General features: G+C 62.5%; 1 protein-coding gene and 1 long non-coding RNA gene across 3 annotated transcripts; both read left to right on the top strand.

The window, feature by feature from the left end:
• The first annotated feature begins 1,221 nt into the window (after nucleotides 1-1,221).
• Nucleotides 1,222-6,996, top strand: LOC142359844 (uncharacterized). Of its 2 annotated transcripts, XR_012762658.1 has the most exons (4): nucleotides 1,222-1,613; nucleotides 3,459-3,568; nucleotides 6,127-6,236; nucleotides 6,907-6,996. It is a non-coding gene; the product is annotated as an uncharacterized LOC142359844 (long non-coding RNA). The 2 variants fall into 2 exon arrangements; XR_012762657.1 differs by lacking the exon at nucleotides 1,222-1,613 and having other exon boundaries at nucleotides 3,156-3,568.
• Nucleotides 6,997-27,281: 20,285 nt separating this feature from the next.
• On the top strand, nucleotides 27,282-46,022 carry LOC142359843 (uncharacterized). Its single transcript, XM_075412233.1, has 8 exons — nucleotides 27,282-27,404; nucleotides 28,186-28,295; nucleotides 36,230-36,339; nucleotides 37,011-37,201; nucleotides 39,812-39,921; nucleotides 42,532-42,641; nucleotides 45,154-45,263; nucleotides 45,935-46,022. The coding sequence occupies exons 1-7, from the start codon at nucleotides 27,328-27,330 to the stop codon at nucleotides 45,253-45,255; spliced, it is 810 nt and encodes a 269-aa protein (XP_075268348.1). The 5' UTR covers nucleotides 27,282-27,327; the 3' UTR covers nucleotides 45,256-45,263; nucleotides 45,935-46,022.
• Nucleotides 46,023-51,336: the final 5,314 nt, after the last annotated feature.

The raw sequence follows: 51,336 nt of genomic DNA, 5'->3' as shown, positions 1-51,336 counted from the left end.
TGTGCATCCTGGGCCCTCCCCGGCTCCCTCTCTTTCCCCCACTGCTACGATTATTTTTTTTTTCTGCTCTTGTGTACCTTCTTTCTCCATCTGTCTCTGACTTGTCCCCATCTTTTAGGTCCTCCCTCTTTCTGCCCTGCAGCCCGTGGCATTTTTTTCCTTCTTCCCCTCTTTCTGTTCAGCTCCCGGTTACTAGTTTTGCTTTCCTCCTACTCTGTAGCCTGTCAGTACTTTTGCTGTCTTTGGTGCTCTCTATCTGGCTCCTCGTCCCTTGATTCGAGGCCTTCCTTCTCGGCTCCGTAGCACGTCACAGATCTACTGCTTTCTCCATGTCTATTCTATTCTATTTCCTCATCTCTCTTTGTCCAGGTCCCTGCCGCTATTCTTTTTTCCTCTGTCATGCTGCAGGGTTTTTTTTTGCATCTCCTTCCTGCTCCCCGTTCTTCACTTTCGGTCTGTGTCCTGCTCCCTCTTCTTCTTTCTGCTGCCGCTCTTGCTCTCTTGCTGCTGCTTCTTTCTCCGTCTCTGTGGGACTGCCTGTCCCCGTCCTTCTCTCGCCGTCCCTTTCCCTGCTTGGTGCTTTCTCGTTCCACCGCCGCTGTCCAGCCACCTGTCACTTTTCTCCTCTCTTGTAGTGGCCTGCACCCTGCTCCTCATTTTTGGCAGCCTCTGCCGAGCAGCGCGTCGCTCCGGGAGGCGACGGACGGACTGTTCGCCGCTGGATCAACGGGCGCAGCTGCGGGAAGGAGTGCCGAGGTGTCGGAGGGGCAGAGGGAGCGTCGGGGGCCCCGAGCCCCGGAGCAGAGCGGCTCCCGGGACTGGCTGGGTGCGTGACTGAGTAAAGACCTGCGGTCCCTTTTGCCCTGGCGGCTGCGTTTGTGCTTGGTTTGCACGGGACGAGGGGCTGCGCCAGAGGCCAGGGGAGGAGGGGACGGGCTGTGGGGCTGGGGCGACGGCCCCCTGTTCCTGCCGGGGTCCAGCCGTGGGCCGGGGCCGGGGGAGCCCCAGGTGCGGGCAGCGGGGCTGATGGCGACGGCCGCTCCCTGTGCCGGTGGAGGGCCCGGTGCTGCCGTGGCGCGGGTGGCCGTGGAGGGGCCGGTACGATCGCTGCTGCCACCCGGTGAGCAAAGTTCGGTACTGCGGCTCGGGCGGCGCCAATGCCCGGTGGCGCCGTGTCCAAGGGCTCGCTGCTGCCACCCGGTGAGCAAAGTTCGGTACTGCGGCTCGGGCGGCGCCAATGCGCGGTGGCGCCGTGTCCAAGAGCTCGCTGCTGCCACCCGGTGAGCAAAGTTCGGTACTGCGGCTCGAGTGGCGCAGGTGCTTTGCGCGCTGGGAGGAGCCGTGCCCTGTGTGTCCGGCGCTGCAATAAGGAACGCCTGCCTGCTTGCTGAAGTGCCCAAAGGGCTTCAGAGAGTCTTTGTGTTTGCCCAATGACGGCATGGTGGGCTCCAGCCGTGGGCCGGGGCCGGAAGAGCCCCAGGTGCGGGCAGCGGGGCTGATGGCGACGGCCCCTCCCTGTGCCGGTAGAGGGCCCGGTGCTGCCGTGCCGGGCCCGATGCGAGCCGAAGGAGGAGCGGAGCCATAGCCGGGTTGCGGCTGCAGCGAGGGAGAAGGTGAGCGCGGGGTATGGGGGGGGGGTTGGATGGAGCGGCGGGTCCCGGGAAAAGCCCCCGGGAGGGCGGGGTCCGTGTCGGGGGCAAGGAGCGATGGGGGTGCGGCGCCGTGTCGGAGCCGCGAGTCGGGGTCTGCTCGGAGCCGGAGCCGGCGCTGGGCGCCGCCCCCGCCCCCGCAGGCGCCGCCCCCCGCCCCCGCGGGCGCCGCCCCCGCCCCCGCTGGGCGCCGCCCCCGCCCCCCCCTGGCGCCGCCCCCGCCCCCGCTGGCGCCGCCCCCGCCGGCGCCGCCCCCGCCCCCCCCTGGCACCGCCGCCCCCGCCCCCCCGCAGGCGCCGCCCCCGCCCCCGCAGGCGCCGCCCGCCGCCCCCGCCCCCGCAGGCGCCGCCCCCGCCCCCGCAGGCGCCGCCCCCGCCCCCGCAGCGCGCCGCCCGCGCCCCCGCTGGCGCCGCCCCCGCCCCCGCTGGCGCCGCCCCCGCCCCCCGCTGGCGCCGCCGCCCCCCGCTGGCGCCGGCACCGCCCCCGCTGGCGCCGGCACCGCCCCCGCTGGCGGCACCGCCCCCCGCTGGCGCCGGCTCCGCCCCCGCTGGCGCCGGCTCCGCCCCCGCTGGCGCCGCCCCCGCCCCCGCTGGCGCCGCGCCCCCGCCCCCGCTGGCGCCGCCCCCGCCCCCCGCTGGCGCCGCCCCCCGCCCCCGCAGGCGCCCGCCCCCGCCCTCGCTGGCGCCGCCCCCGCCCTCGCTGGCGCCGCCCGCCCCCGCCCTCGCTGGCGCCGCCCCCCGGCCCCGCTGGCGCCGCCCCCGGCCCCGCTGGCGCCGCCCTTGGCCCCGCTGGCGCCGCCGCCCCGCTGGCGCCGCCCCGCGGCCCCGCTGGCGCCGCCCTCGCCCCCCGCCGCCCCCCTGGCCGCAAACGCGGGTACTGCAGCCGCGGCGTTCGGCTCAGAGTGTGGGCCCCTCCGGCGCGGCCGTCGCGCGCGTGGCGCATGCGCGGTGCGGCGGAGCAGCATGGCGGCGGCCTGGTGTCCGGTGCCGCGGGGCGGCGGGGGAGCAGAGAGGCCCAGCGGTGAGGCGCGGGCTCCCCTCTGGCGGGTGCCGGGGGTGCGTGGTGGCTGCTCGAGGTTGGTGGGACGGGAAGCTTGGAGCCGGCCGCTGCGGCAGGCTGCAGGAGGCGAGCCGGGTGCGGGCAGCCCCGGGGCCAGAGGCGGGAGGTGACGGAAGGGAATGGGAGAAGGAGGCGGGCACCCCCCCCCCCCCCCCCAAGTCGGCAGTGCTCCCCCGGCCCCGCTCGCCCCGCGCAGCCCGCCCCCAGCTGCAGCACGTCCCCTGAAGCCTGTGTCCCGGAGCGCCCGGCCTCCCCCAAGGCCCCGTGGTGCGGGCTGCCTCGGCCTCCCTGAACGCGGGTCGCCGCTGCTTGTTTATGTGTGGCAGGGGCTGCGCTGAGTTCGCGTTTGTCCGTTCGTGCCCTGGGGATGCCGTTGGCTGCGCCCGCTCCGGGCTTGTGTGGGCTGCGTGTGCCCGGGCCTCGCTGTGCTGGCGGCGTCGGGGGCGAAAAGGGAGAGGCGGAGCGCTGAGTGGCTGCGGACAGGAGGTGGCGCGGCTGAAGCTGGAGAGTCCCGAGAAGGCTGAAGAAGAAGAAGAAATGGAAGGCCACCTGGCTGGCAGCTGCCTGGCGCTGCGGGTGAGGAAGGCTCCGTCTTGGTAGCCCGCAGCAGGCCAGGCCGCCAGCGTGCCCCGCAGGGTCTGTATGTGTCACCAGCAGCAGCATGGTCCGGTTGTGGAGCGCGCGAGCGCGGCTGCGTGCGTAGGGATCCTTGTCTCGTAAGAGCTGCGAGACATGGACGTTTTCTCTTAGGTGGGGGACAGCCAAGCGACCGGAGTTACGGAAGAGGAATGGAGGAGAGCAGGAGAGAGAAGCATCTGAAGCGGCAGAGTCTCCCGGGAGCGCGGAGAGCGAGAGCCGCGGTGAGTGGCGGGCCCTCGGGGCCCTGTCGCCCCTCTTCTGCGTCCCGGGCCCTCGCCTGGATCCTTCTCTCTCCCACGCTGCTGTGATTTTTTTTTTTTTTTTTTTTCTTTTTCCTTTTGTTTTCCTTTCCCTGTACCTCCCGTCTTCTGTCTGTGTTTGTGTTCTGCTCCCTCTCCCTCTTTTTCTCCCTTCAGAATTTCTCTAGCCGGCTCCCTGTCTCTCTTTCTCTGTCCTGCTGGCTGTCCGGTCGTTTCTTGCTGTACCTCCCTGTCCAGCCGGCTCTCTTTTTGCTCTCCCTTTTTGCCTTTCTCTCCTTCTCTGTCCTGCTTCGTGGCCCTTTCTTCTCTTTCTCTCCCTCTCTGTTCTCTAGCCCCTTGCTGGTTTGTTTTGGGGTTTCCCTGCACACACGCCCCCCGCCCCCTTTCTTGGTCTCTTTGTCTAGATCTGACCCTTTCTTTGTTTCTCGGTCCCTTTTTTCCTGTTCACTGTCCTTTTTCTCTCTCTGTCTGTGTCCCCTGCGCTCCGTTGCCATCTTTATCTCTCCTTTCTTCTTCATCTCCTCCCCCTGCCCCCGTCTCTCTCTCCCTCTTTCGCGCTCACCGGCCCTACATTTTCGTGCTCCGTCTCTGCAAGGCTCCTCGTCCCTGTATTTCTTGATTTCTCTACCTCTCTGGCGTTTCCTTTCGACCCTTCTTTCTCTCTGAGCTCCTCGGTCTTCTCCCTTGTCTTATTTTCCTCTTCCTAGTGCTCTGCCCTGCTCCCCATCGCTTATTTTCTCTCTCCGTTTCTCTGCCCTGCTCCCCGTCCCTGTCTGTCTTTCTCCGTCCCCCTCTGCTGCTCCACAGCAGAGTTTTTCCTTTCTCCGGCTCTCTGACCCGCTCCCCGCCCACCCAGGTTGACCGTCCCAGGTTTTGTTCTGCGTCTCCATCCTGCCGCTGTCCTCATCTATCCTTTTGTGCCCTTCTCTTTCTGTCTCTTTTCGTGTGTCCCCGCTGCTTTTTTTCCCATCTCTGTCCAGCTCCCTGTCCCTTTCCTTTTTCCTCTTGCTGTCCTTTTGCCCTGCTTCCTCTTGCTGTTTTTTCTGCCTTTCTCTCTCTGCGCCATTCCCTCTCCCATCCTTTCTTTCTCGATCCCCCTGTGCAGCTCGCTGTCCCTTGTTTCCTTTCTCTCTTCCTCGGTATTTTTTTTCTTTCTCCATACCTCTCTCCCGCTGCCCGTCACGGTGGCATTTCTCCCCCCAACGCTGTCCTGCTCTGTCCCTTTTCTCTCTCTCTGTCGTTTTGTCCTGCTCCCTGTGTTTGTTTTTTAATTCCTCCCTCAGGGTCCCTCAGCCCGGTGCTGTTTTTTTCCCTTCTCCGCCTCTGTCTCCTGCTGCCCAGCTGAGGCTTTTCCCCCTCCGTCTCTGTCCTGCTCCCCCGTCTCTTACTTGTGCCTGTCTTTCACTTTGTCCTGCCTCCTTGTCCCCTTTTTCTCTCTCAGTATCACCTTGTCCCGCTCCCTGTCCCTGTCTTTCTCTGACAATGTGTCCCGCTCCTTGTCCTTCTCTTTCCCTTTGCTGTTATTCCCCGTCCTTGTTCTGGCCTTTCTTCCTTCTCTTTCTGTCCTGCTGCCCCAGTGCCTCTTTTTCCACCGCTGTCCTGCTCCCTGGCCCTTGTTTCCTCTCGCCGTCCCTCTGTCCTGCTTCCTGTCCCCAGTTTTTCTGTCTCTCTTTCTCGATCCTGCTGCCTGTCCGGTCGTTTCTTGCTGTACCTGCCTGTGCAGCCGGCTCTCCCTTTTTGCCTTTCTCTCCTTCTCTTCCTGCTTCCCAGCCCGTTCTTGTCTTCCTCTCTGTCTGTCCTCTATACCCTTGCTGGTTTGTGTTGGGGTTCCAACCCTGACCACCCACCCCCTTCTTCGTCTGACCCTTTCTTTGTTTCTTAGTACGTTTCTTCCTGTTGCCTGTCCTTTTTCTCTCTCTGTCAGTGTGTCCTGCACTGCGTGGGACGGTGGTGGGAGGCTGAAAAAGGGTGGGAAGCTGGGGGGGCGGAGTGGAGGCTGGAAAGAGGTAGGAGGTTGCAGAGGGGTGGGAAGCTGAATTAAGTAGAGGCCAGCAAAAAGGGAGTTAGGAGGCTATCGAGGGGTGGGAGGCGGGGGGGGGGGGGGGGGCGAGGAGGGGGGAGTAGAGGCCAGGAAAAAAAAGGAGGCCGGAAAGGGGTGGGAGGCTGCAGAGGGGTGGGAGGCCGGGGGCGAGAGTAGAGGCCAGAAAAAAAGGGAGGCCGGAAAGGGGTGGGAGGCTGCAGAGGGGTGGGAGGCTGGGGGCGAGAGTAGAGGCCAGAAAAAAAAGGAGGCCGGGGGGTGCGAGTAGAGGCCAGAAAGGCCCTTTTTTGTGGCTTCTTCCCTGTCTTTATCTCTCTTTCCTGCCTTGTTTACTCCTCTGATTCAAGTTCTCTCTCGATCCGTGTGTTCTGCTTTCCACTCATCATATTCTCTCTTTTTCTCTGTCCTGTTCCTGAGGCTTCTTGTCTAGGAAGGCACGTCTCGTATGAGCTCTAAGACAGCCACATGCATTTTCTCTCAGGTGCAGGAGAGCCAAACGATTGGAGTTGCGGAAGAAGAGGGGAAGAGAGAAGGGGAGAGAAACATCTGAAGTGTCAAAGTCTCCCGGCAGCACCGAGAGTGAGAGCTGCGGTGAGTCGTGGGCCCTCGGGGCCCTGTCACCCCTCTTGTGCATCCTGGGCCCTCCCCGGCTCCCTCTCTTTCCCCCACTGCTACGATTATTTTTTTTTTCTGCTCTTGTGTACCTTCTTTCTCCATCTGTCTCTGACTTGTCCCCATCTTTTAGGTCCTCCCTCTTTCTGCCCTGCAGCCCGTGGCATTTTTTTCCTTCTTCCCCTCTTTCTGTTCAGCTCCCGGTTACTAGTTTTGCTTTCCTCCTACTCTGTAGCCTGTCAGTACTTTTGCTGTCTTTGGTGCTCTCTATCTGGCTCCTCGTCCCTTGATTCGAGGCCTTCCTTCTCGGCTCCGTAGCACGTCACAGATCTACTGCTTTCTCCATGTCTATTCTATTCTATTTCCTCATCTCTCTTTGTCCAGGTCCCTGCCGCTATTCTTTTTTCCTCTGTCATGCTGCAGGGTTTTTTTTGCATCTCCTTCCTGCTCCCCGTTCTTCACTTTCGGTCTGTGTCCTGCTCCCTCTTCTTCTTTCTGCTGCCGCTCTTGCTCTCTTGCTGCTGCTTCTTTCTCCGTCTCTGTGGGACTGCCTGTCCCCGTCCTTCTCTCGCCGTCCCTTTCCCTGCTTGGTGCTTTCTCGTTCCACCGCCGCTGTCCAGCCACCTGTCACTTTTCTCCTCTCTTGTAGTGGCCTGCACCCTGCTCCTCATTTTTGGCAGCCTCTGCCGAGCAGCGCGTCGCTCCGGGAGGCGACGGACGGACTGTTCGCCGCTGGATCAACGGCGCAGCTGCGGGAAGGAGTGCCGAGGTGTCGGAGGGGCAGAGGGAGCGTCGGGGGCCCCGACCCCGGAGCAGAGCGGCTCCCGGGACTGGCTGGGTGCGTGACTGAGTAAAGACCTGCGGTCCCTTTTGCCCTGGCGGCTGCGTTTGTGCTTGGTTTGCACGGGACGAGGGGCTGCGCCAGAGGCCAGGGGAGGGAGGGGACGGGCTGTGGGGCTGGGGCGACGGCCCCCTGTTCCTGCCGGGGTCCAGCCGTGGGCCGGGGCCGGGGAGCCCCAGGTGCGGGCAGCGGGGCAGATGGCGACGGCCGCTCCCTGTGCCGGTGGAGGGCCCGGTGCTGCCGTGGCGCGGGTGGCCGTGGAGGGGCCGGTACGATCGCTGCTGCCACCCGGTGAGCAAAGTTCGGTACTGCGGCTCGGGCGGCGCCAATGCCCGGTGGCGCCGTGTCCAAGGGCTCGCTGCTGCACCCGGTGAGCAAAGTTCGGTACTGCCGCTCGGGCGGCGCCAATGCGCGGTGGCGCCGTGTCCAAGAGCTCGCTGCTGCCACCCGGTGAGCAAAGTTCGGTACTGCGGCTCGAGTGGCGCAGGTGCTTTGCGCGCTGGGAGGAGCCGTGCCCTGTGTGTCCGGCGCTGCAATAAGGAACGCCTGCCTGCTTGCTGAAGTGCCCAAAGGGCTTCAGAGAGTCTTTGTGTTTGCCCAATGACGGCATGGTGGGCTCCAGCCGTGGGCCGGGGCCGGAAGAGCCCCAGGTGCGGGCAGCGGGGCTGATGGCGACGGCCCCTCCCTGTGCCGGTAGAGGGCCCGGTGCTGCCGTGCCGGGCCCGATGCGAGCGCGAGGAGGAGCGGAGCCATAGCCGGGTTGCGGCTGCAGCGAGGGAGAAGGTGAAGCGCGGGGTATGGGGGGGGGGTTGGATGGAGCGGCGGGTCCCGGGGAAAAGCCCCCGGGAGGGCGGGGTCCGTGTCGGGGCAAGGAGCGATGGGGGTGCGGCGCCGTGTCGGAGCCGCGAGTCGGGGTCTGCTCGGAGCCGGAGCCGGCGCTGGCCGCCGCCCCCGCCCCCGCAGGCGCCGCCCCCGCCCCCGCTGGCGCCGCCCCGCCCCCGCGGGCGCCGCCGCCGCCCCCGCTGGCGCCGCCCCCGCCCCCGCTGGCGCCGCCCCGCCCCCGCTGGCGCCGCCCCCGCCCCCGCTGGCGCCACCGCCCCCGCCCCCGCTGGCGCCGCCCCCCGCCCCCGCTGGCGCCGCCCCCGCCCCCGCTGGCGCCGCCCCCCGCCCCCGCTGGGCGCCGCCCCCGCCGGCGCCGCCCCCGCCCCCCCTGGCACCGCCCCCGCCCCCCCGCCCCCCCGCCCCCGCCCCGCCCCCGCTGGCGCCGCCCCCGCCCCCGCCCCCGCAGGCGCCGCCCCCGCCCCCGCTGGCGCCGCCCCCGCCCCCGCTGGCGCCGCCCCCGCCCCCGCTGGCGCCGCCCCCGCCCCCCGCTGGCGCCGCCCCCGCCCCCGCTGGCGCCGCCGCCCCCGCTGGCGCCGCACCGCCCCCCGCTGGCGCCGGCTCCGCCCCCGCTGGCGCCGCCCCCGCCCCCGCAGGCGGCCGCCCCCGCCCCCCGCAGGCGCCGCCCCCGCCCCCGCGCCCGCTGGCGCCGCCCACGCCCCTGCAGGCACCGCCCCCGCTGGGGCCGCCCCCGCTGGCGCCGCCCCCGCCCCCGCTGGCGCCGCCCCCGCCCCCGCTGGCGCCGCCCCCCGCTGGCGCCGCCCCCGCCCCCGCTGGCGCCACCGCCCCCCGCCCCCGCTGGCGCCGCCCCCGCCCCCGCTGGCGCCGCCCCCGCCCCGCTGGCGCCGGCTCCGCCCCCGCTGGCGCCGCCCCGGCCCCGCTGGCGCCGCCCCCGGCCCCGCTGGCGCCGCCCCGGCCCCGCTGGCGCCGCCCTCGCCCCCGCCGCCCCCTGGCCGCAACGCGGTACTGCAGCCCGGCGTTCGGCTCAGAGTGTGGCCCCTCCGGCGCGCCGTCGGCGCGTGGCGCATGCGCGGTGCGGCGGAGCAGCATGGCGGCGGCCTGGTGTCCGGTGCCGGGGCGGCGGGGGAGCAGAGAGGCCAGCGGTGAGGCGCGGGCTCCCCTCTGGCGGTGCGGGGGGTGCGTGGTGGCTGCTCGAGGGTGGTGGGACGGGAAGCTTGGAGCCGGCCGCTGCGGCAGGCTGCAGGAGGCGAGCCGGGTGCGGGCAGCCCCGGGGCCAGAGGCGGGAGGTGACGGAAGGGAATGGGAGAAGGAGGCGGGCACCCCCCCCCCCCCCAAGTCGGCAGTGCTCCCCCGGCCCCGCTCGCCCCGCGCAGCCGCCCCCAGCTGCAGCACGTCCCCTGAAGCCTGTGTCCCGGAGCGCCCGGCCTCCCCAAGGCCCGTGGTGCGGGCTGCCTCGGCCTCCCTGAACGCGGTCGCCGCTGCTTGTTTATGTGTGGCAGGGGCTGCGCTTAGTTCGCGTTTGTCCGTTCGTGCCCTGGGGATGCCGTTGGCTGCGCCCGCTCCGGGCTTTTGTGGGCTGCGTGTGCCGGGCCTCGCTGTGCTGGCGGCGTGGGGGCGAAAAGGGAGAGGCGGAGCGCTGAGTGGCTGCGGACAGGAGGTGGCGCGGCTGAAGCTGGAGAGTCCCGAGAAGGCTGAAGAAGAAGAAGAAATGGAAGGCCACCTGGCTGGCAGCTGCCTGGCGCTGCGGGTGAGGAAGGCTCCGTCTTGGTAGCCCGCAGCAGGCCAGGCCGCCAGCGTGCCCCGCAGGGTCTGTATGTGTCACCAGCAGCAGCATGGTCCGGTTGTGGAGCGCGCGAGCGCGGCTGCGTGCGTAGGGAGCCTTGTCTCGTAAGAGCTGCGAGACATGGACGTTTTCTCTTAGGTGGGGGACAGCCAAGCGACCGGAGTTACGGAAGAGGAATGGAGGAGAGCAGGACAGAGAAGCGTCTGAAGCGGCAGAGTCTCCCGGTGAGCGCGGAGAGCGAGAGCTGCGGTGAGTGGCGGGCCCTCGGGGCCCTGTCGCCCCTCTTCTGCGTCCCGAGCTGTCCCCTGGATCCTTCTCTCTCCCACGCTGCTGTGATTTTTTTTTTTTTTTTCTTTTTCCTTTTGTTTTCCTTTCCCTGTACCCTCCCGTCTTCTGTCTGTGTTTGTGTTCTGCTCCCTCTCCCTCTTTTTCTCCCTTCAGAATTTCTCTAGCCGGCTCCCTGTCTCTATTTGTCTGTCCTGCTGGCTGTCCGGTCGTTTCTTGCTGTACCTCCTGTCCAGCCGGCTCTCTTTTTGCTCTCCCTTTTTGCCTTTCTCTCCTTCTCTGTCCTGCTTCATGGCCCTTTCTTCTCTTTCTCTCCCTCTCTGTTCTCTAGCCCCTTGCTGGTTTGTTTTGGGGTTTCCCTGCACACACGCCCCCGCCCCTTTCTTGGTCTCTTTGTCTAGATCTGACCCTTTCTTTGTTTCTCGGTCCCTTTTTTCCTGTTCACTGTCCTTCTTCTCTCTCTGTCTGTGTCCCCTGCGCTCCGTTGCTATCTTTATCTCTCCTTTCTTCTTCATCTCCTCCCCCTGCCCCCGTCTCTCTCTCCCTCTTTCGCGCTCACCGGCCCTACATTTTCGTGCTCCGTCTCTGCAAGGCTCCTCGTCCCTGTATTTCTTGATTTCTCTACCTCTCTGGCGTTTCCTTTCGACCCTTCTTTCTCTCTGAGCTCTCGGTCTTCTCCCTTGTCTTATTTCCTCTTCCTAGTGCTCTGCCCTGCTCCCCATCGCTTATTTTCTCTCTCCGTTTCTCTGCCCTGCTCCCCGTTCCCTGTCTGTCTTTCTCCGTCCCCCTCTGCTGCTCCACAGCAGTGTTTTTCCTTTCTCCAGCGCTCTGACCTGCTCCCCACCCCCCTCCCCCCTTTTTCTCTCTGTCATTCTTCCTGCTTCCCTGGACCTCTCTCTCTGCAATCTCGAGTCCTACTCCCTGTTTGTATCCCACTGTCCTGGTCCCCATCCTCTCTTTGCCTCTCTATCCCTTTGTCCCTGTTTTTTCTTTCTCCGTCTCTCTGCCTGCTGCCTAGTTCTGTCCGGTTCCCTTTCTGTTTGCTGGGTTGTTTTTTTTTTTCTCTCTTCATTCTTCTGCTTTGCTCTGTGTTCCCTCCCTCTCACTCCTGCAGCGTCCTGCTGTGTGTTACCTGTCCTTCTCCCTCTTGATATTTTTGCTCTTGCTCTGTCCCTCTGTCCTGCTGCCTGGAAGTAATTTTTTCTTCTCTGCATTTCTGTTCTTCTGACCATGGCTGTTTTTTCATTCTCCACCTCTCTCTCTCCTGCTCGCCAGCCTTGCCTTTCTCTCCCTGACGTTCTTTCCTCTTCCCAGTCCCTCTGCTTTTGTGTATCCTTGCACTCCACTCCCTCTGTCACGCTGTCTTGCTCCCCATCCCTCCTTTCCTTTCTACCCTTCCGATGTCTGTGTCCCCAAGCCCGCTTTGTACGTGTCCCTGTCAACACCCTTCTGTCACTCTTCTTCCCTTGCTGCTCTTGCTCTTTTTCTCTCTCTTCCTCTGTGCTGCGGCCCATCGCTGTTTTTAACTCCTCCATCCCTTTGTCCCGCTCCCTGTCCTTGTCAGTTTTGCCCTGTGCTCCAGGCTTTCCTTGTTTTCTGCATCTCTGTCCTTTTCCCTGTACCCTTTTTCTCTCTGCTCCTCAGTCCTTCTGCCTCGTCTTGTTTTTCTCTTTCTGCCGTCCCTCTCTTTTTGTCTGTGACCCTCTGTGCTCTTCTCCTTCTCCCTCTCAGTTTGCGGTTGTCCTATGTGTCCCCCTCTCTGTCTCTCTCTTCTGCTGTCCTGCTCCCCAGCCCCGTTATTTATTGCTTCACCCCCTCGGTCTTGCTCTCAGTCCCTGTTTTCTCTCGTGCTCCGCCTCGCTGCCGTTCTCTCTGTTGCTCTCGTTTGCTGTCTGTCCCAGCGTCCTGCTCCCTGTCGCGCTCTCTGTTTCACAGTCTGGCGTCGTGTCCCTCACCTGTTTCTCTCTCACTCTGTCCTTCCTCCTGGCTTTTCCTTGTCCCTCTGGCCTCTTACTCGTCGCTACTTTTTTCTTCCTTTCTCTACCTCTCTGCCTCTGCCCTGTCGCTTTCTTCCTCTCTCTTTCTGCAATGTTTCTTTCTCCATCTGTGCCCCCCTCCCTGTCCCTTTTCTCTTGTTCTCTCTGTCCTCCATCCTCCCCATAACTCTTTGTCTGTGTATCTCCATACTGCTGCCTGTCCTTTGTTTCTCGCTATATGCCCCTGTCCAGCTTGCTGTCCCGTTGTTCTCCTCTGTGCTGAACCGTGGCCTTTTCTATCATCCTGCAGCCCGTCACCGATTTTACTTTCTCCACCTCTTTGGCCTGATCTGTGTGTCTCCTGCCCCCGTCCATCTGGCTTGTTCGCTCTACTTGTGTCTCCCTCCAGTGTTCTTTATTCCTCCGATTCAGTTTCTCTCTTGATCCATCAGTTCTGCTGCCCGCTCGTCGTTCTCTGTCTCTCTCTCTTTCCCTCTGTGCTGTTCCTGCGCGTAGCGCGCGAGCAAGCGAGGCTACGTGCCTGGGGATCCTTGTCTCGTAAGAGCTGCGAGACATGGACGTTTTCTCTTAGGTGGGGGACAGCCAAGCGACTGGAGTTACGGAAGAGGAATGGAGGAGAGCAGGAGAGAGAAGCATCTGAAGCGGCAGAGTCTCCCGGGAGCGCGGAGAGCGAGAGCCGCGGTGAGTGGCGGGCCCTCGGGGCCCTGTCGCCCCTCTTCTGCGTCCCGGGCCCTCCCCTGGATCCTTCTCTCTCCCACGCTGCTGTGATTTTTTTTTTTTTTTTTTTTTTTCTTTCTTTTTTCCTTTTGTTTTCCTTTCCCTGTACCTCCCGTCTTCTGTCTGTGTTTGTGTTCTGCTCCCTCTCCCTCTTTTTCTCCCTTCAGAATTTCTCTAGCGGCTCCCTGTCTCTATTTCTCTGTCCTGCTGGCTGTCCGGGTCGTTTCTTGCTGTACCTCCCTGTCCAGCCGGCTCTCTTTTTGCTCTCCCTTTTTGCCTTTCTCTCCTTCTCTGTCCTGCTTCATGGCCCTTTCTTCTCTTTCTCTCCCTCTCTGTTCTCTAGCCCCTTGCTGGTTTGTTTTGGGGTTTCCCTGCACACACGCCCCCGCCCCTTTCTTGGTCTCTTTGTCTAGATCTGACCCTTTCTTGTTTCTCGGTCCCTTTTTTCCTGTTCACTGTCCTTCTTCTCTCTCTGTCTGTGTCCCCTGCGCTCCGTTGCTATCTTTATCTCTCCTTTCTTCTTCTTCTCCTCCCCCTGCCCCCGTCTCTCTCTCCCTCTTTCGCGCTCACCGGCCCTACATTTTCGTGCTCCGTCTCTGCAAGGCTCCTCGTCCCTGTATTTCTTGATTTCTCTACCTCTCTGGCGTTTCCTTTCGACCCTTCTTTCTCTCTGAGCTTCTCGGTCTTGTCCCTTGTCTTATTTTCCTCTTCCTAGTGCTCTGCCCTGCTCCCCATCGCTTATTTTCTCTCTCCGTTTCTCTGCCCTGCTCCCCGTCCCTGTCTGTCTTTCTCCGTCCCCCTCTGCTGCTCCACAGCAGAGTTTTTCCTTTCTCCGGCTCTCTGACCCGCTCCCCGCCCACCCAGGTTGACCGTCCAGGTTTTGTTCTGCGTCTCCATCCTGCCGCTGTCCTGATCTATCCTTTTGTGCCCTTCTCTTTCTGTCTCTTTTCGTGTGTCCCCGCTGCTTTTTTTCCCATCTCTGTCCAGCTCCCTGTCCCTTTCCTTTTTCCTCTTGCTGTCCTTTTGCCCTGCTTCCTCTTGCTGTTTTTTCTGCCTTTCTCTCTCTGCGCCATTCCCTCTCCCATCCTTTCTTTCTCGATCCCCCTGTGCAGCTCGCTGTCCCTTGTTTCCTTTCTCTCTTCCTCGGTATTTTTTTTTCTTTCTCCAATACCTCTCTCCCGCTGCCCGTCACGGTCGCATTTCTCCCCCCAACGCTGTCCTGCTCTGTCCCTTTTCTCTCTCTCTGTCGTTTTGTCCTGCTCCCTGTGTTTGTTTTTTAATTCCTCCCTCAGGGTCCCTCAGCCTGGTGCTGTTTTTTCCCTTCTCCGCCTCTGTCTCCTGCTGCCCAGCTGAGGCTTTTCCCCCTCCGTCTCTGTCCTGCTCCCCCGTCTCTTACTTGTGCTGTCTTTCACTTTGTCCTGCCTCCTTGTCCCTTTTTTCTCTCTCAGTATCACCTTGTCCCGCTCCCTGTCCCTGTCTTTCTCTGACAATGTGTCCCGCTCCTTGTCCTTCTCTTTCCCTTTGCTGTTATTCCCTGTCCTTGTTCTGGCCTTTCTTCCTTCTCTTTCTGTCCTACTGCCCCAGTGCCTCTTTTTCCACCGCTGTCCTGCTCCTGGCCCTTGTTTCCTCTCGCCGTCCCTCTGTCCTGCTTCCTGTCCCCAGTTTTTCTGTCTCTCTTTCCTCGATCCTGCTGCCTGTCCGGTCGTTTCTTGCTGTACCTGCCTGTGCAGCCGGCTCTCCCTTTTTGCCTTTCTCTCCTTCTCTTCCTGCTTCCCGGCCCGTTCTTGTCTTCTTCTCTGTCTGTCCTCTATCCCCTTGCTGGTTTGTGTTGGGGTTCCACCCTGACCACCCACCCCCTTCTTCGTCTGACCCTTTCTTTGTTTCTTAGTACGTTTCTTCCTGTTGCCTGTCCTTTTTCTCTCTCTGTCAGTGTGTCCTGCACTGCGTGGGACGGTGGTGGGAGGCTGAAAAAGGGTGGGAAGCTGGGGGGGCGGAGTGGAGGCTGGAAAGAGGTAGGAGGTTGCAGAGGGGTGGGAAGCTGAATTAAGTAGAGGCCAGCAAAAGGGAGTTAGGAGGCTACGTCGAGGGGTGGGAGGCGGGGGGGGGTGGGGGGGGGGGGGGGGGGGGGGGTGGGGGGGGGGGGGGGGGTGGAGAGGCCAGGAAAAAAAAAGGAGGCCGGAGAAGGGTGGGGAGGCTGCAGAGGGGTGGGAGGCTGGGGGCGAGAGTAGAGGCCAGAAAAAAAAAGGAGGCCGGGGGGTGCGAGTAGAGGCCAGAAAGGCCCTTTTTTGTGGCTTCTTCCCTGTCTTTATCTCTCTTTCCTGCCTTGTTTACTCCTCTGATTCAAGTTCTCTCTCGATCCGTGTGTTCTGCTTCCCACTCATCATATTCTCTCTTTTTCTCTGTCCTGTTCCTGAGGCTTCTTGTCTAGGAAGCCACGTCTCGTATGAGCTCTAAGACAGCCACATGCATTTTCTCTCAGGTGCAGGAGAGCCAAACGATTGGAGTTGCGGAAGAAGAGGGAAGAGAGAAGGGGAGAGAAACATCGAAGTGTCAAAGTCTCCCGGCAGCACCGAGAGTGAGAGCTGCGGTGAGTCGTGGGCCCTCGGGGCCCTGTCACCCCTCTTGTGCATCCTGGGCCCTCCCCGGCTCCTCTCTTTCCCCCACTGCTACGATTATTTTTTTTTTCTGCTCTTGTGTACCTTCTTTCTCCATCTGTCTCTGACTTGTCCCCATCTTTTAGGTCCTCCCTCTTTCTGCCCTGCAGCCCGTGGCATTTTTTTCCTTCTTCCCCTCTTTCTGTTCAGCTCCCGGTTACTAGTTTTGCTTTCCTCCTACTCTGTAGCCTGTCAGTACTTTTGCTGTCTTTGGTGCTCTCTGTCTGGCTCCTCGTCCCTTGATTCGAGGCCTTCCTTTGGCTCCGTAGCACGTCACAGATCTACTGCTTTCTCCATGTCTATTCTATTCTATTTCCTCATCTCTCTTTGTCCAGGTCCCTGCCGCTATTCTTTTTTCCTCTGTCATGCTGCAGGGTTTTTTTTTGCATCTCCTTCCTGCTCCCCGTTCTTCATTTTCGGTCTGTGTCCTGCTCCCTCTTCTTCTTTCTGCTGCCGCTCTTGCTCTCTTGCTGCTGCTTCTTTCTCCGTCTCTGTGGGACTGCCTGTCCCCGTCCTTCTCTCGCCGTCCCTTTCCCTGCTTGGTGCTTTCTCGTTCCACCGCCGCTGTCCAGCCACCTGTCACTTTTCTCCTCTCTTGTAGTGGCCTGCACCCTGCTCCTCATTTTTGGCAGCCTCTGCCGAGCAGCGCGTCGCTCCGGGAGGCGACGGACGGACTGTTCGCCGCTGGATCAACGGGCGCAGCTGCGGGAAGGAGTGCCGAGGTGTCGGAGGGGCAGAGGGAGCGTCGGGGGCCCCGACCCCGGAGCAGAGCGGCTCCCGGGACTGGCTGGGTGCGTGACTGAGTAAAGACCTGCGGTCCCTTTTGCCCTGGCGGCTGCGTTTGTGCTTGGTTTGCACGGGACGAGGGGCTGCGCCAGAGGCCAGGGGAGGAGGGGACGGGCTGTGGGGCTGGGGCGACGGCCCCCTGTTCCTGCCGGGGTCCAGCCGTGGGCCGGGGCCGGGGGAGCCCCAGGTGCGGGCAGCGGGGCTGATGGCGACGGCCGCTCCCTGTGCCGGTGGAGGGCCCGGTGCTGCCGTGGCGCGGGTGGCCGTGGAGGGGCCGGTACGATCGCTGCTGCCACCCGGTGAGCAAAGTTCGGTACTGCGGCTCGGGCGGCGCCAATGCCCGGTGGCGCCGTGTCCAAGGGCTCGCTGCTGCCACCCGGTGAGCAAAGTTCGGTACTGCGGCTCGGGCGGCGCCAATGCGCGGTGGCGCCGTGTCCAAGAGCTCGCTGCTGCCACCCGGTGAGCAAAGTTCGGTACTGCGGCTCGAGTGGCGCAGGTGCTTTGCGCGCTGGGAGGAGCCGTGCCCTGTGTGTCCGGCGCTGCAATAAGGAACGCCTGCCTGCTTGCTGAAGTGCCCAAAGGGCTTCAGAGAGTCTTTGTGTTTGCCCAATGACGGCATGGTGGGCTCCAGCCGTGGGCCGGGGCCGGAAGAGCCCCAGGTGCGGGCAGCGGGGCTGATGGCGACGGCCCCTCCCTGTGCCGGTAGAGGGCCCGGTGCTGCCGTGCCGGGCCCGATGCGAGCCGAAGGAGGAGCGGAGCCATAGCCGGGTTGCGGCTGCAGCGAGGGAGAAGGTGAGCGCGGGGTATGGGGGGGGGGGGTTGGATGGAGCGGCGGGTCCCGGGGAAAAGCCCCCGGGAGGGCGGGGTCCGTGTCGGGGGCAAGGAGCGATGGGGGTGCGGCGCCGTGTCGGAGCCGCGAGTCGGGGTCTGCTCGGAGCCGGAGCCGGCGCTGGGCGCCGCCCCCGCCCCCGCTGGCGCCGCCCCCGCCCCCGCTGGCGCCGCCCCCGCCCCCGCTGGCGCCGCCCCCGCCCCCGCTGGCGCCGCCCCCGCCCCCGCTGGCGCCGCCCCCGCCCCCGCAGGCACCGCCCCCGCCCCCGCTGGCGCCGCCCCCGCCCCCGCTGGCACCGCCCCCGCCCCCGCTGGCGCCGGCTCCGCCCCCGCTGGCGCCGGCTCCGCCCCCGCTGGCGCCGCCCCCGCCCCCGCTGGCGCCGCCCCCGCCCCCGCAGGCACCGCCCCCGCCTCCGCAGGCGCCGCCCCCGCCTCCGCAGGCGCCGCCCCCGGCCCCGCAGGCGCCGCCCCCGCCCCCGCAGGCGCCGCCCCCGCCCCCGCTGGCGCCGCCCCCGCCCCCGCTGGCGCCGCCGCCCCCGCCCCCGCTGGCGCCGCCGCCCCCGCCCCCGCTGGCGCCGCCCCCGCCCCCGCTGGCGCCGCCCCCGCCCCCGCTGGCGCCGGCTCCGCCCCCGCTGGCGCCGGCTCCGCCCCCGCTGGCGCCGGCTCCGCCCCCCGCTGGCGCCGGCTCCGCCCCCGCTGGCGCCGCCCCCGGCCCCGCTGGCGCCGCCCCCCGGCCCCGCTGGCGCCGCCCCCGCCCCCGCAGGCGCCGCCCCCGCCCCCGCAGGCGCCGCCCCCGCCCCCGCTGGCGCCGCCCACGCCCCTGCAGGCGCCGCCCCCGCTGGGGCCGCCCCCGCTGGCGCCGCCCCCGCCCCCGCTGGCGCCGCCCCCGCCCCCGCTGGCGCCGCCCCCCGCCCCCGCTGGCGCCGCCCCCGCTGGCGCCGCCCCCGCCCCCGCTGGCGCCACCGCCCCCGCCCCCGCCGGCGCTGCCCCCCGCCCCCGCTGGCGCCGGCTCCGCCCCCGCTGGCGCCGGCTCCGCCCCCGCTGGCGCCGCCCCCGGCCCCGCTGGCGCCGCCCCCGGCCCCGCTGGCGCCGCCCCCGGCCCCGCTGGCGCCGCCCTCGCCCCCCGCCGCCCCCTGGCCGCAACGCGGTACTGCAGCCCGGCGTTCGGCTCAGAGTGTGGCCCCTCCGGCGCGCCGTCGGCGCGTGGCGCATGCGCGGTGCGGCGGAGCAGCATGGCGGCGGCCTGGTGTCCGGTGCCGGGGCGGCGGGGGAGCAGAGAGGCCAGCGGTGAGGCGCGGGCTCCCCTCTGGCGGGTGCGGGGGTGCGTGGTGGCTGCTCGAGGGTGGTGGGACGGGAAGCTTGGAGCCGGCCGCTGCGGCAGGCTGCAGGAGGCGAGCCGGGTGCGGGCAGCCCCGGGGCCAGAGGCGGGAGGTGACGGAAGGGAATGGGAGAAGGAGGCGGGCACCCCCCCCCCCCCCCAAGTCGGCAGTGCTCCCCCGGCCCCGCTCGCCCCGCGCAGCCGCCCCCAGCTGCAGCACGTCCCCTGAAGCCTGTGTCCCGGAGCGCCCGGCCTCCCCCAAGGCCCGTGGTGCGGGCTGCCTCGGCCTCCCTGAACGCGGTCGCCGCTGCTTGTTTATGTGTGGCAGGGGCTGCGCTTAGTTCGCGTTTGTCCGTTCGTGCCCTGGGGATGCCGTTGGCTGCGCCCGCTCCGGGCTTTTGTGGGCTGCGTGTGCCGGGCCTCGCTGTGCTGGCGGCGTGGGGGCGAAAAGGGAGAGGCGGAGCGCTGAGTGGCTGCGGACAGGAGGTGGCGCGGCTGAAGCTGGAGAGTCCCGAGAAGGCTGAAGAAGAAGAAGAAATGGAAGGCCACCTGGCTGGCAGCTGCCTGGCGCTGCGGGTGAGGAAGGCTCCGTCTTGGTAGCCCGCAGCAGGCCAGGCCGCCAGCGTGCCCCGCAGGGTCTGTATGTGTCACCAGCAGCAGCATGGTCCGGTTGTGGAGCGCGCGAGCGCGGCTGCGTGCGTAGGGAGCCTTGTCTCGTAAGAGCTGCGAGACATGGACGTTTTCTCTTAGGTGGGGGACAGCCAAGCGACCGGAGTTACGGAAGAGGAATGGAGGAGAGCAGGACAGAGAAGCGTCTGAAGCGGCAGAGTCTCCCGGGAGCGCGGAGAGCGAGAGCTGCGGTGAGTGGCGGGCCCTCGGGGCCCTGTCGCCCCTCTTCTGCGTCCCGAGCTGTCCCCTGGATCCTTCTCTCTCCCACGCTGCTGTGATTTTTTTTTTTTTTTTTCTTTTTCCTTTTGTTTTCCTTTCCCTGTACCTCCCGTCTTCTGTCTGTGTTTGTGTTCTGCTCCCTCTCCCTCTTTTTCTCCCTTCAGAATTTCTCTAGCCGGCTCCCTGTCTCTATTTCTCTGTCCTGCTGGCTGTCCGGTCGTTTCTTGCTGTACCTCCCTGTCCAGCCGGCTCTCTTTTTGCTCTCCCTTTTTGCCTTTCTCTCCTTCTCTGTCCTGCTTCATGGCCCTTTCTTCTCTTTCTCTCCCTCTCTGTTCTCTAGCCCCTTGCTGGTTTGTTTTGGGGTTTCCCTGCACACACGCCCCCCCGCCCCTTTCTTGGTCTCTTTGTCTAGATCTGACCCTTTCTTTGTTTCTCGGTCCCTTTTTTCCTGTTCACTGTCCTTCTTCTCTCTCTGTCTGTGTCCCCTGCGCTCCGTTGCCATCTTTATCTCTCCTTTCTTCTTCATCTCCTCCCCCTGCCCCCGTCTCTCTCTCCCTCTTTCGCGCTCACCGGCCCTACATTTTCGTGCTCCGTCTCTGCAAGGCTCCTCGTCCCTGTATTTCTTGATTTCTCTACCTCTCTGGCGTTTCCTTTCGACCCTTCTTTCTCTCTGAGCTCCTCGGTCTTCTCCCTTGTCTTATTTTCCTCTTCCTAGTGCTCTGCCCTGCTCCCCATCGCTTATTTTCTCTCTCCGTTTCTCTGCCCTGCTCCCCGTCCCTGTCTGTCTTTCTCCGTCCCCCTCTGCTGCTCCACAGCAGTGTTTTTCCTTTCTCCAGCGCTCTGACCTGCTCCCCACCCCCCTCCCCCCTTTTTCTCTCTGTCATTCTTCCTGCTTCCCTGGACCTCTCTCTCTGCAATCTCGAGTCCTACTCCCTGTTTGTATCCCACTGTCCTGGTCCCCATCCCTCTCTTTGCCTCTCTATCCCTTTGTCCCTGTTTTTTCTTTCTCCGTCTCTCTGCCCTGCTGCCTAGTTCTGTCCGGTTCCCTTTCTGTTTGCTGGGTTGTTTTTTTTTTTCTCTCTTCATTCTTCTGCTTTGCTCTGTGTTCCCTCCCTCTCACTCCTGCAGCGTCCTGCTGTGTGTTACCTGTCCTTCTCCCTCTTGATATTTTTGCTCTTGCTCTGTCCCTCTGTCCTGCTGCCTGGAAGTAATTTTTTCTTCTCTGCATTTCTGTTCTTCTGACCATGGCTGTTTTTTCATTCTCCACCTCTCTCTCTCCTGCTCGCCAGCCTTGCCTTTCTCTCCCTGACGTTCTTTCCTCTTCCCAGTCCCTCTGCTTTTGTGTATCCTTGCACTCCACTCCCTCTGTCACGCTGTCTTGCTCCCCATCCCTCCCTTTCCTTTCTACCCTTCCGATGTCTGTGTCCCCCAAGCCCGCTTTGTACGTGTCCCTGTCAACACCCTTCTGTCACTCTTCTTCCCTTGCTGCTCTTGCTCTTTTTCTCTCTCTTCCTCTGTGCTGCGGCCCATCGCTGTTTTTAACTCCTCCATCCCTTTGTCCCGCTCCCTGTCCTTGTCAGTTTTGCCCTGTGCTCCAGGCTTTCCTTGTTTTCTGCATCTCTGTCCTTTTCCCTGTACCCTTTTTCTCTCTGCTCCTCAGTCCTTCTGCCTCGTCTTGTTTTTCTCTTTCTGCCGTCCCTCTCTTTTTGTCTGTGACCCTCTGTGCTCTTCTCCTTCTCCCTCTCAGTTTGCGGTTGTCCTATGTGTCCCCCTCTCTGTCTCTCTCTTCTGCTGTCCTGCTCCCCAGCCCCGTTATTTATTGCTTCACCCCTCGGTCTTGCTCTCAGTCCCTGTTTTCTCTCGTGCTCCGCCTCGCTGCCGTTCTCTCTGTTGCTCTCGTTTGCTGTCTGTCCCAGCGTCCTGCTCCCTGTCGCGCTCTCTGTTTCACAGTCTGGCGTCGTGTCCCTCACCTGTTTTCTCTCTCACTCTGTCCTTCCTCCTGGCTTTTCCTTGTCCCTCTGGCCTCTTACTCGTCGCTACTTTTTTCTTCCTTTCTCTACCTCTCTGCCTCTGCCCTGTCGCTTTCTTCCTCTCTCTTTCTGCAATGTTTCTTTCTCCATCTGTGCCCCCCTCCCTGTCCCTTTTCTCTTGTTCTCTCTGTCCTCCATCCTCCCCATAACTCTTTGTCTGTGTATCTCCATACTGCTGCCTGTCCCTTTGTTTCTCGCTATATGCCCCTGTCCAGCTTGCTGTCCCGTTGTTCTCCTCTGTGCTGAACCGTGGCCTTTTCTATCATCCTGCAGCCCGTCACCGATTTTACTTTCTCCACCTCTTTGGCCTGATCTGTGTGTCTCCTGCCCCCGTCCATCTGGCTTGTTCGCTCTACTTGTGTCTCCCTCCAGTGTTCTTTATTCCTCCGATTCAGTTTCTCTCTTGATCCATCAGTTCTGCTGCCCGCTCGTCGTTCTCTGTCTCTCTCTCTTTCCCTCTGTGCTGTTCCTGCGCGTAGCGCGCGAGCAAGCGAGGCTACGTGCCTGGGGATCCTTGTCTCGTAAGAGCTGCGAGACATGGACGTTTTCTCTTAGGTGGGGGACAGCCAAGCGACTGGAGTTACGGAAGAGGAATGGAGGAGAGCAGGAGAGAGAAGCATCTGAAGCGGCAGAGTCTCCCGGGAGCGCGGAGAGCGAGAGCCGCGGTGAGTGGCGGGCCCTCGGGGCCCTGTCGCCCCTCTTCTGCGTCCCGGGCCCTCCCCTGGATCCTTCTCTCTCCCACGCTGCTGTGATTTTTTTTTTTTTTTTTTTTTCTTTCTTTTTCCTTTTGTTTTCCTTTCCCTGTACCTCCCGTCTTCTGTCTGTGTTTGTGTTCTGCTCCCTCTCCCTCTTTTTCTCCCTTCAGAATTTCTCTAGCCGGCTCCCTGTCTCTATTTCTCTGTCCTGCTGGCTGTCCGGTCGTTTCTTGCTGTACCTCCCTGTCCAGCCGGCTCTCTTTTTGCTCTCCCTTTTTGCCTTTCTCTCCTTCTCTGTCCTGCTTCATGGCCCTTTCTTCTCTTTCTCTCCCTCTCTGTTCTCTAGCCCCTTGCTGGTTTGTTTTGGGGTTTCCCTGCACACACGCCCCCCGCCCCTTTCTTGGTCTCTTTGTCTAGATCTGACCCTTTCTTTGTTTCTCGGTCCCTTTTTTCCTGTTCACTGTCCTTCTTCTCTCTCTGTCTGTGTCCCCTGCGCTCCGTTGCTATCTTTATCTCTCCTTTCTTCTTCTTCTCCTCCCCCTGCCCCCATCTCTCTCTCCCTCTTTCGCGCTCACCGGCCCTACATTTTCGTGCTCCGTCTCTGCAAGGCTCCTCGTCCCTGTATTTCTTGATTTCTCTACCTCTCTGGCGTTTCCTTTCGACCCTTCTTTCTCTCTGAGCTTCTCGGTCTTGTCCCTTGTCTTATTTTCCTCTTCCTAGTGCTCTGCCCTGCTCCCCATCGCTTATTTTCTCTCTCCGTTTCTCTGCCCTGCTCCCCGTCCCTGTCTGTCTTTCTCCGTCCCCCTCTGCTGCTCCACAGCAGAGTTTTTCCTTTCTCCGGCTCTCTGACCCGCTCCCCGCCCACCCAGGTTGACCGTCCCAGGTTTTGTTCTGCGTCTCCATCCTGCCGCTGTCCTCATCTATCCTTTTGTGCCCTTCTCTTTCTGTCTCTTTTCGTGTGTCCCCGCTGCTTTTTTTCCCATCTCTGTCCAGCTCCCTGTCCCTTTCCTTTTTCCTCTTGCTGTCCTTTTGCCCTGCTTCCTCTTGCTGTTTTTTCTGCCTTTCTCTCTCTGCGCCATTCCCTCTCCCATCCTTTCTTTCTCGATCCCCCTGTGCAGCTCGCTGTCCCTTGTTTCCTTTCTCTCTTCCTCGGTATTTTTTTTCTTTCTCCATACCTCTCTCCCGCTGCCCGTCACGGTCGCATTTCTCCCCCCAACGCTGTCCTGCTCTGTCCCTTTTCTCTCTCTCTGTCGTTTTGTCCTGCTCCCTGTGTTTGTTTTTTAATTCCTCCCTCAGGGTCCCTCAGCCTGGTGCTGTTTTTTCCCTTCTCCGCCTCTGTCTCCTGCTGCCCAGCTGAGGCTTTTCCCCCTCCGTCTCTGTCCTGCTCCCCCGTCTCTTACTTGTGCCTGTCTTTCACTTTGTCCTGCCTCCTTGTCCCCTTTTTCTCTCTCAGTATCACCTTGTCCCGCTCCCTGTCCCTGTCTTTCTCTGACAATGTGTCCCGCTCCTTGTCCTTCTCTTTCCCTTTGCTGTTATTCCCCGTCCTTGTTCTGGCCTTTCTTCCTTCTCTTTCTGTCCTACTGCCCCAGTGCCTCTTTTTCCACCGCTGTCCTGCTCCCTGGCCCTTGTTTCCTCTCGCCGTCCCTCTGTCCTGCTTCCTGTCCCCAGTTTTTCTGTCTCTCTTTCTCGATCCTGCTGCCTGTCCGGTCGTTTCTTGCTGTACCTGCCTGTGCAGCCGGCTCTCCCTTTTTGCCTTTCTCTCCTTCTCTTCCTGCTTCCCGGCCCGTTCTTGTCTTCCTCTCTGTCTGTCCTCTATCCCCTTGCTGGTTTGTGTTGGGGTTCCAACCCTGACCACCCACCCCCTTCTTCGTCTGACCCTTTCTTTGTTTCTTAGTACGTTTCTTCCTGTTGCCTGTCCTTTTTCTCTCTCTGTCAGTGTGTCCTGCACTGCGTGGGACGGTGGTGGGAGGCTGAAAAAGGGTGGGAAGCTGGGGGGGCGGAGTGGAGGCTGGAAAGAGGTAGGAGGTTGCAGAGGGGTGGGAAGCTGAATTAAGTAGAGGCCAGCAAAAAGGGAGTTCGGAGGCTATCGAGGGGTGGGAGGCGGGGGGGGGGGGGGGCGAGGAGGGGGGAGTAGAGGCCAGGAAAAAAAAGGAGGCCGGAAAGGGGTGGGAGGCTGCAGAGGGGTGGGAGGCCGGGGGCGAGAGTAGAGGCCAGAAAAAAAGGGAGGCCGGAAAGGGGTGGGAGGCTGCAGAGGGGTGGGAGGCTGGGGGCGAGAGTAGAGGCCAGAAAAAAGGGGAGGCCGGGGGGTGCGAGTAGAGGCCAGAAAGGCCCGTTTTTGTGGCTTCTTCCCTGTCTTTATCTCTCTTTCCTGCCTTGTTTACTCCTCTGATTCAAGTTCTCTCTCGATCCGTGTGTTCTGCTTCCCACTCATCATATTCTCTCTTTTTCTCTGTCCTGTTCCTGAGGCTTCTTGTCTAGGAAGGCACGTCTCGTATGAGCTCTAAGACAGCCACATGCATTTTCTCTTAGGTGCAGGAGAGCCAAACGATTGGAGTTGCGGAAGAAGAGGGGAAGAGAGAAGGGGAGAGAAACATCTGAAGTGTCAAAGTCTCCCGGCAGCACCGAGAGTGAGAGCTGCGGTGAGTCGTGGGCCCTCGGGGCCCTGTCACCCCTCTTGTGCATCCTGGGCCCTCCCCGGCTCCCTCTCTTTCCCCCACTGCTACGATTATTTTTTTTTTCTGCTCTTGTGTACCTTCTTTCTCCATCTGTCTCTGACTTGTCCCCATCTTTTAGGTCCTCCCTCTTTCTGCCCTGCAGCCCGTGGCATTTTTTTCCTTCTTCCCCTCTTTCTGTTCAGCTCCCGGTTACTAGTTTTGCTTTCCTCCTACTCTGTAGCCTGTCAGTACTTTTGCTGTCTTTGGTGCTCTCTGTCTGGCTCCTCGTCCCTTGATTCGAGGCCTTCCTTCTCGGCTCCGTAGCACGTCACAGATCTACTGCTTTCTCCATGTCTATTCTATTCTATTTCCTCATCTCTCTTTGTCCAGGTCCCTGCCGCTATTCTTTTTTCCTCTGTCATGCTGCAGGGTTTTTTTTTGCATCTCCTTCCTGCTCCCCGTTCTTCACTTTCGGTCTGTGTCCTGCTCCCTCTTCTTCTTTCTGCTGCCGCTCTTGCTCTCTTGCTGCTGCTTCTTTCTCCGTCTCTGTGGGACTGCCTGTCCCCGTCCTTCTCTCGCCGTCCCTTTCCCTGCTTGGTGCTTTCTCGTTCCACCGCCGCTGTCCAGCCACCTGTCACTTTTCTCCTCTCTTGTAGTGGCCTGCACCCTGCTCCTCATTTTTGGCAGCCTCTGCCGAGCAGCGCGTCGCTCCGGGAGGCGACGGACGGACTGTTCGCCGCTGGATCAACGGGCGCAGCTGCGGGAAGGAGTGCCGAGGTGTCGGAGGGGCAGAGGGAGCGTCGGGGGCCCCGACCCCGGAGCAGAGCGGCTCCCGGGACTGGCTGGGTGCGTGACTGAGTAAAGACCTGCGGTCCCTTTTGCCCTGGCGGCTGCGTTTGTGCTTGGTTTGCACGGGACGAGGGGCTGCGCCAGAGGCCAGGGGAGGAGGGGACGGGCTGTGGGGCTGGGGCGACGGCCCCCTGTTCCTGCCGGGGTCCAGCCGTGGGCCGGGGCCGGGGGAGCCCCAGGTGCGGGCAGCGGGGCTGATGGCGACGGCCCCTCCCTGTGCCGGTGGAGGGCCCGGTGCTGCCGTGGCGCGGGTGGCCGTGGAGGGGCCGGTACGATCGCTGCTGCCACCCGGTGAGCAAAGTTCGGTACTGCGGCTCGGGCGGCGCCAATGCCCGGTGGCGCCGTGTCCAAGGGCTCGCTGCTGCCACCCGGTGAGCAAAGTTCGGTACTGCCGCTCGAGTGGCGCAGGTGCTTTGCGCGCTGGGAGGAGCCGTGCCCTGTGTGTCCGGCGCTGCAATAAGGAACGCCTGCCTGCTTGCTGAAGTGCCCAAAGGGCTTCAGAGAGTCTTTGTGTTTGCCCAATGACGGCATGGTGGGCTCCAGCCGTGGGCCGGGGCCGGAAGAGCCCCAGGTGCGGGCAGCGGGGCTGATGGCGACGGCCCCTCCCTGTGCCGGTAGAGGGCCCGGTGCTGCCGTGCCGGGCCCGATGCGAGCCGAAGGAGGAGCGGAGCCATAGCCGGGTTGCGGCTGCAGCGAGGGAGAAGGTGAGCGCGGGGTATGGGGGGGGGGGTTGGATGGAGCGGCGGGTCCCGGGGAAAAGCCCCCGGGAGGCCGGGGTCCGTGTCGGGGGCAAGGAGCGATGGGGGTGCGGCGCCGTGTCGGAGCCGCGAGTCGGGGTCTGCTCGGAGCCGGAGCCGGCGCTGGGCGCCGCCCCCGCCCCCGCAGGCGCCGCCCCCGCCCCCGCTGGCGCCGCCCCCGCCCCCGCTGGCGCCGCCCCCGCCCCCGCTGGCGCCGCCCCCGCCCCCGCTGGCACCGCCCCCGCCCCCGCTGGCGCCGCCCCCGCCCCCGCTGGCACCGCCCCCGCCCCCGCTGGCGCCGGCTCCGCCCCCGCTGGCGCCGGCTCCGCCCCCGCTGGCGCCGCCCCCGCCCCCGCTGGCGCCGCCCCCGCCCCCGCAGGCACCGCCCCCGCCTCCGCAGGCGCCGCCCCCGGCCCCGCAGGCGCCGCCCCCGCCCCCGCAGGCGCCGCCCCCGCCCCCGCTGGCGCCGCCCCCGCCCCCGCTGGCGCCGCCGCCCCCGCCCCCGCTGGCGCCGCCGCCCCCGCCCCCGCTGGCGCCGCCGCCCCCGCCCCCGCTGGCGCCGCCCCCGCCCCCGCTGGCGCCGCCCCCGCCCCCGCTGGCGCCGGCTCCGCCCCCGCTGGCGCCGGCTCCGCCCCCGCTGGCGCCGGCTCCGCCCCCGCTGGCGCCGCCCCCGGCCCCGCTGGCGCCGCCCCCGGCCCCGCTGGCGCCGCCCCCGCCCCCGCAGGCGCCGCCCCCGCCCCCGCTGGCGCCGCCCACGCCCCTGCAGGCGCCGCCCCCGCTGGGGCCGCCCCCGCTGGCGCCGCCCCCGCCCCCGCTGGCGCCGCCCCCGCCCCCGCTGGCGCCGCCCCCGCCCCCGCTGGCGCCGCCCCCGCTGGCGCCGCCCCCGCCCCCGCTGGCGCCACCGCCCCCGCCCCCGCTGGCGCCGCCCCCGCCCCCGCTGGCGCCGCCCCCGCCCCCGCTGGCGCCGGCTCCGCCCCCGCTGGCGCCGGCTCCGCCCCCGCTGGCGCCGCCCCCGGCCCCGCTGGCGCCGCCCCCGGCCCCGCTGGCGCCGCCCCCGGCCCCGCTGGCGCCGCCCTCGCCCCCGCCGCCCCCTGGCCGCAACGCGGTACTGCAGCCCGGCGTTCGGCTCAGAGTGTGGCCCCTCCGGCGCGCCGTCGGCGCGTGGCGCATGCGCGGTGCGGCGGAGCAGCATGGCGGCGGCCTGGTGTCCGGTGCCGGGGCGGCGGGGGAGCAGAGAGGCCAGCGGTGAGGCGCGGGCTCCCCTCTGGCGGGTGCGGGGGTGCGTGGTGGCTGCTCGAGGGTGGTGGGACGGGAAGCTTGGAGCCGGCCGCTGCGGCAGGCTGCAGGAGGCGAGCCGGGTGCGGGCAGCCCCGGGGCCAGAGGCGGGAGGTGACGGAAGGGAATGGGAGAAGGAGGCGGGCACCCCCCCCCCCCCCCAAGTCGGCAGTGCTCCCCCGGCCCCGCTCGCCCCGCGCAGCCGCCCCCAGCTGCAGCACGTCCCCTGAAGCCTGTGTCCCGGAGCGCCCGGCCTCCCCCAAGGCCCGTGGTGCGGGCTGCCTCGGCCTCCCTGAACGCGGTCGCCGCTGCTTGTTTATGTGTGGCAGGGGCTGCGCTTAGTTCGCGTTTGTCCGTTCGTGCCCTGGGGATGCCGTTGGCTGCGCCCGCTCCGGGCTTTTGTGGGCTGCGTGTGCCGGGCCTCGCTGTGCTGGCGGCGTGGGGGCGAAAAGGGAGAGGCGGAGCGCTGAGTGGCTGCGGACAGGAGGTGGCGCGGCTGAAGCTGGAGAGTCCCGAGAAGGCTGAAGAAGAAGAAGAAATGGAAGGCCACCTGGCTGGCAGCTGCCTGGCGCTGCGGGTGAGGAAGGCTCCGTCTTGGTAGCCCGCAGCAGGCCAGGCCGCCAGCGTGCCCCGCAGGGTCTGTATGTGTCACCAGCAGCAGCATGGTCCGGTTGTGGAGCGCGCGAGCGCGGCTGCGTGCGTAGGGAGCCTTGTCTCGTAAGAGCTGCGAGACATGGACGTTTTGTCTTAGGTGGGGGACAGCCAAGCGACCGGAGTTACGGAAGAGGAATGGAGGAGAGCAGGACAGAGAAGCGTCTGAAGCGGCAGAGTCTCCCGGGAGCGCGGAGAGCGAGAGCTGCGGTGAGTGGCGGGCCCTCGGGGCCCTGTCGCCCCTCTTCTGCGTCCCGAGCTGTCCCCTGGATCCTTCTCTCTCCCACGCTGCTGTGATTTTTTTTTTTTTTTTCTTTTTCCTTTTGTTTTCCTTTCCCTGTACCTCCCGTCTTCTGTCTATGTTTGTGTTCTGCTCCCTCTCCCTCTTTTTCTCCCTTCAGAATTTCTCTAGCCGGCTCCCTGTCTCTATTTCTCTGTCCTGCTGGCTGTCCGGTCGTTTCTTGCTGTACCTCCCTGTCCAGCCGGCTCTCTTTTTGCTCTCCCTTTTTGCCTTTCTCTCCTTCTCTGTCCTGCTTCATGGCCCTTTCTTCTCTTTCTCTCCCTCTCTGTTCTCTAGCCCCTTGCTGGTTTGTTTTGGGGTTTCCCTGCACACACGCCCCCCGCCCCTTTCTTGGTCTCTTTGTCTAGATCTGACCCTTTCTTTGTTTCTCGGTCCCTTTTTTCCTGTTCACTGTCCTTCTTCTCTCTCTGTCTGTGTCCCCTGCGCTCCGTTGCTATCTTTATCTCTCCTTTCTTCTTCATCTCCTCCCCCTGCCCCCGTCTCTCTCTCCCTCTTTCGCGCTCACCGGCCCTACATTTTCGTGCTCCGTCTCTGCAAGGCTCCTCGTCCCTGTATTTCTTGATTTCTCTACCTCTCTGGCGTTTCCTTTCGACCCTTCTTTCTCTCTGAGCTCCTCGGTCTTGTCCCTTGTCTTATTTTCCTCTTCCTAGTGCTCTGCCCTGCTCCCCATCGCTTATTTTCTCTCTCCGTTTCTCTGCCCTGCTCCCCGTCCCTGTCTGTCTTTCTCCGTCCCCCTCTGCTGCTCCACAGCAGTGTTTTTCCTTTCTCCAGCGCTCTGACCTGCTCCCCACCCCCCTCCCCCCTTTTTCTCTCTGTCATTCTTCCTGCTTCCCTGGACCTCTCTCTCTGCAATCTCGAGTCCTACTCCCTGTTTGTATCCCACTGTCCTGGTCCCCATCCCTCTCTTTGCCTCTCTATCCCTTTGTCCCTGTTTTTTCTTTCTCCGTCTCTCTGCCCTGCTGCCTAGTTCTGTCCGGTTCCCTTTCTGTTTGCTGGGTTGTTTTTTTTTTTCTCTCTTCATTCTTCTGCTTTGCTCTGTGTTCCCTCCCTCTCACTCCTGCAGCGTCCTGCTGTGTGTTACCTGTCCTTCTCCCTCTTGATATTTTTGCTCTTGCTCTGTCCCTCTGTCCTGCTGCCTGGAAGTAATTTTTTCTTCTCTGCATTTCTGTTCTTCTGACCATGGCTGTTTTTTCATTCTCCACCTCTCTCTCTCCTGCTCGCCAGCCTTGCCTTTCTCTCCCTGACGTTCTTTCCTCTTCCCAGTCCCTCTGCTTTTGTGTATCCTTGCACTCCACTCCCTCTGTCACGCTGTCTTGCTCCCCATCCCTCCCTTTCCTTTCTACCCTTCCGATGTCTGTGTCCCCCAAGCCCGCTTTGTACGTGTCCCTGTCAACACCCTTCTGTCACTCTTCTTCCCTTGCTGCTCTTGCTCTTTTTCTCTCTCTTCCTCTGTGCTGCGGCCCATCGCTGTTTTTAACTCCTCCATCCCTTTGTCCCGCTCCCTGTCCTTGTCAGTTTTGCCCTGTGCTCCAGGCTTTCCTTGTTTTCTGCATCTCTGTCCTTTTCCCTGTACCCTTTTTCTCTCTGCTCCTCAGTCCTTCTGCCTCGTCTTGTTTTTCTCTTTCTGCCGTCCCTCTCTTTTTGTCTGTGACCCTCTGTGCTCTTCTCCTTCTCCCTCTCAGTTTGCGGTTGTCCTATGTGTCCCCCTCTCTGTCTCTCTCTTCTGCTGTCCTGCTCCCCAGCCCCGTTATTTATTGCTTCACCCCTCGGTCTTGCTCTCAGTCCCTGTTTTCTCTCGTGCTCCGCCTCGCTGCCGTTCTCTCTGTTGCTCTCGTTTGCTGTCTGTCCCAGCGTCCTGCTCCCTGTCGCGCTCTCTGTTTCACAGTCTGGCGTCGTGTCCCTCACCTGTTTTCTCTCTCACTCTGTCCTTCCTCCTGGCTTTTCCTTGTCCCTCTGGCCTCTTACTCGTCGCTACTTTTTTCTTCCTTTCTCTACCTCTCTGCCTCTGCCCTGTCGCTTTCTTCCTCTCTCTCTCTGCAATGTTTCTTTCTCCATCTGTGCCCCCCTCCCTGTCCCTTTTCTCTTGTTCTCTCTGTCCTCCATCCTCCCCATAACTCTTTGTCTGTGTATCTCCATACTGCTGCCTGTCCCTTTGTTTCTCGCTATATGCCCCTGTCCAGCTTGCTGTCCCGTTGTTCTCCTCTGTGCTGAACCGTGGCCTTTTCTATCATCCTGCAGCCCGTCACCGATTTTACTTTCTCCACCTCTTTGGCCTGATCTGTGTGTCTCCTGCCCCCGTCCATCTGGCTTGTTCGCTCTACTTGTGTCTCCCTCCAGTGTTCTTTATTCCTCCGATTCAGTTTCTCTCTTGATCCATCAGTTCTGCTGCCCGCTCGTCGTTCTCTGTCTCTCTCTCTTTCCCTCTGTGCTGTTCCTGCGCGTAGCGCGCGAGCAAGCGAGGCTACGTGCCTGGGGATCCTTGTCTCGTAAGAGCTGCGAGACATGGACGTTTTCTCTTAGGTGGGGGACAGCCAAGCGACTGGAGTTACGGAAGAGGAATGGAGGAGAGCAGGAGAGAGAAGCGTCTGAAGCGGCAGAGTCTCCCGGGAGCGCGGAGAGCGAGAGCCGCGGTGAGTGGCGGGCCCTCGGGGCCCTGTCGCCCCTCTTCTGCGTCCCGGGCCCTCCCCTGGATCCTTCTCTCTCCCACGCTGCTGTGATTTTTTTTTTTTTTTTTTTTCTTTCTTTTTCCTTTTGTTTTCCTTTCCCTGTACCTCCCGTCTTCTGTCTGTGTTTGTGTTCTGCTCCCTCTCCCTCTTTTTCTCCCTTCAGAATTTCTCTAGCCGGCTCCCTGTCTCTATTTCTCTGTCCTGCTGGCTGTCCGGTCGTTTCTTGCTGTACCTCCCTGTCCAGCCGGCTCTCTTTTTGCTCTCCCTTTTTGCCTTTCTCTCCTTCTCTGTCCTGCTTCGTGGCCCTTTCTTCTCTTTCTCTCCCTCTCTGTTCTCTAGCCCCTTGCTGGTTTGTTTTGGGGTTTCCCTGCACACACGCCCCCCGCCCCTTTCTTGGTCTCTTTGTCTAGATCTGACCCTTTCTTTGTTTCTCGGTCCCTTTTTTCCTGTTCACTGTCCTTTTTCTCTCTCTGTCTGTGTCCCCTGCGCTCCGTTGCCATCTTTATCTCTCCTTTCTTCTTCATCTCCTCCCCCTGCCCCCGTCTCTCTCTCCCTCTTTCGCGCTCACCGGCCCTACATTTTCGTGCTCCGTCTCTGCAAGGCTCCTCGTCCCTGTATTTCTTGATTTCTCTACCTCTCTGGCGTTTCCTTTCGACCCTTCTTTCTCTCTGAGCTTCTCGGTCTTGTCCCTTGTCTTATTTTCCTCTTCCTAGTGCTCTGCCCTGCTCCCCATCGCTTATTTTCTCTCTCCGTTTCTCTGCCCTGCTCCCCGTCCCTGTCTGTCTTTCTCCGTCCCCCTCTGCTGCTCCACAGCAGTGTTTTTCCTTTCTCCAGCGCTCTGACCTGCTCCCCACCCCCCTCCCCCCTTTTTCTCTCTGTCATTCTTCCTGCTTCCCTGGACCTCTCTCTCTGCAATCTCGAGTCCTACTCCCTGTTTGTATCCCACTGTCCTGGTCCCCATCCCTCTCTTTGCCTCTCTATCCCTTTGTCCCTGTTTTTTCTTTCTCCGTCTCTCTGCCCTGCTGCCTAGTTCTGTCCGGTTCCCTTTCTGTTTGCTGGGTTGTTTTTTTTTTTCTCTCTTCATTCTTCTGCTTTGCTCTGTGTTCCCTCCCTCTCACTCCTGCAGCGTCCTGCTGTGTGTTACCTGTCCTTCTCCCTCTTGATATTTTTGCTCTTGCTCTGTCCCTCTGTCCTGCTGCCTGGAAGTAATTTTTTCTTCTCTGCATTTCTGTTCTTCTGACCATGGCTGTTTTTTCATTCTCCACCTCTCTCTCTCCTGCTCGCCAGCCTCGCCTTTCTCTCCCTGACGTTCTTTCCTCTTCCCAGTCCCTCTGCTTTTGTGTATCCTTGCACTCCACTCCCTCTGTCACGCTGTCTTGCTCCCCATCCCTCCCTTTCCTTTCTACCCTTCCGATGTCTGTGTCCCCCAAGCCCGCTTTGTACGTGTCCCTGTCAACACCCTTCTGTCACTCTTCTTCCCTTGCTGCTCTTGCTCTTTTTCTCTCTCTTCCTCTGTGCTGCGGCCCATCGCTGTTTTTAACTCCTCCATCCCTTTGTCCCGCTCCCTGTCCTTGTCAGTTTTGCCCTGTGCTCCAGGCTTTCCTTGTTTTCTGCATCTCTGTCCTTTTCCCTGGACCCTTTTTCTCTCTGCTCCTCAGTCCTTCTGCCTCGTCTTGTTTTTCTCTTTCTGCCGTCCCTCTCTTTTTGTCTGTGACCCTCTGTGCTCTTCTCCTTCTCCCTCTCAGTTTGCGGTTGTCCTATGTGTCCCCCTCTCTGTCTCTCTCTTCTGCTGTCCTGCTCCCCAGCCCCGTTATTTATTGCTTCACCCCTCGGTCTTGCTCTCAGTCCCTGTTTTCTCTCGTGCTCCGCCTCGCTGCCGTTCTCTCTGTTGCTCTCGTTTGCTGTCTGTCCCAGCGTCCTGCTCCCTGTCGCGCTCTCTGTTTCACAGTCTGGCGTCGTGTCCCTCACCTGTTTTCTCTCTCACTCTGTCCTTCCTCCTGGCTTTTCCTTGTCCCTCTGGCCTCTTACTCGTCGCTACTTTTTGCTTCCTTTCTCTACCTCTCTGCCTCTGCCCTGTCGCTTTCTTCCTCTCTCTCTCTGCAATGTTTCTTTCTCCATCTGTGCCCCCCTCCCTGTCCCTTTTCTCTTGTTCTCTCTGTCCTCCATCCTCCCCGTAACTCTTTGTCTGTGTATCTCCATACTGCTGCCTGTCCCTTTGTTTCTCGCTATATGCCCCTGTCCAGCTTGCTGTCCCGTTGTTCTCCTCTGTGCTGAACCGTGGCCTTTTCTATCATCCTGCAGCCCGTCACCGATTTTACTTTCTCCACCTCTTTGGCCTGATCTGTGTGTCTCCTGCCCCCGTCCATCTGGCTTGTTCGCTCTACTTGTGTCTCCCTCCAGTGTTCTTTATTCCTCCGATTCAGTTTCTCTCTTGATCCATCAGTTCTGCTGCCCGCTCGTCGTTCTCTGTCTCTCTCTCTTTCCCTCTGTGCTGTTCCTGCGCGTAGCGCGCGAGCAAGCGAGGCTACGTGCCTGGGGATCCTTGTCTCGTAAGAGCTGCGAGACATGGACGTTTTCTCTTAGGTGGGGGACAGCCAAGCGACTGGAGTTACGGAAGAGGAATGGAGGAGAGCAGGAGAGAGAAGCGTCTGAAGCGGCAGAGTCTCCCGGGAGCGCGGAGAGCGAGAGCCGCGGTGAGTGGCGGGCCCTCGGGGCCCTGTCGCCCCTCTTCTGCGTCCCGGGCCCTCCCCTGGATCCTTCTCTCTCCCACGCTGCTGTGATTTTTTTTTTTTTTTTTTTCTTTTTCCTTTTGTTTTCCTTTCCCTGTACCTCCCGTCTTCTGTCTGTGTTTGTGTTCTGCTCCCTCTCCCTCTTTTTCTCCCTTCAGAATTTCTCTAGCCGGCTCCCTGTCTCTCTTTCTCTGTCCTGCTGGCTGTCCGGTCGTTTCTTGCTGTACCTCCCTGTCCAGCCGGCTCTCTTTTTGCTCTCCCTTTTTGCCTTTCTCTCCTTCTCTGTCCTGCTTCGTGGCCCTTTCTTCTCTTTCTCTCCCTCTCTGTTCTCTAGCCCCTTGCTGGTTTGTTTTGGGGTTTCCCTGCACACACGCCCCCCGCCCCTTTCTTGGTCTCTTTGTCTAGATCTGACCCTTTCTTTGTTTCTCGGTCCCTTTTTTCCTGTTCACTGTCCTTTTTCTCTCTCTGTCTGTGTCCCCTGCGCTCCGTTGCCATCTTTATCTCTCCTTTCTTCTTCATCTCCTCCCCCTGCCCCCGTCTCTCTCTCCCTCTTTCGCGCTCACCGGCCCTACATTTTCGTGCTCCGTCTCTGCAAGGCTCCTCGTCCCTGTATTTCTTGATTTCTCTACCTCTCTGGCGTTTCCTTTCGACCCTTCTTTCTCTCTGAGCTCCTCGGTCTTCTCCCTTGTCTTATTTTCCTCTTCCTAGTGCTCTGCCCTGCTCCCCATCGCTTATTTTCTCTCTCCGTTTCTCTGCCCTGCTCCCCGTCCCTGTCTTTCTTTCTCCGTCCCCCTCTGCTGCTCCACAGCAGAGTTTTTCCTTTCTCCGGCTCTCTGACCCGCTCCCCGCCCACCCAGGTTGACCGTCCCAGGTTTTGTTCTGCGTCTCCATCCTGCCGCTGTCCTCATCTATCCTTTTGTGCCCTTCTCTTTCTGTCTCTTTTCATGTGTCCCCGCTGCTTTTTTTCCCATCTCTGTCCAGCTCCCTGTCCCTTTCCTTTTTCCTCTTGCTGTCCTTTTGCCCTGCTTCCTCTTGCTGTTTTTTCTGCCTTTCTCTCTCTGCGCCATTCCCTCTCCCATCCTTTCTTTCTCGATCCCCCTGTGCAGCTTGCTGTCCCTTGTTTCCTTTCTCTCTTCCTCGGTATTTTTTTTCTTTCTCCATACCTCTCTCCCGCTGCCCGTCACGGTCGCATTTCTCCCCCCAACGCTGTCCTGCTCTGTCCCTTTTCTCTCTCTCTGTCGTTTTGTCCCGCTCCCTGTGTTTGTTTTTTAATTCCTCCCTCAGGGTCCCTCAGCCCGGTGCTGTTTTTTCCCTTCTCCGCCTCTGTCTCCTGCTGCCCAGCTGAGGCTTTTCCCCCTCCGTCTCTGTCCTGCTCCCCCGTCTCTTACTTGTGCCTGTCTTTCACTTTGTCCTGCCTCCTTGTCCCCTTTTTCTCTCTCAGTATCACCTTGTCCCGCTCCCTGTCCCTGTCTTTCTCTGACAATCTGTCCCGCTCCTTGTCCTTCTCTTTCCCTTTGCTGTTATTCCCCGTCCTTGTTCTGGCCTTTCTTCCTTCTCTTTCTGTCCTGCTGCCCCAGTGCCTCTTTTTCCACCGCTGTCCTGCTCCCTGGCCCTTGTTTCCTCTCGCCGTCCCTCTGTCCTGCTTCCTGTCCCCAGTTTTTCTGTCTCTCTTTCTCGATCCTGCTGCCTGTCCGGTCGTTTCTTGCTGTACCTGCCTGTGCAGCCGGCTCTCCCTTTTTGCCTTTCTCTCCTTCTCTTCCTGCTTCCCGGCCCGTTCTTGTCTTCCTCTCTGTCTGTCCTCTATCCCCTTGCTGGTTTGTGTTGGGGTTCCAACCCTGACCACCCACCCCCTTCTTCGTCTGACCCTTTCTTTGTTTCTTAGTACGTTTCTTCCTGTTGCCTGTCCTTTTTCTCTCTCTGTCAGTGTGTCCTGCACTGCGTGGGACGGTGGTGGGAGGCTGAAAAAGGGTGGGAAGCTGGGGGGGCGGAGTGGAGGCTGGAAAGAGGTAGGAGGTTGCAGAGGGGTGGGAAGCTGAATTAAGTAGAGGCCAGCAAAAAGGGAGTTCGGAGGCTATCGAGGGGTGGGAGGCGGGGGGGGGGGGGGGGGGCGAGGAGGGGGGAGTAGAGGCCAGGAAAAAAAAGGAGGCCGGAAAGGGGTGGGAGGCTGCAGAGGGGTGGGAGGCCGGGGGCGAGAGTAGAGGCCAGAAAAAAGGGGAGGCCGGGGGGTGCGAGTAGAGGCCAGAAAGGCCCGTTTTTGTGGCTTCTTCCCTGTCTTTATCTCTCTTTCCTGCCTTGTTTACTCCTCTGATTCAAGTTCTCTCTCGATCCGTGTGTTCTGCTTCCCACTCATCATATTCTCTCTTTTTCTCTGTCCTGTTCCTGAGGCTTCTTGTCTAGGAAGCCACGTCTCGTATGAGCTCTAAGACAGCCACATGCATTTTCTCTCAGGTGCAGGAGAGCCAAACGATTGGAGTTGCGGAAGAAGAGGGGAAGAGAGAAGGGGAGAGAAACATCGGAAGTGTCAAAGTCTCCCGGCAGCACCGAGAGTGAGAGCTGCGGTGAGTCGTGGGCCCTCGGGGCCCTGTCACCCCTCTTGTGCATCCTGGGCCCTCCCCGGCTCCCTCTCTTTCCCCCACTGCTACGATTATTTTTTTTTTCTGCTCTTGTGTACCTTCTTTCTCCATCTGTCTCTGACTTGTCCCCATCTTTTAGGTCCTCCCTCTTTCTGCCCTGCAGCCCGTGGCATTTTTTTCCTTCTTCCCCTCTTTCTGTTCAGCTCCCGGTTACTAGTTTTGCTTTCCTCCTACTCTGTAGCCTGTCAGTACTTTTGCTGTCTTTGGTGCTCTCTGTCTGGCTCCTCGTCCCTTGATTCGAGGCCTTCCTTCTCGGCTCCGTAGCACGTCACAGATCTACTGCTTTCTCCATGTCTATTCTATTCTATTTCCTCATCTCTCTTTGTCCAGGTCCCTGCCGCTATTCTTTTTTCCTCTGTCATGCTGCAGGGTTTTTTTTTGCATCTCCTTCCTGCTCCCCGTTCTTCATTTTCGGTCTGTGTCCTGCTCCCTCTTCTTCTTTCTGCTGCCGCTCTTGCTCTCTTGCTGCTGCTTCTTTCTCCATGTCTGTGGGACTGCCTGTCCCCGTCCTTCTCTCGCCGTCCCTTTCCCTGCTTGGTGCTTTCTCGTTCCACCGCCGCTGTCCAGCCACCTGTCACTTTTCTCCTCTCTTGTAGTGGCCTGCACCCTGCTCCTCATTTTTGGCAGCCTCTGCCGAGCAGCGCGTCTCTCCGGGAGGCGACGGACGGACTGTTCGCCGCTGGATCAACGGGCGCAGCTGCGGGAAGGAGTGCCGAGGTGTCGGAGGGGCAGAGGGAGCGTCGGGGGCCCCGAGCCCCGGAGCAGAGCGGCTCCCGGGACTGGCTGGGTGCGTGACTGAGTAAAGACCTGCGGTCCCTTTTGCCCTGGCGGCTGCGTTTGTGCTTGGTTTGCACGGGACGAGGGGCTGCGCCAGAGGCCAGGGGAGGAGGGGACGGGCTGTGGGGCTGGGGCGACGGCCCCCTGTTCCTGCCGGGGTCCAGCCGTGGGCCGGGGCCGGGGGAGCCCCAGGTGCGGGCAGCGGGGCTGATGGCGACGGCCCCTCCCTGTGCCGGTGGAGGGCCCGGTGCTGCCGTGGCGCGGGTGGCCGTGGAGGGGCCGGTGCTGCCGTGGCGCGGGTGGCCGTGGAGGGGCCGTTACGATCGCTGCTGCCACCCGGTGAGCAAAGTTCGGTACTGCGGCTCGGGCGGCGCCAATGCGCGGTGGCGCCGTGTCCAAGAGCTCGCTGCTGCCACCCGGTGAGCAAAGTTCGGTACTGCCGCTCGAGTGGCGCAGGTGCTTTGCGCGCTGGGAGGAGCCGTGCACTGTGTGTCCGGCGCTGCAATAAGGAACGCCTGCCTGCTTGCTGAAGTGCCCAAAGGGCTTCAGAGAGTCTTTGTGTTTGCCCAATGACGGCATCGTGGGCTCCAGCCGTGGGCCGGGGCCGGAAGAGCCCCAGGTGCGGGCAGCGGGGCTGATGGCGACGGCCCCTCCCTGTGCCGGTAGAGGGCCCGGTGCTGCCGTGCCGGGCCCGATGCGAGCCGAAGGAGGAGCGGAGCCATAGCCGGGTTGCGGCTGCAGCGAGGGAGAAGGTGAGCGCGGGGTATGGGGGGGGGGGTTGGATGGAGCGGCGGGTCCCGGGGAAAAGCCCCCGGGAGGGCGGGGTCCGTGTCGAGGGCAAGGAGCGATGGGGGGTGCGGCGCCGTGTCGGAGCCGCGAGTCGGGGTCTGCTCGGAGCCGGAGCCGGCGCTGGGGGCCGCCCCCTCTCCCGCTGGCGCCGCCCCCTCTCCCGCTGGCGCCGCCCCCTCTCCCGCTGGCGCCGCCCCCTCTCCCGCTGGCGCCGCCCCCTCTCCCGCTGGCGCCGCCCCCTCTCCCGCTGGCGCCGCCCCCTCTCCCGCTGGCGCCGCCCCCTCTCCCGCTGGCGCCGCCCCCTCTCCCGCTGGCGCCGCCCCCTCTCCCGCTGGCGCCGCCCCCTCTCCCGCTGGCGCCGCCCCCGCCCCCGCTGGCGCCGCCCCCGCCCCCCGCTGGCGCCGCCCCCGCCCCCGCTGGCGCCGCCCCCGCCCCCGCTGGCGCCGCCCCCGCCCCCGCTGGCGCCGCCCCCGCCCCCGCTGGCGCCGCCCCCGCCCCCGCTGGCGCCGCCCCCGCCCCCGCTGGCGCCGCCCCCGCCCCCGCTGGCGCCGCCCCCGCCCCCGCTGGCGCCGCCCCCGCCCCCGCTGGCGCCGCCCCCGCCCCCGCTGGCGCCGCCCCCGCCCCCGCTGGCGCCGCCCCCGCCCCCCGCTGGCGCCGCCCCCGCTGGCGCCGCCCCCGCCCCCGCTGGCGCCGCCCCCGCCCCCGCTGGCGCCGCCCCCGCCCCCGCTGGCGCCGCCCCCGCCGGCGCCGCCCCCGCCCCCGCTGGCGCCGCCCCCGCCCCCGCTGGCACCGCCCCCGCCCCCGCTGGCGCCGCCCCCGCCCCCGCTGGCGCCGCCCCCGCTGGCGCCGCCCCCGCCCCCGCTGGCGCCGCCCCCGGCCCCGCTGGCGCCGCCCCCTGGCCGCAACGCGGTACTGCAGCCCGGCGTTCGGCTCAGAGTGTGGCCCCTCCGGCGCGCCGTCGGCTCGTGGCGCATGCGCGGTGCGGCGGAGCAGCATGGCGGCGGGCTGGTGTTCGGTGCCGGGGCGGCGGGGGAGCAGAGAGGCCAGCGGTGAGGCGCGGGCTCCCCTCCAGCGGGTGTGGGGGTGCGTGGTGGCTGCTCGAGGGTGGTGGGACGGGAAGCTTGGAGCCGGCCGCTGCGGCAGGCTGCAGGAGGCGAGCCGGGTGCGGGCAGCCCCGGGGCCAGAGGCGGGAGGTGACGGAAGGGAATGGGAGAAGGAGGCGGGCACCCCCCCCCCCCCCCAAGTCGGCAGTGCTCCCCCGGCCCCGCTCGCCCCCGCGCAGCCGCCCCCAGCTGCAGCACGTCCCCTGAAGCCTGTGTCCCGGAGCGCCCGGCCTCCCCCAAGGCCCGTGGTGCGGGCTGCCTCGGCCTCCCTGAACGCGGTCGCCGCTGCTTGTTTATGTGTGGCAGGGGCTGCGCTGAGGACGCGTTTGTCCGTTCGTGCCCTGGGGATGCCGTTGGCTGCGCCCGCTCCGGGCTTGTGTGGGCTGCGTGTGCCGGGCCCCGCTGTGCTGGCGGCGTGGGGGCGAAAAGGGAGAGGCGGAGCGCTGAGTGGCTGCGGACAGGAGGTGGCGCGGCTGAAGCTGGAGAGTCCCGAGAAGGCTGAAGAAGAAGAAGAAATGGAAGGCCAGCTGGCTGGCAGCTGCCTGGCGCTGCGGGTGAGGAAGGCTCCTTCTTGGTAGCCCGCAGCAGGCCAGGCCGCCAGCGTGCCCCGCAGGGTCTGTATGTGTCACCAGCAGCAGCATGGTCCGGTTGTGGAGCGCGCGAGCGCGGCTGCGTGCGTAGGGAGCCTTGTCTCGTAAGAGCTGCGAGACATGGACGTTTTGTCTTAGGTGGGGGACAGCCAAGCGACCGGAGTTACGGAAGAGGAATGGAGGAGAGCAGGACGGAGAAGCGTCTGAAGCGGCAGAGTCTCCCGGGAGCGCGGAGAGCGAGAGCTGCAGTGAGTGGCGGGCCCTCGGGGCCCTGTCGCCCCTCTTCTGCGTCCCGAGCTGTGCCCTGGATCCTTCTCTCTCCCACGCTGCTGTGATTTTTTTTTTTTTTTCTTTTTCCTTTTGTTTTCCTTTCCCTGTACCTCCCGTCTTCTGTCTGTGTGTGTGTTCTGCTCCCTCTCCCTCTTTTTCTCCCTTCAGAATTTCTCTAGCCGGCTCCCTGTCTCTATTTGTCTGTCCTGCTGGCTGTCCGGTCGTTTCTTGCTGTACCTCCCTGTCCAGCCGGCTCTCTTTTTGCTCTCCCTTTTTGCCTTTCTCTCCTTCTCTGTCCTGCTTTGTGGCCCTTTCTTCTCTTTCTCTCCCTCTCTGTTCTCTAGCCCCTTGCTGGTTTGTTTTGGGGTTTCCCTGCACACACGCCCCCCACCCCTTTCTTGGTCTCTTTGTCTAGATCTGACCCTTTCTTTGTTTCTCGGTCCCTTTTTTCCTGTTCACTGTCCTTTTTCTCTCTCTGTCTGTGTCCCCTGCTCTCCGTTGCTATCTTTATCTCTCCTTTCTTCTTCATCTCCTCCCCCTGCCCCCGTCTCTCTCTCCCTCTTTCGCGCTCACCGGCCCTACATTTTCGTGCTCCGTCTCTGCAAGGCTCCTCGTCCCTGTATTTCTTGATTTCTCTACCTCTCTGGCATTTCCTTTCGACCCTTCTTTCTCTCTGAGCTTCTCGGTCTTGTCCCTTGTCTTATTCTCCTCTTCCTAGTGCTCTGCCCTGCTCCCCATCGCTTATTTTCTCTCTCCGTTTCTCTGCCCTGCTCCCCGTCCCTGTCTGTCTTTCTCCGTCCCCCTCTGCTGCTCCACAGCAGTGTTTTTCCTTTCTCCAGCGCTCTGACCTGCTCCCCACCCCCCTCCCCCCTTTTTCTCTCTGTCATTCTTCCTGCTTCCCTGGACCTCTCTCTCTGCAATCTCGAGTCCTACTCCCTGTTTGTATCCCACTGTCCTGGTCCCCATCCCTCTCTTTGCCTCTCTATCCCTTTGTCCCTGTTTTTTCTTTCTCCGTCTCTCTGCCCTGCTGCCTAGTTCTGTCCGGTTCCCTTTCTGTTTGCTGGGTTGTTTTTTTTTTTCTCTCTTCATTCTTCTGCTTTGCTCTGTGTTCCCTCCCTCTCACTCCTGCAGCGTCCTGCTGTGTGTTACCTGTCCTTCTCCCTCTTGATATTTTTGCTCTTGCTCTGTCCCTCTGTCCTGCTGCCTGGAAGTAATTTTTTCTTCTCTGCATTTCTGTTCTTCTGACCATGGCTGTTTTTTCATTCTCCACCTCTCTCTCTCCTGCTCGCCAGCCTCGCCTTTCTCTCCCTGACGTTCTTTCCTCTTCCCAGTCCCTCTGCTTTTGTGTATCCTTGCACTCCACTCCCTCTGTCACGCTGTCTTGCTCCCCATCCCTCCCTTTCCTTTCTACCCTTCCGATGTCTGTGTCCCCCAAGCCCGCTTTGTACGTGTCCCTGTCAACACCCTTCTGTCACTCTTCTTCCCTTGCTGCTCTTGCTCTTTTTCTCTCTCTTCCTCTGTGCTGCGGCCCATCGCTGTTTTTAACTCCTCCATCCCTTTGTCCCGCTCCCTGTCCTTGTCAGTTTTGCCCTGTGCTCCAGGCTTTCCTTGTTTTCTGCATCTCTGTCCTTTTCCCTGGACCCTTTTTCTCTCTGCTCCTCAGTCCTTCTGCCTCGTCTTGTTTTTCTCTTTCTGCCGTCCCTCTCTTTTTGTCTGTGACCCTCTGTGCTCTTCTCCTTCTCCCTCTCAGTTTGCGGTTGTCCTATGTGTCCCCCTCTCTGTCTCTCTCTTCTGCTGTCCTGCTCCCCAGCCCCGTTATTTATTGCTTCACCCCTCGGTCTTGCTCTCAGTCCCTGTTTTCTCTCGTGCTCCGCCTCGCTGCCGTTCTCTCTGTTGCTCTCGTTTGCTGTCTGTCCCAGCGTCCTGCTCCCTGTCGCGCTCTCTGTTTCACAGTCTGGCGTCGTGTCCCTCACCTGTTTTCTCTCTCACTCTGTCCTTCCTCCTGGCTTTTCCTTGTCCCTCTGGCCTCTTACTCGTCGCTACTTTTTTCTTCCTTTCTCTACCTCTCTGCCTCTGCCCTGTCGCTTTCTTCCTCTCTCTCTCTGCAATGTTTCTTTCTCCATCTGTGCCCCCCTCCCTGTCCCTTTTCTCTTGTTCTCTCTGTCCTCCATCCTCCCCATAACTCTTTGTCTGTGTATCTCCATACTGCTGCCTGTCCCTTTGTTTCTCGCTATATGCCCCTGTCCAGCTTGCTGTCCCGTTGTTCTCCTCTGTGCTGAACCGTGGCCTTTTCTATCATCCTGCAGCCCGTCACCGATTTTACTTTCTCCACCTCTTTGGCCTGATCTGTGTGTCTCCTGCCCCCGTCCATCTGGCTTGTTCGCTCTACTTGTGTCTCCCTCCAGTGTTCTTTATTCCTCCGATTCAGTTTCTCTCTTGATCCATCAGTTCTGCTGCCCGCTCGTCGTTCTCTGTCTCTCTCTCTTTCCCTCTGTGCTGTTCCTGCGCGTAGCGCGCGAGCAAGCGAGGCTACGTGCCTGGGGATCCTTGTCTCGTAAGAGCTGCGAGACATGGACGTTTTCTCTTAGGTGGGGGACAGCCAAGCGACTGGAGTTACGGAAGAGGAATGGAGGAGAGCAGGAGAGAGAAGCGTCTGAAGCGGCAGAGTCTCCCGGGAGCGCGGAGAGCGAGAGCCGCGGTGAGTGGCGGGCCCTCGGGGCCCTGTCGCCCCTCTTCTGCGTCCCGGGCCCTCCCCTGGATCCTTCTCTCTCCCACGCTGCTGTGATTTTCTTTTTTTTTTTCTTTTTCCTTTTGTTTTCCTTTCCCTGTACCTCCCGTCTTCTGTCTGTGTTTGTGTTCTGCTCCCTCTCCCTCTTTTTCTCCCTTCAGAATTTCTCTAGCCGGCTCCCTGTCTCTATTTGTCTGTCCTGCTGGCTGTCCGGTCGTTTCTTGCTGTACCTCCCTGTCCAGCCGGCTCTCTTTTTGCTCTCCCTTTTTGCCTTTCTCTCCTTCTCTGTCCTGCTTCATGGCCCTTTCTTCTCTTTCTCTCCCTCTCTGTTCTCTAGCCCCTTGCTGGTTTGTTTTGGGGTTTCCCTGCACACACGCCCCCCGCCCCTTTCTTGGTCTCTTTGTCTAGATCTGACCCTTTCTTTGTTTCTCGGTCCCTTTTTTCCTGTTCACTGTCCTTTTTCTCTCTCTGTCTGTGTCCCCTGCGCTCCGTTGCCATCTTTATCTCTCCTTTCTTCTTCATCTCCTCCCCCTGCCCCCGTCTCTCTCTCCCTCTTTCGCGCTCACCGGCCCTACATTTTCGTGCTCCGTCTCTGCAAGGCTCCTCGTCCCTGTATTTCTTGATTTCTCTACCTCTCTGGCGTTTCCTTTCGACCCTTCTTTCTCTCTGAGCTCCTCGGTCTTGTCCCTTGTCTTATTTTCCTCTTCCTAGTGCTCTGCCCTGCTCCCCATCGCTTATTTTCTCTCTCCGTTTCTCTGCCCTGCTCCCCGTCCCTGTCTGTCTTTCTCCGTCCCCCTCGGCTGCTCCACAGCAGAGTTTTTCCTTTCTCCGGCTCTCTGACCCGCTCCCCGCCCACCCAGGTTGACCGTCCAGGTTTTGTTCTGCGTCTCCATCCTGCCGCTGTCCTCATCTATCCTTTTGTGCCCTTCTCTTTCTGTCTCTTTTCGTGTGTCCCCGCTGCTTTTTTTCCCATCTCTGTCCAGCTCCCTGTCCCTTTCCTTTTTCCTCTTGCTGTCCTTTTGCCCTGCTTCCTCTTGCTGTTTTTTCTGCCTTTCTCTCTCTGCGCCATTCCCTCTCCCATCCTTTCTTTCTCGATCCCCCTGTGCAGCTCGCTGTCCCTTGTTTCCTTTCTCTCTTCCTCGGTATTTTTTTTCTTTCTCCATACCTCTCTCCCGCTGCCCGTCACGGTCGCATTTCTCCCCCCAACGCTGTCCTGCTCTGTCCCTTTTCTCTCTCTCTGTCGTTTTGTCCCGCTCCCTGTGTTTGTTTTTTAATTCCTCCCTCAGGGTCCCTCAGCCCGGTGCTGTTTTTTCCCTTCTCCGCCTCTGTCTCCTGCTGCCCAGCTGAGGCTTTTCCCCCTCCGTCTCTGTCCTGCTCCCCCGTCTCTTACTTGTGCCTGTCTTTCACTTTGTCCTGCCTCCTTGTCCCCTTTTTCTCTCTCAGTATCACCTTGTCCCGCTCCCTGTCCCTGTCTTTCTCTGACAATGTGTCCCGCTCCTTGTCCTTCTCTTTCCCTTTGCTGTTATTCCCCGTCCTTGTTCTGGCCTTTCTTCCTTCTCTTTCTGTCCTGCTGCCCCAGTGCCTCTTTTTCCACCGCTGTCCTGCTCCCTGGCCCTTGTTTCCTCTCGCCGTCCCTCTGTCCTGCTTCCTGTCCCCAGTTTTTCTGTCTCTCTTTCTCGATCCTGCTGCCTGTCCGGTCGTTTCTTGCTGTACCTGCCTGTGCAGCCGGCTCTCCCTTTTTGCCTTTCTCTCCTTCTCTTCCTGCTTCCCGGCCCGTTCTTGTCTTCCTCTCTGTCTGTCCTCTATCCCCTTGCTGGTTTGTGTTGGGGTTCCAACCCTGACCACCCACCCCCTTCTTCGTCTGACCCTTTCTTTGTTTCTTAGTACGTTTCTTCCTGTTGCCTGTCCTTTTTCTCTCTCTGTCAGTGTGTCCTGCACTGCGTGGGACGGTGGTGGGAGGCTGAAAAAGGGTGGGAAGCTGGGGGGGCGGAGTGGAGGCTGGAAAGAGGTAGGAGGTTGCAGAGGGGTGGGAAGCTGAATTAAGTAGAGGCCAGCAAAAAGGGAGTTAGGAGGCTATCGAGGGGTGGGAGGCGGGGGGGGGGGGGGGGGGGGGGGGGGGGGGGGGGGGGGGGGGGGGGTGGGGGCGAGGAGGGGGAGTAGAGGCCAGGAAAAAAAGGAGGCCGGAAAGGGGTGGGAGGCTGCAGAGGGGTGGGAGGCCGGGGGCGAGAGTAGAGGCCAGAAAAAAAAGGAGGCCGGGGGGTGCGAGTAGAGGCCAGAAAGGCCCTTTTTTGTGGCTTCTTCCCTGTCTTTATCTCTCTTTCCTGCCTTGTTTACTCCTCTGATTCAAGTTCTCTCTCGATCCGTGTGTTCTGCTTCCCACTCATCATATTCTCTCTTTTTCTCTGTCCTGTTCCTGAGGCTTCTTGTCTAGGAAGCCACGTCTCGTATGAGCTCTAAGACAGCCACATGCATTTTCTCTCAGGTGCAGGAGAGCCAAACGATTGGAGTTGCGGAAGAAGAGGGGAAGAGAGAAGGGGAGAGAAACATCGGAAGTGTCAAAGTCTCCCGGCAGCACCGAGAGTGAGAGCTGCGGTGAGTCGTGGGCCCTCGGGGCCCTGTCACCCCTCTTGTGCATCCTGGGCCCTCCCCGGCTCCCTCTCTTTCCCCCACTGCTACGATTATTTTTTTTTTCTGCTCTTGTGTACCTTCTTTCTCCATCTGTCTCTGACTTGTCCCCATCTTTTAGGTCCTCCCTCTTTCTGCCCTGCAGCCCGTGGCATTTTTTTCCTTCTTCCCCTCTTTCTGTTCAGCTCCCGGTTACTAGTTTTGCTTTCCTCCTACTCTGTAGCCTGTCAGTACTTTTGCTGTCTTTGGTGCTCTCTGTCTGGCTCCTCGTCCCTTGATTCGAGGCCTTCCTTCTCGGCTCCGTAGCACGTCACAGATCTACTGCTTTCTCCATGTCTATTCTATTCTATTTCCTCATCTCTCTTTGTCCAGGTCCCTGCCGCTATTCTTTTTTCCTCTGTCATGCTGCAGGGTTTTTTTTTGCATCTCCTTCCTGCTCCCCGTTCTTCACTTTCGGTCTGTGTCCTGCTCCCTCTTCTTCTTTCTGCTGCCGCTCTTGCTCTCTTGCTGCTGCTTCTTTCTCCGTCTCTGTGGGACTGCCTGTCCCCGTCCTTCTCTCGCCGTCCCTTTCCCTGCTTGGTGCTTTCTCGTTCCACCGCCGCTGTCCAGCCACCTGTCACTTTTCTCCTCTCTTGTAGTGGCCTGCACCCTGCTCCTCATTTTTGGCAGCCTCTGCCGAGCAGCGCGTCGCTCCGGGAGGCGACGGACGGACTGTTCGCCGCTGGATCAACGGGCGCAGCTGCGGGAAGGAGTGCCGAGGTGTCGGAGGGGCAGAGGGAGCGTCGGGGGCCCCGACCCCGGAGCAGAGCGGCTCCCGGGACTGGCTGGGTGCGTGACTGAGTAAAGACCTGCGGTCCCTTTTGCCCTGGCGGCTGCGTTTGTGCTTGGTTTGCACGGGACGAGGGGCTGCGCCAGAGGCCAGGGGAGGAGGGGACGGGCTGTGGGGCTGGGGCGACGGCCCCCTGTTCCTGCCGGGGTCCAGCCGTGGGCCGGGGCCGGGGGAGCCCCAGGTGCGGGCAGCGGGGCTGATGGCGACGGCCCCTCCCTGTGCCGGTGGAGGGCCCGGTGCTGCCGTGGCGCGGGTGGCCGTGGAGGGGCCGGTACGATCGCTGCTGCCACCCGGTGAGCAAAGTTCGGTACTGCGGCTCGGGCGGCGCCAATGCCCGGTGGCGCCGTGTCCAAGGGCTCGCTGCTGCCACCCGGTGAGCAAAGTTCGGTACTGCGGCTCGGGCGGCGCCAATGCGCGGTGGCGCCGTGTCCAAGAGCTCGCTGCTGCCACCCGGTGAGCAAAGTTCGGTACTGCCGCTCGAGTGGCGCAGGTGCTTTGCGCGCTGGGAGGAGCCGTGCCCTGTGTGTCCGGCGCTGCAATAAGGAACGCCTGCCTGCTTGCTGAAGTGCCCAAAGGGCTTCAGAGAGTCTTTGTGTTTGCCCAATGACGGCATGGTGGGCTCCAGCCGTGGGCCGGGGCCGGAAGAGCCCCAGGTGCGGGCAGCGGGGCTGATGGCGACGGCCCCTCCCTGTGCCGGTAGAGGGCCCGGTGCTGCCGTGCCGGGCCCGATGCGAGCCGAAGGAGGAGCGGAGCCATAGCCGGGTTGCGGCTGCAGCGAGGGAGAAGGTGAGCGCGGGGTATGGGGGGGGGGGTTGGATGGAGCGGCGGGTCCCGGGGAAAAGCCCCCGGGAGGGCGGGGTCCGTGTCGGGGGCAAGGAGCGATGGGGGTGCGGCGCCGTGTCGGAGCCGCGAGTCGGGGTCTGCTCGGAGCCGGAGCCGGCGCTGGGCGCCGCCCCCGCCCCCGCAGGAGCCGCCCCCGCCCCCGCTGGCGCCGCCCCCGCCCCCGCTGGCGCCGCCCCCGCCCCCGCTGGCGCCGCCCCCGCCCCCGCTGGCGCCGCCCCCGCCCCCGCAGGCACCGCCCCCGCCCCCGCTGGCGCCGCCCCCGCCCCCGCTGGCACCGCCCCCGCCCCCGCTGGCGCCGGCTCCGCCCCCGCTGGCGCCGCCCCCGCCCCCGCTGGCGCCGCCCCCGCCCCCGCAGGCACCGCCCCCCGCCTCCGCAGGCGCCGCCCCCCGCCCCCGCAGGCGCCGCCCCCGCCCCCGCAGGCGCCGCCCCCGCCCCCGCTGGCGCCGGCCCCGCCCCCGCTGGCGCCGCCGCCCCCGCCCCCGCTGGCGCCGCCGCCCCCGCCCCCGCTGGCGCCGCCGCCCCCGCCCCCGCTGGCGCCGCCCCCGCCCCCGCTGGCGCCGCCCCCGCCCCCGCTGGCGCCGGCTCCGCCCCCGCTGGCGCCGGCTCCGCCCCCGCTGGCGCCGGCTCCGCCCCCGCTGGCGCCGGCTCCGCCCCCGCTGGCGCCGCCCCCGGCCCCGCTGGCGCCGCCCCCGGCCCCGCTGGCGCCGCCCCCGCCCCCGCAGGCGCCGCCCCCCGCCCCCGCCCCCGCTGGCGCCGCCCACGCCCCTGCAGGCGCCGCCCCCGCTGGGGCCGCCCCCGCTGGCGCCGCCCCCGCCCCCGCTGGCGCCGCCCCCGCCCCCGCTGGCGCCGCCCCCGCCCCCGCTGGCGCCGCCCCCGCTGGCGCCGCCCCCGCCCCCGCTGGCGCCACCGCCCCCGCCCCCGCTGGCGCCGCCCCCGCCCCCGCTGGCGCCGCCCCCGCCCCCGCTGGCGCCGCCCCCGCCCCCGCCGGCTCCGCCCCCGCTGGCGCCGGCTCCGCCCCCGCTGGCGCCGCCCCCGGCCCCGCTGGCGCCGCCCCCGGCCCCGCTGGCGCCGCCCCCGGCCCCGCTGGCGCCGCCCTCGCCCCCGCCGCCCCCTGGCCGCAACGCGGTACTGCAGCCCGGCGTTCGGCTCAGAGTGTGGCCCCTCCGGCGCGCCGTCGGCGCGTGGCGCATGCGCGGTGCGGCGGAGCAGCATGGCGGCGGCCTGGTGTCCGGTGCCGGGGCGGCGGGGGAGCAGAGAGGCCAGCGGTGAGGCGCGGGCTCCCCTCTGGCGGGTGCGGGGGTGCGTGGTGGCTGCTCGAGGGTGGTGGGACGGGAAGCTTGGAGCCGGCCGCTGCGGCAGGCTGCAGGAGGCGAGCCGGGTGCGGGCAGCCCCGGGGCCAGAGGCGGGAGGTGACGGAAGGGAATGGGAGAAGGAGGCGGGCACCCCCCCCCCCCCCAAGTCGGCAGTGCTCCCCCGGCCCCGCTCGCCCCGCGCAGCCGCCCCCAGCTGCAGCACGTCCCCTGAAGCCTGTGTCCCGGAGCGCCCGGCCTCCCCCAAGGCCCGTGGTGCGGGCTGCCTCGGCCTCCCTGAACGCGGTCGCCGCTGCTTGTTTATGTGTGGCAGGGGCTGCGCTGAGTTCGCGTTTGTCCGTTCGTGCCCTGGGGATGCCGTTGGCTGCGCCCGCTCCGGGCTTTTGTGGGCTGCGTGTGCCGGGCCTCGCTGTGCTGGCGGCGTGGGGGCGAAAAGGGAGAGGCGGAGCGCTGAGTGGCTGCGGACAGGAGGTGGCGCGGCTGAAGCTGGAGAGTCCCGAGAAGGCTGAAGAAGAAGAAGAAATGGAAGGCCACCTGGCTGGCAGCTGCCTGGCGCTGCGGGTGAGGAAGGCTCCGTCTTGGTAGCCCGCAGCAGGCCAGGCCGCCAGCGTGCCCCGCAGGGTCTGTATGTGTCACCAGCAGCAGCATGGTCCGGTTGTGGAGCGCGCGAGCGCGGCTGCGTGCGTAGGGAGCCTTGTCTCGTAAGAGCTGCGAGACATGGACGTTTTGTCTTAGGTGGGGGACAGCCAAGCGACCGGAGTTACGGAAGAGGAATGGAGGAGAGCAGGACAGAGAAGCGTCTGAAGCGGCAGAGTCTCCCGGGAGCGCGGAGAGCGAGAGCTGCGGTGAGTGGCGGGCCCTCGGGGCCCTGTCGCCCCTCTTCTGCGTCCCGAGCTGTCCCCTGGATCCTTCTCTCTCCCACGCTGCTGTGATTTTTTTTTTTTTTTTCTTTTTCCTTTTGTTTTCCTTTCCCTGTACCTCCCGTCTTCTGTCTGTGTTTGTGTTCTGCTCCCTCTCCCTCTTTTTCTCCCTTCAGAATTTCTCTAGCCGGCTCCCTGTCTCTATTTCTCTGTCCTGCTGGCTGTCCGGTCGTTTCTTGCTGTACCTCCCTGTCCAGCCGGCTCTCTTTTTGCTCTCCCTTTTTGCCTTTCTCTCCTTCTCTGTCCTGCTTCATGGCCCTTTCTTCTCTTTCTCTCCCTCTCTGTTCTCTAGCCCCTTGCTGGTTTGTTTTGGGGTTTCCCTGCACACACGCCCCCCGCCCCTTTCTTGGTCTCTTTGTCTAGATCTGACCCTTTCTTTGTTTCTCGGTCCCTTTTTTCCTGTTCACTGTCCTTCTTCTCTCTCTGTCTGTGTCCCCTGCGCTCCGTTGCTATCTTTATCTCTCCTTTCTTCTTCATCTCCTCCCCCTGCCCCCGTCTCTCTCTCCCTCTTTCGCGCTCACCGGCCCTACATTTTCGTGCTCCGTCTCTGCAAGGCTCCTCGTCCCTGTATTTCTTGATTTCTCTACCTCTCTGGCGTTTCCTTTCGACCCTTCTTTCTCTCTGAGCTCCTCGGTCTTCTCCCTTGTCTTATTTTCCTCTTCCTAGTGCTCTGCCCTGCTCCCCATCGCTTATTTTCTCTCTCCGTTTCTCTGCCCTGCTCCCCGTCCCTGTCTGTCTTTCTCCGTCCCCCTCTGCTGCTCCACAGCAGTGTTTTTCCTTTCTCCAGCGCTCTGACCTGCTCCCCACCCCCCTCCCCCCTTTTTCTCTCTGTCATTCTTCCTGCTTCCCTGGACCTCTCTCTCTGCAATCTCGAGTCCTACTCCCTGTTTGTATCCCACTGTCCTGGTCCCCATCCCTCTCTTTGCCTCTCTATCCCTTTGTCCCTGTTTTTTCTTTCTCCGTCTCTCTGCCCTGCTGCCTAGTTCTGTCCGGTTCCCTTTCTGTTTGCTGGGTTGTTTTTTTTTTTCTCTCTTCATTCTTCTGCTTTGCTCTGTGTTCCCTCCCTCTCACTCCTGCAGCGTCCTGCTGTGTGTTACCTGTCCTTCTCCCTCTTGATATTTTTGCTCTTGCTCTGTCCCTCTGTCCTGCTGCCTGGAAGTAATTTTTTCTTCTCTGCATTTCTGTTCTTCTGACCATGGCTGTTTTTTCATTCTCCACCTCTCTCTCTCCTGCTCGCCAGCCTCGCCTTTCTCTCCCTGACGTTCTTTCCTCTTCCCAGTCCCTCTGCTTTTGTGTATCCTTGCACTCCACTCCCTCTGTCACGCTGTCTTGCTCCCCATCCCTCCCTTTCCTTTCTACCCTTCCGATGTCTGTGTCCCCCAAGCCCGCTTTGTACGTGTCCCTGTCAACACCCTTCTGTCACTCTTCTTCCCTTGCTGCTCTTGCTCTTTTTCTCTCTCTTCCTCTGTGCTGCGGCCCATCGCTGTTTTTAACTCCTCCATCCCTTTGTCCCGCTCCCTGTCCTTGTCAGTTTTGCCCTGTGCTCCAGGCTTTCCTTGTTTTCTGCATCTCTGTCCTTTTCCCTGTACCCTTTTTCTCTCTGCTCCTCAGTCCTTCTGCCTCGTCTTGTTTTTCTCTTTCTGCCGTCCCTCTCTTTTTGTCTGTGACCCTCTGTGCTCTTCTCCTTCTCCCTCTCAGTTTGCGGTTGTCCTATGTGTCCCCCTCTCTGTCTCTCTCTTCTGCTGTCCTGCTCCCCAGCCCCGTTATTTATTGCTTCACCCCTCGGTCTTGCTCTCAGTCCCTGTTTTCTCTCGTGCTCCGCCTCGCTGCCGTTCTCTCTGTTGCTCTCGTTTGCTGTCTGTCCCAGCGTCCTGCTCCCTGTCGCGCTCTCTGTTTCACAGTCTGGCGTCGTGTCCCTCACCTGTTTTCTCTCTCACTCTGTCCTTCCTCCTGGCTTTTCCTTGTCCCTCTGGCCTCTTACTCGTCGCTACTTTTTTCTTCCTTTCTCTACCTCTCTGCCTCTGCCCTGTCGCTTTCTTCCTCTCTCTCTCTGCAATGTTTCTTTCTCCATCTGTGCCCCCCTCCCTGTCCCTTTTCTCTTGTTCTCTCTGTCCTCCATCCTCCCCGTAACTCTTTG

The sequence above is a fragment of the Opisthocomus hoazin genome, unplaced genomic scaffold, assembly GCF_030867145.1.
Source record: "Opisthocomus hoazin isolate bOpiHoa1 unplaced genomic scaffold, bOpiHoa1.hap1 HAP1_SCAFFOLD_241, whole genome shotgun sequence".
NCBI lineage: Eukaryota > Metazoa > Chordata > Aves > Opisthocomiformes > Opisthocomidae > Opisthocomus > Opisthocomus hoazin.
This window is presented reverse-complemented; position numbering and strand designations above follow the sequence as displayed.

Excerpts from the sequence above, each read along its gene's own strand:
- LOC142359843 (XM_075412233.1), top strand. The coding sequence starts at position 27,328 with ATGCGCGGTGCGGCGGAGCAGCATGGCGGCGGCCTGGTGTCCGGTGCC. Across the intron at positions 27,405-28,185 it reads GGGGAGCAGAGAGGCCAGCG|GTGGGGGACAGCCAAGCGAC; the intron begins GTGAGGCGCGGG and ends GTTTTGTCTTAG. Across the intron at positions 42,642-45,153 it reads CGCGGAGAGCGAGAGCCGCG|GTGCAGGAGAGCCAAACGAT; the intron begins GTGAGTGGCGGG and ends ATTTTCTCTCAG.